This window comes from Camponotus vicinus, unplaced genomic scaffold (assembly GCF_025532165.1).
Source record: "Camponotus vicinus isolate PSW18456_S1 unplaced genomic scaffold, iyCamVici1.0 SCAF_10, whole genome shotgun sequence".
Taxonomy (NCBI): Eukaryota; Metazoa; Arthropoda; class Insecta; order Hymenoptera; family Formicidae; genus Camponotus; species Camponotus vicinus.
In genome coordinates, this window is record NW_028141946.1 from 12,468,933 (window position 1) to 12,541,021 (window position 72,089).

The 72,089-nt window shown below is 34.9% G+C and overlaps 4 protein-coding genes and 1 long non-coding RNA gene across 5 annotated transcripts; 1 reads left to right on the forward strand and 4 right to left on the reverse strand.

Moving 5' to 3' along the window:
* Nucleotides 1-6,910: 6,910 nt before the first annotated feature.
* LOC145960786 (uncharacterized) lies at nucleotides 6,911-7,697 on the reverse strand. Its single transcript, XR_014435464.1, has 2 exons — nucleotides 7,529-7,697; nucleotides 6,911-7,150 (listed from the first exon to the last, which is right to left on the reverse strand). It is a non-coding gene; the product is annotated as an uncharacterized LOC145960786 (long non-coding RNA).
* Nucleotides 7,698-31,173: 23,476 nt separating this feature from the next.
* On the reverse strand, nucleotides 31,174-34,928 carry LOC145960776 (uncharacterized). The gene is made up of 10 exons (XM_083080478.1): nucleotides 34,856-34,928; nucleotides 33,860-33,987; nucleotides 33,563-33,767; nucleotides 33,425-33,486; nucleotides 33,136-33,348; nucleotides 32,655-32,802; nucleotides 32,250-32,453; nucleotides 31,879-32,034; nucleotides 31,668-31,789; nucleotides 31,174-31,524 (listed from the first exon to the last, which is right to left on the reverse strand). The coding sequence occupies exons 1-10, from the start codon at nucleotides 34,926-34,928 to the stop codon at nucleotides 31,174-31,176; spliced, it is 1,662 nt and encodes a 553-aa protein (XP_082936604.1).
* Nucleotides 34,929-43,996: 9,068 nt separating this feature from the next.
* Nucleotides 43,997-44,605, reverse strand: LOC145960783 (cytochrome c oxidase subunit 1-like). Its single transcript, XM_083080492.1, is given in 1 exon segment — nucleotides 43,997-44,605. A coding segment is annotated over 1 exon segment (609 nt).
* Nucleotides 44,606-44,650: 45 nt separating this feature from the next.
* On the forward strand, nucleotides 44,651-45,862 carry LOC145960064 (uncharacterized). Its single transcript, XM_083079335.1, has 3 exons — nucleotides 44,651-44,760; nucleotides 44,836-45,185; nucleotides 45,276-45,862. The coding sequence occupies exons 1-3, from the start codon at nucleotides 44,651-44,653 to the stop codon at nucleotides 45,860-45,862; spliced, it is 1,047 nt and encodes a 348-aa protein (XP_082935461.1).
* Nucleotides 45,863-46,532: 670 nt separating this feature from the next.
* On the reverse strand, nucleotides 46,533-57,714 carry LOC145960065 (uncharacterized). The gene is made up of 9 exons (XM_083079337.1): nucleotides 56,881-57,714; nucleotides 56,507-56,742; nucleotides 55,422-56,288; nucleotides 54,793-55,364; nucleotides 52,684-54,712; nucleotides 47,742-47,899; nucleotides 47,356-47,530; nucleotides 47,092-47,282; nucleotides 46,533-47,020 (listed from the first exon to the last, which is right to left on the reverse strand). Exons 1-9 carry the CDS (start codon nucleotides 57,712-57,714, stop codon nucleotides 46,533-46,535), a joined length of 5,550 nt encoding a protein of 1,849 aa, XP_082935463.1.
* Nucleotides 57,715-72,089: the final 14,375 nt, after the last annotated feature.

Genomic DNA, 72,089 nt, shown 5'->3' on the forward strand with positions numbered 1-72,089 from the left:
AGTTCCGCGTCACCGGGCTGGATGACTCCATCACCTCCGAGGAGGTGAGAGACGCGATTGCCGGGGCCGGCGGATGCCCGGCGGGGGAGGTGACGGTTGGCAGGCTCAACCGCTCCCCCGCGGGCAGGTTAGGGTCCGTTTGGTTATCGACGCGGGCCCACTCACCATTGGGTGGGTCAAGGCCCGCGTCGAGGCCCTCGATGCCCTCGATGCCCCTTCAGTGCTACAAATGCCTGGGGGCCGGTCACACGAGGGCAAACTGTAAAGCGGAGATTGACCGCAGCGGTCTTTGTTACCGCTGCGGTCAGCCAGGCCATAAGGCTGCGAGGTATTTCGCCGAGCCCGAATGCCCGTATTGTGCGGGCAAAGGGCTCAAGGCGGAACACAGGTACGGAGGGTTGGCTTGTGCCTCCCTCCAGCCTAAGAAGAAGACAACCAAAGGGGGAAAGGGGAAGACCCCCCTCCCCCTAAAGTGAAGGCCGGGGAAAAGGGGGCTGCTTCGCCGACTACGGAGCGGCTCCCGGTCCCCGAGCCGGATAAAGGCCGTGGTGTTGGCCGGGAGGAGGCGATGGATACCGAGTAGTTATACAGGACCATCGCCTCCTGCAGGCGAACCTAAACCACTCCGCCAGGGCGCAGGATCTCCTACTTCAGACCCTGGCGGAGTGGAACATAGACTTGGCCGTGGTGGCCGAGCACGTCCCCGTTAGATCCTTTTGGATCGGCGACGTGGACGGCTTGGTCGCCATCATCGGCAAGTGCGGTGCGGAGGCACTGCCCCTCTCCCTTATCGGGAGAGGGAACGGCTACGTGGCCGCACAATGGGGGGAAATTGCCGTGGTGGGGGTGTATTTTTCACCCAACCGCGATCTGGCCCAGTTCAGCGCATACCTGGACCGGCTGGCGACAGTTATACGTCGCCAGCTACCCGGTCCAGTGTTGGTTGCGGGGGACCTCAACTCTAAGTCGATGGATTGGGGTTCCCCTGTGACAGATGCGCGGGGCCGTGTGCTCGTGGAGTGAGGGGCGGAGCTGGGCCTCGTGGTGCTCAACCGAGGTTCGGCTCACACCTGAGTGCGGCATAACGGCGGGTCCGTGGTCGATGTGACCTTCGGCTCCCCGCCGGTCGCGCGCAGGATGGTCGGCTGGAGAGTGATGACGGGGTCGGAGACGCTGTCCGATCACCGGTACATCCGGTGGGACGTTTCCGGCCCCTCCCTTGGCGACCGGCCGTGCCCTCCCGGGGGTGCACCCCTGCCACCCCGCTGGGCGCTGAAGCGCCTGGATGAGGACACCTGATGGCAGCTGCTTCGGCCAAGGCCCTGGAGGAGACAGATCCGGGCCCCTGCAACGTTGACGGGGAGATTTCCTGGTTCCAGGAGGCAATGACGCAAATTTGCGACGCCGCCATGCCCCGGATCCGGACCCTCCCCGCGAGGAAAGCAGTGTACTGGTGGTCGCTCGAGATTGCGTAATTACGCGCAACATGCGTAAGGGAGCGACACCGGTACACCAGATGTCGTCGCAAGCGGCACACGGAGGCCGAAGCGGCAGCGCTGCACGAAGCCTACAAAGAGGCAAAAAAGGCACTGCAGCGCGCCATCAAGAGGGCCAGAGATAAGGCCTGGGCGGAGCTCCTGGAGACCCTCAATGACGATCCATGGGAGCGCCCTTACCTGATCGTAAGGAAACGTCTGCCGTCAGGGGGGCTCCCGATCACAGAGGGGATCTCCATCCCCAGGTCTTGGAGGATGTGGTTTCTGCCCTTTTCTCCAATAGGGGAGGGGCGGGCCAGCCTCCGAGACAGGCGATCCAAGTACAAGATTGGACCGCCGATCTGGGGGTCACTGAGGAGGAGCTGGCCAGGGCAAACAAGAGGCTCCGGGCGAAAAATATCGCCCCGGAGTCGGACGGGATCCCTGACCGTGCCTGGGTCTTAGCCCTCGATGTCCTCGGGGACCGACTGAGGCGGCTTTTTACAGCCTGTCTTCGGTCGGGGCGATTTCCCTCCAAATGGAAGGAGGCGGGTTTGGTCCTCCGAAAAGAAGGGCGTCCCGCGGAGTCTTCCTCCGCGTACCATCCGATATGTCTGCTGGATGAGGCGAGCAATCTCTTCGAGCGTTTGCTCGTTGCCTGCCTCAAACGGCACCTGTCCCTGGTGGGCCCCGATCTGGCCAACTGTCAGTTCGGATTCCGAGAGGGTCGATCAACCGTGGATGCGATTTTACGCGTACGGGCCCTCTCGGATGAGGCTGTCTCCCGAGGTGGGGTGGCGTTGGCGATATCTCTTGATATCGCCAACGCCTTTAATACCCTACCTTGGGAGAGTATAAGGTGTGCACTCGGATATCACCGGGTGCCGCTTTATATGCAGAAGGTAATCGGGGATTACCTCCGGGACAGGTCCGTGACATATCGAACGCGATACAAAGTACCACATAGGAAGGAGACGCAGTGCAGGGGTCGGTCTTAGGACCACTCCTGTGGAACCTCGGCTACGACTAGGTGTTGCGGGGTGCCCTCTCCCTTCTGCTATGCAGACGACACTTTGGTTATGGCCTGGGGGGACAATTGGGAAGAGGCCACCCGCCTTGCACGAGTAGGGGTGGCACTGGTTGTCGACCGTATTCGCGCATTGGGGTTGATGGTGGCGCTTCATAAGACCGAGGCAATGTATTTCACAAGGCCTCGGCGGAAGCCGCCACCTCAGCCCCACATAATCATCGAGGGAGTCCGCATCGAGGTACGGCTTTATATGAAATATTTGGGGCTGTACCTTGATTGCCATTGGTACTTTAGAGCGCACTTCCGCCGCATGGCCCCCGTATTGGGGCAGTCATAAACTCCTTTGGGAGTATACTGCCCAACAGTGGGGAGCCAAAGGACAGAGTCCGCCGCCTCTATATGGGAGTGGTCGGATCTATGATCCTATATGGAGCCCCCGTGTAGTCCAAAGATTTGGTGGCCAGCCGACGCAGTACAGCCGTGGCGCTTGGACTGCAGCGGAGGCTGGCCATCAGGATCACACGCGGGTATAGGACCATCTCCTGCGAGGCAGCACTAGCGGTGTCGGGATCCATTTCGTGGGACCTGCTGACGGAGATATACACCTCCGTATACGAGTGGCGTACCGCTCTTCGCCAGTGGGGTGTTGTCCCGACACCGCGAGCGGTGGAAGTTGCTAGGCACCAGGCCCGGCAGCTAGCTATTTCAAAGGGGAAGGAGAGGCTGGCTATACCAAGAGCCGGCCTCCGAGCTGTCGGGGCCATTCGCCCGGTCCTCGAGGACTGATCCTCGAGGGTGGATCGGCGGCATGGCGGACTCTCATTTAGGTTGGTACAGGTACTCACCGGGCATGGCTGCTTCGGTGAGTACCTGCATGAGAAGGCTAGGCGTGAGCCGACAACACAGAGCCACCACTGTGCGGAGGTAAGGGACACGGCGCAGCACACCCTGGAGGAATGTTCTTCTTGAGATATGCAGCGCCGTGTCCTCAAAGACATAATTGGGGACGATCTCTCGCTCCCGGCTGTGGTTAAGGCCATGGTCGGGAGCGAGGATGCCTGGGGCGCCATGGTCTCCTTCTGCGAGGATGTCATCTCGCGGAAGGAGGCCGCGAAGCGGGGGCGAGAGGATGATCCGTCCTCCGCTCCCATCTGCAGGAGGAGGGGAGATGCGAGGAGAAGGACATATGCCCGGCTTCCTTAGCGCCTCCTGCGGGGGTTAACTTTCCCCGCACCTCCTCCAGTGACGGGTCGAGGGGGACCCACTCCCCCTCGACTAGGGACTTGGGGGACGTGCTGTTGAGGGCGCAGACGTTCCCCCCTATGGGTCCCTCCTTGGAGGGGCGACGAGATTGCGTGGCCGCGTCTCGTCGTCATATTCGTCGAGGGTTGGGGTGTATAACACTCCAATATTTGGTATGGACCCCTCTCTGTTAACTGGAGAAGGGTCTTGCGTGCAGGGGGGTCGCGGCCGAGTGCGTAAGCGATCCCGTGGACCCCAATCGCGCGCGATAGCGGCCACCATGGGGTTTTAGCGGATAGTCGAGGTTATCCCTCGGAGTCCCGTATAATCCCCGCCTTTCCCTAAAGGCGGGGGTATGCGTAAATGCATTTCCCCATGTAAAAAAAAAGAGGGGGAACATGCGGTGTCCCCGCATGTACTTTGCAAGAAAAAGCAAAGTTTACAAATACATATATTCTATTAATTATATTTCCTTAAACATATATGACATGGTAAAATTATAATATCTACATTTGCGACTTTCCATGCGAATTATTGTATTATTTATTATTTTTATCCTTTTTCAGCCTACATCTCTAAAACTATTTGAGTCCGACCCTTATATACATATATATATATATATATATATATATATATATATATATAAGGATCGAACTTATATATATATATATATATATATTTTATACATATATAAAATATATTATATATATATGCATGAATATATAAATCAATAAAAATATATATTATCTCATTTCAGTATATTGAACGCAATGCAAAAGATTGCATTTTCTATTATGCATGTTTCAAACAATAATGTCGGTAATGGCGGAACTAAAAATGTCGATATTATCGATATTATCGACATTTTTAGTTACGTTTAGATGGGGGCGCTAATCCGTCGGAGTTCGCCCGTCACTTTAGGATCCCCTTAACAGTGATTTACACATATCAAAAAATATAATTCGAGGAATTTTCTAAAACAATATGCAAGAATAATGAATTTTTCTTTTTCAACGGTTTTTTACCGCATCATCACAAATAATGCTATTTATTCTTCAAGTCGCGAAACATGTAAAACCGATAATGTGACATAAGGTAATAAAACACGAAAGAAAGCATATATTGAGAATTTATGAGGTAATTGAATGAAGACGTTCGAAAATATTACGATTCGTGTACAAATGGCAGTTTTCAGATCTATATAAAACAACGGAATGGCAGTTTCCAGGTCTATATAAAACAACGGAATCGCAGTTTCGAGGTCTATATAAAACAGCGGAATGGCAGTTTTCAGGTCTATATAAAACCCCGGAACGGCAGTTTTCAGATCTTTCTATTTTCGGCAAAATTAAGATCGGAATTGCAAAATTTCTTTAAATGATCCCATTAACAGTGATTTACACATATCAAAAAATATAATTCGGGGAATTTTCTAAAACAATATGCAAGTATAATGAATTTTTCTTTTTCAACAGTTTTTTACCGCATCATCACAAATAATGCTATTTATACTTAAAGTCGCGAAACATGTAAAACCGATAATGTGACATAAGGTAATAAAACACGAAAGAAAGCATATATTAAGAATTTATGAGGTAATTGAATGAAAAGATCGAAAATATTACAATTCATGTACAAATGGCAGTTTCCAGATCTATATAAAACAGCGGAATGGCAGTTTTCAGGTCTATATAAGACAGCGGAATGGCAGTTTTCAGGTCTATATTTGCGACAAAAAGCCGTTCTAAATGAAAAAGGAATATTCATTATATTTGCATATTATTTTAGAAAATTACGGAAATTATATCTTTAATATGAGTAAATCACTGTTAGTGGGGTCATTTAAAGAAATTTTACAATTCTGCTCTTAATTTTGTCGAAAATAGAAAGATCTGAAAACTGCCATTCCGCTGTTTCATATAGACCTGAAAACTGCCTCAGGATATAATTTAATTTATGGTAGATTTCAGAACCTGAATTTTTATACAAAATTGTTGCTCTGCTTCTACTCAATATTGCGTTTTAATAATTTATTACACTTACTGTTGATATAATATTTCATGTATATTAAAGAAAAGCCTAATAAAATAAACTACTTGCTTGTTTTATTAAAATTTATAATGGGTCTGAAAACTGCCTTTTGTCTAAAGATTTATTTGGTTTTATGGTAGATTTGAGGACTTGCGAAAAAGTTGTGTGTAATTAATCGGTTTTCTCTTCTAACAATACACAATTTATAAAAAAATGTTAGTAAGTATCAAATATATAGAAAGCAATCGTTAAATAAAAAAATACTTGTCGTTTTTATTGAAAATAAAAGTGTCCTGATAACTGCCAATCCATACATATTTCAATATATTTGCAAAAGTATTGATTTCTGTTAACGGAAAAATATTCTAAACAGTATTTGGTACATTGATAGCCACAAAAATAATGTATTTAGAATGCGACCCGAATATATATATATATATATATATATATATATATATATACATATATATATACGAAATTACTCGGGACGATCTCCCCTATAACATATTTAAAAATAAAACACATCGGAGAGGAGGCCCCTTTTATGCATAATTACCTAAAAATCAAGTATGAAAGTGTAATAAAAGTAAGGCTTACTCACTAAAAGAAGAATAAAAACTCGTCGGTGGCGCATATGTGTTATAATTAGAATTAAAATTTTCTAAATTCGCTGAACACACCTCGAGTCGAAATTTTTATGCTAGATTAGACCTACAAGTTTTATTGAATTTGGAGAACCAATATAAGCTTTTACAATACAAAATGACATTTAGTTATTGGCCTCCTTTGATACTACAAATTGTTACTTATTGCCGTTTTTTCCATGTGAAGATTCAAAAGAGTACATACTAAGAACCTCTAAAAAGACTCCAAGTCCTATGCTCCGATGCATTTCTATGAAATAAATATTCGAAATTATTTAATATTCCATCATTTCTTATATTCTACTTGCATTTAATGTGCATCATGATTTCAAATAAACAATGTATTAATTATATAATTTGCTTAACTAAATAGCTTATGTATGAAAAGCAAATATTTTAAATAATATAATATTTACAAAAATTAATAAATATAAGACTCGAAATATAAAATTAAACAAAACAGTTATAATGGCAATACGAGTCGAGTGTCGATGTTATAACACATTTATTTATAATACAATCAAATAAATATTGATATTAAAGCATACAAAGAGAGGATAGCGAACGTTTCGACCCTATTTTTGGGTCATCTTCAGCGCGAAAGTATATAATAAAAGATAATATAATGAAAAAATATAATAACAAAGTGTTTTATATCGGAGTCTGTTACAAAGGGTGCTGTCTAAAGCGATAATAAATGTCTCGGTATCTCATTATCTTGACGATGCCTACGTAAAAACAAAGGACAAAAGTAAAATAAGTTAAATAAATAATGTAATTAATATGAACAAAGAAAGAAAAAGTACTAAATTAAACATGAAATTACGAGATTGAAATGTTAATTTATTAAAAATGATCTAAATATAAACTGAACATAAAGTCAAAGAAATAAAATAAATAAGTTATAAATAAGTTAAATAAATAATATGACTAATATGAACATAGAAAGAAAAAAGTACTAAGAATTAAACATGAAAATTACGAGATTGAAATTATTTTAATGTCAATTTATTAAAAATGATCTAAATAAACTGAACATATAGTCAAGAAATAAAAATTAAAAGGTTAAAAAGATAAGAAGTTAAAACTACGGAAATAAGACTTACTTCCAGGCATCGAAGATAATGACGCGCCGAGGAGATGAATAGAGACAACTTAACATCTCCGAAGACAAAGATCGACTCGTCTTTAACGGATAAATGTGACTTATATATAAACGGTAAAGAGAGTCAAATAATGTATAAATGTACACATACGCAAAGTCGCAGACCTATTTGTTATGCTAGAAACTGTGTTAAATTTTTGGCAAGTTGTTGACAATATTTAAATAAATATCTGGTAAACGTTCAGTATCCGTTTGCAAATTGAGACCATTTTTTTGCCTCTTGATATATAGCATTTCGGAGATCAATCTTTTACTCAAATATGGTTCTCGATCCAAAACCTGAACGCCATCCCAATCAAAAGTATGATCAAAACCAACCTTGTGATTCGTGATGACTGATTGAGAATTGTTTAATTTAGTACTTTTTCTTTCTTTGTTCATATTAATTACATTATTTATTTAACTTATTTTACTTTTGTCCTTTGTTTTTACGTAGGCATCGTCAAGATAATGAGATACCGAGACATTTATTATCGCTTTAGACAGCACCCTTTGTAACAGACTCCGATATAAAACACTTTGTTATTATATTTTTTCATTATATTATCTTTTATTATATACTTTCGCGCTGAAGATGACCCAAAAATAGGGTCGAAACGTTCGCTATCCTCTCTTTGTATGCTTTAATATCAATATTTATTTGATTGTATTATAAATAAATGTGTTATAACATCGACACTCGACTCGTATTGCCATTATAACTGTTTTATTTAATATAATATTTACTTATCTTACATAATCTATCTGCGATTAAATAAATTACATAATTAATACATTGCTTATTGGAATTAAGTTTTGTATTAAATACAAGTAGAGCTATCGATAGAAGTAGTAAGACTAGGAGAGTTCTAACTCAGGTCCTCCCAGGGGGGGGTGAGGCGCGAGGGGAACCGCGGCGCGGGGGGAGTGACGTCATGTGCAGGGAAGGAGGAATTGCGGCGCGCGGTGAGTGACGTCACGCGCGAGGAAGGGAGAACCGCGGCGCGACCGATGGACGAGGGGGTCCGCGCGGGGAAGAGGGATCCGCGGCGCGACCGATGGACGAGGGGTCCGCGCGGGGAAGGGGGATCCGCGGCGCGACCGATGGACGAGGGGGTCCGCGAGGAGAAGGGGGATCCGCAAAAGGAGAATGGTGTGAAGGTGCGAGAAGGATAGCGCTACGTGTGGGAAAAGGATAGCGCTAAGGGTGTGTGAAGAGGACAGTACGACAAGGATGGCATCAACGTGCGACAAGGATAGCATCAACGTGCGACAAGGATAGCGTCAACGTACGACAAGGACGATATCAACGTGGGACAAGGACGACGCATTGTAAGATGGCGCATAGGTGGGAAAAGAACGACGCAAAGGTAAGTGAGTGAATGATAGCGACGAGCATATGAAAGAGAGAGAACGATAATATCGCAAGACAACGCGTGCGAGAGAGAACGATATTGCAAGAACAACGCGTGCGAGAGAGAACGATAATATCGCGAGACAACGCATACGAAAGAGAGACTTATGATTAACGCGTGCGAGAGAGAGAACTATAATATCGCGAGACTTAGAACGATAATAGCGCAAGACAACGCGTGCGAGAGAGAGATAGCGCAAGGGATGGGAGCGCAAGGGAAAGGTGTGTAAATAAATACATTTTTTTCTTCAATACTAAATATAAAATTTATTAAAGTGTATACATTTTTTGTGTCATAGCGCGTGCGAGAGAGATTACTCATTCTATCTAAGCGCGAGAGCAAGAGATAGCGCGAAAGAGCAATGACGAAGATAGAGAGAACTTAAGATTAACGCGCGAAAGAGAGAACGCAACGAAAATATCGCGAGACTTACAACTAGTGCGCGAGAGAGATAGCGCAAGGGATGGGAGCGCAAGGCGCGTAAATAACTGCAATTTTTGACAATTAAAATATATAAAATTTATTTTAAAATGTGTGCGTGTACTATACAGTTTGTGTGTGTGTGTGTGTATGTGTGTGTCTAATAAAATAATATTTAATAATAATAATAATAATAATAATAACAATAATAATATAATATAAAATTTAAAATTTAAAAAGTGAATAATAATAACAATAATGTAAAATATAAAATTTAACATATATATAGGGTAGGGGGAGGGGGGTGATGCGCCTGGCTAAGGGAGAGGCCGCTCCTGGAACAGAAAAAGGATATTGGATTAATACAAGTGTAGTTACAATAAGATTTATAAAAAGAAAAAAACACTTACATCTGTCAATCCATTCCTCATTCTCCTGTTCTTCTTCATCCTCCTGCTCCTCTGCTATAACCACATCTTCTTGCACCCAATTTTCTTCTTCTATTTCATCACAGGGCTCTTCCCCGAAGAGCCGCCGCAGGTCGAAAATATCTTCGACCTGGTGATGGCGACTCTCCGGGGTGTCGCCCCACATACAGGAGAAGTCCTGCCGCGCCTGCCGGCGCACCGCCCGCACCCACTGGCGCTGCTCTATATTCATAAACCCCGGTATCCGGATTTCATCCTGGAACTATATCAAAAATATTTATTTAAAAAATACAAAATTTTTCACAATTTTTCACAAAATATTCACAAAAACGATACTTACATTCCACAGGAACGTCATGTTTAACACGACGATACATAATATGTCCAATAATTTAGTTTTCTAATCCTTGTATATTGATACGCAATCCATTTCTTAACACACTTCTTCTCGATTCGCACACGGTTCAGAGTTCAGAACTTTATGACGAAGCAACGAGATCGGCACGAGATTTTATAGTAGAGATGTAGCATTATCACCATGTCAAAAATGTGTCAGAACTTTACATAGAGTTATAAGAATAGAGCGCGCGAGAGAACCGCTGGTGCGATATCAGCTTAGAGAGAGAACGCTGCATACGGGACTCGTCTGTCTCTCTCTAGCCCAGCCACGCGATTGGCTGTCTCCCACCACAAGCACTCCTACAACGTAAGCCCCCTTCCACCTAACCTAAACCCAAACAAGGGTCACAACTTAAATATAAGTTTAACCTTTACATTAGAACAAGTAAAATAGCTGCGCGGATAGCTGCGAATGTTTTTTTGGCGAAAGAATCGAGTTCGATTCCCATCAAATGTATTTTATCTTTTGTTTTTTTTTTATTGTTTAAATAGTAAATTGATATATATTTTATTTTAGGTTATATAATTGATAAATGTAATTTAAATTATTAGTATATTATTCGTAAAAAAAAATTAATGAAACTTTTAATGTAAATATAAAAAATGATAATAAATTGTGTTTTTGTATAAATAATATTTTATTTTAAATGTTATATACGAATTTAATCGACAAAGGAATGATATACGTATGGAAGTTAAAATGAAAACTTACAATTATTTTTACAATCTTTTTTAAATACTTTATTTAAAAAATTATAATATCCTAAAAACTATACAGTAACTACATATTAAATGTATTTAATGCTTAAAATTTATAAATAAAAACATGCAAAACATAAATAATGAATCTATAATTATTTAATTACAAAACTTTGGTAAATAGTAAATAAACAAATACTGAAAGTTATCATTGGCCGCAAAATAAGGTAACTTTGTTATTTTTCATTCGAATACGATTAACTTTATCATTCATCAATCTACTTTCATGCAAAAACCTAATGTTTATATATTTTTTAATTATTAGTGTCAACAACTGATTCCTATGGCTTAATAACGGATCTTGTTCTAAAAAATGTTTATCATTAAGTATATCACATGGTAAATTAGTCAATGTTTCGCTTATAATTATTGATACAATTTTTTTATCAAACAAATTTTTTTGCTCCCTAATAACTCTTTCCGTGCTTTTGCATATAACAATTACCCAGTCTGCTGCAAAATTTAAACCTCCTCTATTTTTTAATACGATTAGCTTTGGTGTTTTATCACAATTACTTGATCCGTCAATTAGTTTTAAACAATCAGTACAGTGAATAGATCGCTTTAAATAATGTACAATTGATCCTGAAATGTACGCAATTATTTCATCTCGGTATTCACTATTACTCCAAGAACCATCCATTGTACAGTACTCGTGATCGAATGTACATTGATTTTTATTGGCTGAAATACAATTTTCTGAAGTTTCCGAAGTTTCATTTTCATTTGTGACGTTAAAGCAACCATTTGGTTTTACTGATTCATTTTTAGAGGTGTTATCTATAGTTACTAATAACGTATTATCTAATGGTGCACAGTTAGCAGATGATGAGATACAAACATTCAAACGATTGCTTAATAATTTCCGAATAGCCGAAAGGTATTGAATCGTTGTTGGATTATTATTGAAACCGTTCATCCTTCTAATAAGAGAAAAAAACATCTCTATATGGTCTTGAGACAATTTGTAACTCAAAAGATAATCGATATATTTATTATGCAATAAATAATAAGCAAGGTCATATATATTTTTTAAACATATTATGAACCCGACGAAACCTGTACACACGATGGGACTTTCGGTAACTTTTTTCTTTATTTTTAGATTATCACCTGATTTTAACTTATTTTTTTTTGGTTTTTCATATATTTCCAATTTTTCAATATACGATACAAGGTAATCTATTTTTATTTTGAGCTCTGGTAACGAGTTGATTGTTACAGACGATCTGCCAGGATTGTTAGAATATTTACTTTTGACGTTAAGAATATCAAAAGTGTCATTAATATTCTTACAAAAAAGAGCTGTTGGATTAGAACCGATAAAGTCTTTTTCTTTCAACTGATATTCTAAAAAATTTAACGCAACTGATGTACTGTTACTCAGTGTTTGTGCCGCTAAAAATACTTTCATTTTCTCGTTTTGAAAATGAATATGACGATTTCGTATTTTTGTGGCAAGGTGAAGTTTTTCATTTTGCTGTTTTTCATTCAATTTTACAACATAAGACCAATCGATCGATGTGTCTTTGTTATCATATATTAAAGGTCCTTTGTTAGCAAAGTAATTTCGAATAAGCTTGAGGCAATGGCAAGGATCGAAAAATATGTACACAGGATCCTGGGTCGTAGGATGAGGAAAAGATGGTTTAAAATCAATATGGCAATAATTTAAGTGAGCTCCGAGTAACTCACATGCCGTTTTGTGTGCTTTCACCATCAAAAGTAACACTAATAACTTTGATGCCGTACTCGTGAAGTTTTATTAGTAAATCCTTCAGTAGAATCGATTTTTCTAAGCCATTCAAAGAGTTAATAAGGTAATGAGCAATTGGAGCTTTGAATGAACCATTAATATTGACCAACAAAAATACTAAAGCTTTTGTAGCTAATTTTTCTGTACCGTCATCATAATTTTCAGTTAATTGCCCTCCCAAATCTACCAAACCTTTCCAAGTACCAGTGGCACAATTCCACTCTTTGTGTTGCTTGATACTCATTTCATCAAACGTTATATTAAAAAAAACTTCTTTCGGCGACTGCTCTTCAACAATTTTTGAAATTTTTTTTATCATTTCTTCTGATATACCAGGTGTGTACTCTGTAGTAGTAAGCCATTTATTCAAAGTTTGAGTGGATGGTAAGCACTTCAAAAAACTTTGTCTCATAAATTCATAGGCAGATGGAGAATGAAAATGCAAACTTTTAGCAAAATTTTTAAGGTCAGTCGGAAAGGGAATAGTTGCTTTTTTATTTATCATACGCTGAATGAGCTCTTGAACATGCGTTGGAAGTTCCTGTAGGATAAAATATTTATTAAAGAAAAAAAGTATTTTTTTATGTTAGTGAATTGTATTGGTGTGTTGAAAGGATGTGTTGAAAGGACAGTTTTATTCGTTGTAATCAAATAAATGAAATACTTTATTTAACATAACATTTCTTCTTTATTAACTTTAAAAGCATAAATATACTTTAAGTATATAATATTTCTTAACTTTCAGATTAAATTTCATTAATTCTTATGAAAAAAAGCACACACACATTCACACGATTGCTTATTTAATTACTGATTACTGAAATTCAATGTACATAAAAATATTCAGATAATTAGAAATTGTATAATTTTTCAGGTGTCCATTTTTCATTAAAAAAAAATTACAATTTTTTATTTTATTACTAGAAAATAATGTACAAAACAACGTAAATAGGAAAACGTTAAAAAGTAAAGCGTGTAAATAACATAAACAAAAAAATATTTTGCCGTAATACAAATTCTGTGTATGGTACTTCAATTTGTATAAGAAATTTAAAAATATAAATAAAATACAAATAAATATGTAAAAATAAATGTAAATAATATTGTATATATAACAATAAATCTCGCATAATATGAGCTGAATGAAAATTGTGTGATTTATAATGATTATTATTATCGTTTGTCTTCTTTATCATGATTAAAATTTGTTAAAATAGAAAAAAGATTTTGAAATCTTTTATACTTGGTATAAAATAATTGAATATGAATAAATCTAACAAATTACACAATTAAAAATTTTAAAAAATTAAAAGAATTACTATAAATACACAAATGTATAGTGTTTGTGTTGTTTTGTAATATAGAATTTGATATAATTATAAATAAATTAAAGAGTAACCTGCAAATATTGTACTGCAGCTGTTTCTTGATTATTTTTTAAGTCATTAATCATTCCAGAATACAGTTTTAATTTCTTATTTTTCCTGGAATTTTGGTTTCGAGCTGCAACTAATTTTAATCTTTGCACATCTACAAAATCTAAAAACTTTTGATAACTTTCTTCAGAACTAAAATCATGTCTGCTTAGGTACAGCACACAGTTGTCTTTTGTAAATTTAATTTTTTTCGCTGCACTTGGAACTTGAGACGTACTTTTCCTAAATCGTATAACAAATATCAAATTAATATGTGATACAATTTTATTTATATATATTTTTTATGTTACCTTTTCCTACTGTTAGCCACAGCATCATCAGAATTTCCATTACATTGAGAGGTTACGGTTAAACTGCTCTCTACGTGAGCTACTTCAGTTAAATTTCTCCCAGTGTTCATGTCATCTTCTTCGGAGTTTGTATGACAATTGATTTCTTCATTAATAGCTACAGTAGAAACCCTCTCAGTACTTTCATCCCTGTTTACATTAGCTTCACAGATACTACTACCTTTTTGCAAGGAATCTTCCATAGTTTTTGATTCAATGATTCTCTCAATGTGTGGAACAGCAGTTGAAAGTAATCTTTTACGAGTACGTTGATCATCCACATCACCATAACAATCATCTTCAAAATGAGCACTACAGACGTAGGCTGTTTTGTAATTAAGTGGAGTATTAAAACCTAATGCTTGCATCCATTCTTGCTTTCGTGAATCATCTTTAGGAAATCTGTAAATACAGTTTATGAAATTTTTCATACTACTCGATTTTAAAGTTATAGGTAAACATGTACTTACAAATGAAAACTCCGATCACAAATTGGACTAGCTTCAATACGACAAATGATACACTTTTTTGGCATTTTTATTTATGTGTATGATCAATGTTTTGTCGCAAAATTTTACATTTTCAAATATTTTTAATACGTATCAATGTATCACATGTACAAACAGTTGTCAACGTACTTCTGCTGTGCTGCCGTTGTTTACGATTTACGGGATGGATGCTCCTAGTGGGGAACAGCCAATCGCGCGACTCGTAGAAAGAGACAGACGGGTCCCGTATGCAGCGTTCTCTCTCTAACTCTGATATCGTTTCCACTTGCAGGCCAGCATAGCACTAGCGCGCTCTATTCTTATATCTCTATAGAACTTTATGACGAAGCAACGAGATCGGCACGAGATTTTATAGTAGAGATGTAGCATTATCACCATGTCAAAAACGTGTCGTAAGACAAAAGTATGCACGTTCCCATGCAACTCAGCATGGTATATAATATAATATTAATATCATCATATCGCGACTTTGTGAGGAGACAGTCGTCTCGGTACGAAACTTTAGAATAGGGATGTATCATTATCGCTTTACCAAAAACGCGTCGTAAGACAAAGTATGCATGTTCCCATGCAAATTAGCATGATATAATATAACGCTATAATATAATGCGTCAACCCTGATCGAACAATTATTGAACGATCGTTGAACGGCTATTGAACGGAAATGAACGACCATCGAACGGTTATCGAACGACCGTCGAACGGAAACGAACGACCGTCGAACGGCCGTCGAACGGAAATGAACGGTCATCGAAAGCCCGTCGAACGGAAATGAACGACCGTCGAACGGCAATTGAACGGCTGTCGAACGACCGTTGAACGACATTAAACGGGTATTGAACGCCCGTTGAACGGAAATGAACGGCTGTCGAACGGACCGTTGAACGGCTATCGAATGGTAATTGATAGAATCAATTGACTCGTTTTGTTGCGAGCAATCAATGACCGCGAGAGGACCGCAATGTAGAAACTTTGAAATGGTTAATAGCGTGGTGCTGTTATCGCATTCGTAATAAGATTTGCGAAAACGAGAGTACATGTCGAATAGGACGGTGAATCTATTTTTTTTCAAAATCTAAATTTAAATCATCGTAGGGATAAAATTCCGAGTTTAAATAGAGTTTAACGTTGGTCAATTTGCAGTCATCGAATAATGTAACATCTTGTGACACTGAATTCTTTTTACCAGTTTGTAGTGCAAAGATCATGTATCGTGGTTTCTCTAGTTGGGAGATGGCTTTCACGGTCCACGAATGCTTAGTCGTGCTATGTAGCAGAGGAAATTCGTATAGATCCCAAGATCGGAAACTCATGTTCAAGTATCGTCCGCTTTCCAAAATTCGCAACATCGACAATTTATTAATCTCGTTCAATATTACATAAGGCATACGCCACTGTATCCTGAGTAATTCTCAGCTTCCAACGATGGATGTCCGAATAGACAATTATTATCGTTGCGCGAACGTATCAAAATCAATTCGTGACGAGCGTTAATCACAACGCGTTTATAATCTTCGCAAAATTCCAGCAACATGTTGAGTGGTACGCAATAGTTGAAATAATTTTTGTCACCGTTGTACGTCAAATCCCACGCAGCGTTCTTCAAGTTTATACTTTTCTGGTGCGTTAGAGAGACATAATTTTTGAGCGTCGAAGTTATTCCAACATTTCTGATACGATCAATCTCTACTCCGTCGAGTTCGTATCGAACCTCATCAAACATGAATGCAACGCAATTGTTTCCCAATACAACCTTCATTTCGTCATTCGCTTTACGCACATTCAACTTTCCCTCGATGTAAAGAAGCTTTCGCACGGTAACGTGTACAAATCCAAGCGTCGTATTGGCGTACGGATTGTACGTATGAGTCAATCTTGACGATGCAATCGTCAAAGACTGGCTCATCTCCGATATTCAAAATATCAATCATTCTTTTCGTACGATGAATTTCAATGATTTTAAAAATTCACGATTCAACGCGCTCAGCTTCTTCTTAATGGCTATCTTATTATTGTCACCCGATACCGCAATAGTATTGTCCCTCGTAAAAGTATTGTCTCTCGCGTGCTCCGTTTCGTTCAGCACGAGCATACTATGTTTGTCGCCGCCGTATATGCAATCTTACGGTAATTTCTTCTTCTCGAAAATCGAGCAATCGACCTCTTTGATCCACAATACGTATCGTTAAATCCGTAATGCTCCGTACGATGATCAGCAGATAAATGATCTACGCCGGCGTTTCCGATATCTTATATCCTGGCGGTACACTCGGTGAAAACTCATGTATCGTGTGTACGCGCATGCCATTGCTGTACGCACCAGTAGTCACGTTACATTCTATACGAATAATATTTACGTTTATAATATTAACCGGTTCGTCCGATTCGTACCACTTGCGAGGTTGCAATATACGATTCGACGAGAATCCAAGTAAGGATCCTACATTGTCGGGTTTGGTAAAGTTTATTCTGTAGGCGCATTTGATTTTGCTCTTTAGCGTGCTATGATTGGCGCGGAGCACTATTGGATATTCCTCATCATAATTGTTTTCAACATCTTTGGAAAGGTGTTCGTCTTGCAAAATTGCGCGTTTGAGATAGTCATTTATAGCGTGCAATTCGTACGATCCTTCGGGAATCGTAATTTCTTTGTCGTCGTTGCCAAAGTAAAATTTATTATTCGAAAAATTTACGTTCGGAATCGTATGATAAGTTTCAAAATCCGTTAATCCGAGCTTGTAATCGGCATCGGTCAAATCTATAGCGGGAAAATAGCTTACAGCGAGAACGCTGCTTCTGCCAGTCAACGTAAGTGTCAGTGACATGTCGAACGAATACTGAGTCGTGACGATGGATTGTCAGGCTTTAAATTGATCGTCGACTGTTTGAAGAAATTTTAAACACAACTGTCCACAGATACTCTGATTGTAACTTTGATAAGATGCGTAATTGTATTCAATTTTCACTCGTCCGAAATATCGCACAAGTTCCTTGGGTGTGATCGAAGATTTCCAAAACTGTCGAAATATACAACATGATCTCCCCTCTTTGCGTACGCTACCCAATGAGTACCGGGACCATCAACATCATCCAAATTGACGATACCGCTCTCGTTTCGTCGTATGCCGCTTATCGGTAAATTATTGCGCATGAAAACACCTCTAAAGAAAGGTATGCGCATACGTTTCGCCAATTGTTCCAATTGCACGTTAGTTGTCGTACCCGTAGGGATTTTTAATGTTTTTTCGACGTTTTTTTTTCTCTTAGACTTTGTTGAGAATTCCTGTCCGCGCTTGTACGGAGCAAGATAAAGTCCGCGACCTTCCATAGCGCGATTGTGACGCTGCAACTCTTCCAGCTGACGTTGCGCCACCTTGCTATCGTTTACCGCCTTTGCGATTTCCGCCGCACCGCCGGCCAAAGAACCGACAACTCCCAACAACGGTAAAAGTGGTAAAATACCATCGCGTTTCGCTACTGGAAGTATTCGTTTTTTCCTCCTTCTTGTCATCGACGAATGCTCACGACAATGAAATCTTGTCAATTATCGAAGAACTTCGCGAGGCCGGCATTATTATAAATTAAACTATGCGTATAAATTAATCGATGATACGTGTCATTCGGTCAAAGTTCTTGGTACCGAAATGTCGATTAATAAATTTGGATTATCGCTCGGAACGTCGAATAATTTGTACTATCAATGGAATGGATTATTGAGAAATTACGTTCGCGAAAACGCTCTACCAGACTACTACCGGCTTTGACGCAAGGTCGCGCAAGATTCAACGCGTAGCGCAACCGGAAGCTGATACTGACGCCGTCAACAAACGATACGTGGATAAACTTTTGAGAGATCGACAGGGAGAAATTAAGCAAAAAATTATCGCGCTCGAAACAAACGTGCAGGCGCTACGAATAATGATGGACGAGATAAAGAATGTGCTGAGATATGCAACATCTGACTCGGCACAGTAAACGAGACATACTAATATCGCAATATTAATTATGCCTCGATCAAACGAGCGAAAGAAGAAAAACACCTCCGAAAAGCGACAATTAGTTGAGGAATTACATGCTCCGGCGAGAAGAAATTTTCCACGAAGACGCGTCATTGTACGCGGATACGACGATCTGTGGCAGGCGGACGTGGTCGACATGCGTTCGTACTCTCGACTCAACAAGGGTCATAAATACATACTCACAGTTATCGATGTGTTGAGCAAGTATGCGTGGGCCGTACCGCTCAAGAGTAAGAGCGGAAACGAAATGTCCGAAACGATCGCAAAGATTATTGGAGATGATAAAAGGTGTCCGAAAAATTTTCAAACCGACAGAGGAAAAGAATTTTACAACGCGAGTGTGCAGAAACTCATGAAGAAACACAACATTAATCATTACTCAACATATTCCGTTATGAAAGCCTCGGTCGTGGAACGATTCAATCGTACTTTGAAAAACAATATGTGGAAAATGTTTACGTTTAATGGAAATTACAAATGGATCGACGAGCTATCTCAACTCGTTGCAGAGTACAATACGCGAAAACATCGCACCATCGGTATGAGACCTGCCGACGTCACTCCAGCGATCGCCGAAAAACTTTTAAATACGGTGTATAGCAACGTAAAAATTGCGGCTCCGACAAAATTTAAAGTAGGCGATTCGGTACGCGTGAGTAAATACAAGATCATCTTTGAAAAAGGTTTCACACCTAATTGGACGACCGAAGTTTTTAAGATTGTCGAGGTGCAGAAAACTAATCCCGCGACATTCATACTCGAAGATTCGCGTGGAAATCCCGTCGCTGGAGGATTCTACGATACAACGCGTCGCTAATCCCGACGTATATCTCGTGGAAAAAATTTTGCGGGAAAAGGGTGATGACGTATACGTGAAATGGTTGGGAATGCATAAATCATACAACTCTTGGATACATAAAAATAATGTATTATAAATATTTATTAAAATATATAAAATATGTGTATAAAAAATAATGTATTATAAATATTTATTAAAATATATAAAATATGTGTATAAAAAATAATGTATTATAAATATTTATTAAAATATATAAAATATGTATATAAAAAATATAAAATTTATTAAAATATAAAAATATATAAAATGTATAAAATATAAAAATATATACATGGTTATGTACAAAATATACAATTAATAATAAACAAAATATACATTTATTTACAAAGGTATTCTATAATGTCCCCACGGTAACGTATCGGTGGTTTCGGGTACGATATACCGCTTATCGTCGTACGGACTCAGAGCAATTTTCGTCTCACAGATCGTATATACTTGGTGCAGTTTAGATCGTATACACGACTGCTGACGCGTCATTTAAATTTCTTCGTTTAAACACCGCGTGTAATCGTCAAACGTTATTGTTCTCGCGACAACGTTACTCTTGACACCTTTAACTTTCTTCGTGTCCTTTTTCCCATTCACTCGTAACGCGTACATCTTTGCTCTGAGCCCGACGAATTCGGTCATTATGGCGCCGTTGTTTTCGTCCTTCATCTCAGGCCCGGTACCTTCTTATTTACAAGCGGTATACCGTACGCATTATCCACCGCATAATCGCTCGTGTCGAATCTGACGATATCACACTTCATATTCTCATACACATCCGCGCACTCAATGTGATATATGAGACTATCCGTATCGGTGTACACGCACCGGCAGGAATGGTGTCCCGGTATGTATGTGTGGACGGCCGACGTCATACGCACACGCGCGAAGCGCGCACGTACGCGAGCCAAGAATTTGTTCATTAAATTTTATCTTTTTACTAGCTCGCAGCGCGCGCTAACGCGCGCGCATTCCATGAACGTTCTTAGGAATTTAACTGATTTACTCTGTCAAAAAATATTAATTAATTTCAATTAATTTTAAAGTATTATAATATATTATTTACAACATATTATTATTTTAAAATTCAATTAACAAATTAATATTTCTTTAAATTTTGACACTTATCAACTGATTAAAACGTTAATTTATTAAATTAAGTTTTAAAATATTAACATGTTATAAAATTAAAATAATGTTTTAATTAATAATATTCTAACTTTGATTAATACTTTTTGATAAAAATTCATTGTTTAAATTATTAATTGTTTAATTTAATTTTAAAATACTAATATCTATAAAAATTAACATATTTAGAAAATTTAAAATGTTTATAAAAATTAACTTTGGCAGCAGATTATGTGTATTAAGATGAAAATTATAATTTATGTTATAAGATATTTTCTTTTAATTTTAAAAGTATAAGTAAATATTAATAATTTTAATTAAAATAATATAAAACAAACAATAATAACCATCGATAATCTTTAATCTTTAATTAAATCAAGCATTTGAGACAAAAATTCTTTCAATTTGCTTTTACCTTGTCGTTTTTTACATTATTATAACATAATTATACATCTATCATTTGTTTATAACATTTTATTAATCAAATATTTCCTTATAAACATAATTTTTTATTTTTTTAGACAGATTATCATCCCTTAAATAAACTTTCAACGATTCCCAAGAGCGAACTCGTGAAAATGCGACATATAGGTGTCCATGACTAAAAACATCTTTTCGAAGATCTATTGCAATTTTATCGAAAGTTTGTCCTTGTGATTTATTTATAGTTATAGCAAATGCCAATTTTACTGGAAATTGTCTTCTTTTAAAAGTAAATGGGTATACATTTTCGCAATACAAAGTAATACGATTAATGAAGACAATTTCTCCAGTCTTATTACCTGTTAAAATTTCACAACGCAATAAATTATCTAAATCTAAAACTAATAATCTAGTACCATTGCATAAATCTTCATTGATGCTAAGATTTCTAATAAGCATAACAATAGTATTTTCTTAAGCGTAATTCATGAGGTGGAAGACACGTTGGATTTAAAGAGTTAAGATATTCTATCGGAATTATTTCATAAATATCTTTATTATCTCCAGTCGTTTCAGGAGTATCTATACTTGTATAAACTCTTTCTATCGTTTTATCCAATAAACTTACTACTTCTTCATTTATTTCATCAACATCGACATTTCTTGCAGATAATACAGGGTGATTCAAAATAACCCCTGTGTCCCTGAAATGACATATTCTTGAATCAATTCTAAGACGATTTTTCCTTCGGCAAAATTTCGTCCGAAGCTTAGTTTTTGAATTATTAAAGGAAGTAGTTAACGTATGACGGGTCGAATACAAGAGGCAGGCAAGGGTGGCGCGATTCACCGTCAGACGCGGGAGCTTACGCGGGGCGTCTGCTGCGATCAGCTGATCGCTATACACATACAGACACACATGCGAACACATACATTCTCTCTTTGTCTGTCTGTCTGTCTGTCTGTCTCTCTCTCTCTGTCTCTCTCTCTCTCTCTCTCTCTCTCTCTCTCTCTCTCTCTCATTCGCTCACTCACCTGTAAATTTTTTTTTTTTTTTACGAGAGAGGGGAAAATGCATTTTATGCATACCCACCGGTCGATCCAGTGAGTTATGTGGGACTCGAGTATCAAGTCGAATTACAAACTCGGTACTCCCTACCCACTAAAAACCCCTCTCTTTTCACGAATTTCCTTTAACACACTGTCCCTCTGACTTCCCGAGATCTGTTTTCACATAACGTCAAAAAATAGTTATTATTACCTTGTTCGATGACTTTTGATGTATTGCTGTAATTGCTTGAAGGAGAAATGAATTTTCCGATAGATCGTACGTTCTCAAATTTAACGTAGATATCACGTTGCAAAAGACAAGAAATCCACACTAAATTATTAACTGAAAGTTTTTCTTCTTTCATGAACTGTATTCTTTTATTAAACTTTAACGTAATCACATTTATTTACTCACTCGATGAGACGAGAAATTTACTAATGACTCTATCACTAATCACTATTAATCACTGTCGAATAATAATTGTTGGCGATTAAAAATCACTCGATGAAAGAAACACGCGCGGACACGTTACTACACGACGCGACGACGCGACAATGCGACGATAATTACGACTCGGCGACTGCAAGCAGTTTTTTGTCATGGTAGGTTGCGGTAGGTTAAGGTACTACTGGCGCTATCGAACGCGATCATGTGTTCGATAGCGCCAGTAGTACCTTAACCTACCGCAACCATGACAAAAAACTGCTTGCAGTCGCCGAGTCGTAATTATCGCATTGTCGCGTCGTGTAGTAACGTGTCCGCGCGTGTTTCTTTCATCGAGTGATTTTTAATCGCCAACAATTATTATTCGACAGTGATTAATAGTGATTAGTGATAGAGTCATTAGTAAATTTCTCGTCTCATCGAGTGAGTAAATAAATGTGATTACGTTAAAGTTTAATAAAAGAATACAGTTCATGAAAGAAGAAAAACTTTCAGTTAATAATTTAGTGTGGATTTCTTGTCTTTTGCAACGTGATATCTACGTTAAATTTGAGAACGTACGATCTATCGGAAAATTCATTTCTCCTTCAAGCAATTACAGCAATACATCAAAAGTCATCGAACAAGATAATAATAACTATTTTTTGACGTTATGTGAAAACAGATCTCGGGAAGTCAGAGGGACAGTGTGTTAAAGGAAATTCGTGAAAAGAGAGGGGTTTTTAGTGGGTAGGGAGTACCGAGTTGGTAATTCGACTTGGTACTCGAGTCCCACATAACTCACTGGATTGACCGGTGGGTATGCATAAAATGCATTTTCCCCTCTCTCGTAAAAAAAAAAAAAAATTTACAGGTGAGTGAGCGAATGAGAGAGAGAGAGAGAGAGAGAGAGAGAGAGAGACAGACAGACAAAGAGAGAATGTATGTGTTCGCATGTGTGTCTGTATATGTATAGCGATCAGCTGATCGCAGCAGACGCCCCGCGTAAGCTCCCGCGTCTGACGCGAATCGCGCCACCCTTGCCTGCCTCTTGTATTCGACCCGTCATACGTTAACTACTTCCTTTAATAATTCAAAAACTAAGCTTCGGACGAAATTTTGCCGAAGGAAAAATCGTCTTAGAATTGATTCAAGAATATGTCATTTCAGGGACACAGGGGTTATTTTGAATCACCCTGTATAACGTAATTAGTCATAGTTTTATATTGTTTACGTTTTATAATGTCTCCGTACATGTCTTTAACCATATCCAAATCTGCGTTTGCTATACATTTTTCTGGAATATGAACATTATCTGAGTAATCATTTAAAGAACCATTACCTAAGTTTATTAAAAATTGTGCAAATTCTTTTTCTTGTGGTAAAGTTCTCATATTTTGTGTTAATGAAAATATTTTAAATTGTTTCCATAGAGTACTAAATTCTATCGATAAATTTATAATTTCACAACGCGTAGCTCTTTCTTTTAGGTAATAATTGTCTAAAATCTCCACCAAGAAGAACGATTTTACCACCAAAATATAAATTATTTTGCATTATATCGCGTAACGTTCGATCTATTATTTCTAATATATAGCGTGGTGCCATAGAAGCTTCATCTATAATAAAAACATTTACAAGTTTTAAATTTTCAGCTTCTTTAGATTGTACTTTAATGTTTGATGTAGAATCGGCGAAAAGAGGTACAGGTAATCCAAAAACTTTGTGTATTGTTTTCCCATTTGGAAGTAATGTTGCAGCAATACCGGTAAATGTCATTGTATTAATTATTTTTCCTCTACTTTTAAGTAGATAATACAAGATTGTATAAATGAAAGTTTTACCAGATCCACCTGGACCATCAATAAAAACAGTTATCACTATTATTACTTGTTGTTGCTATTAAAATAGTATCAACAATTTCTTTTTGTTCTTTGTTTAATTGTTCATATTGTCGCATGCCTATCGATGTATCCTCTTCAATCATTTCTTCGTCGTTTGTTTCTTGTTTCTTCATTTCTTGTTCCATTTCAGGAAAATTAGCAACATTTGATCCTTCCATTTGAAGCAAATTAATAATATAAGTATAAGCTTTCTTTATTCCTATTATAGGTCCAAATCGTCTTGTATAATCTTCCGACATATCTTTTTTAAACTCATCCCATAATTTTTTCGGATGAACTGGTTGGCAATGAATCAAAATTCGTACGAACAAATTACGAAGTCGTTTTGGCATCATCCAAACTTTTGCTTCATTCATTGCACGATACCATTCTTCATCATCTTCTATGAGTCCTAATGCTAAACATGCGTCGGTAAAAGTTTGATGTATCTCGTTATTAACTGTCCTTCTTGAAAATTCGTAGCCCCTTTAACATGTAGTAAAAGTATACGTAAATGAAACAACTCTAGCTGAGACGGACTAATGGAATACATACAACCGATACAATTAAAATATCTTTGACGTTTTTCCCAGCGATTAATAGTTCTACCGTTAATTGTCAACAACTTTTTTAAATACATAATGAGATGGAATATCACTATATAAATATTGTTTCGCTTCTTCATCTCGAGCATTTAACTCAAAATAATCTAACAACATTGTTACTCGTTCTACAGCAGATCTTAATGCATCATTATTAATACTATCATCGATTATCACATTATGTTCGTTTGGTAAATGAACCGGTAAATGAAATATAGCGTGACTTTTTTCTTGTAAAGGTTTGCTCAAAATACGCCAACATGCTTCTACAGGCCCGACATATCGAGCTTCAATAAAATCTTTAATTTCATCATAAATTATTGTTTTGTCTATATTTTCTCCAATGATTATAGATGCAGCATCGTGACCTTTATAAATATATTTATACAAATATTTTACGGATCGTATACTCGAAACTATTTCAACATTAATATGGCTATTAAAATAAAAGTAATAGCGATGGATTAAATGGAACAACATATTGATTATCAACAACGTATTGCCCAGGTCTTTCGTACAGCAATCCATTATTCCTTCGACGATAGTGCGGATAACCATTTTCATCCATAATTGTTTCAGATTGAAATGATTTTGGAAAGTGTTTCGAACATTTATTTTTTATTAAACACCAATCTCCACATGGTCCATGAATCATATGTTTCATTACAATATTATGTAAACTTTCATTTTCATTAGGATCAGGAATTTCTGCAGAAATAAATTTATCAACTATTTCAGAATTTGATATCTTACAATTCTGTTTTAATGTAATCAACAAATGTATATGTGGTAATCCACGTTTTTGAAATTCTATTACATAAACATATGCCAAAACTTCACCAAAAAGTTTTTGTCTAACGATAATATCGATTAAATAATTCTTTTTTATATTAAATACTCTAGCGCATATATCTGGTCTATCTGCAGGTTGTTGATGTGGAAGTAAATTTTCTTTAATTTCGCGCCAATTTGGATTACAAGTCCACGGAAAAAAAAATTTAGCTTTCACAGCTAAAAACTAGATCCTGTAACTAAACTTCGTTTGTATTATATGGACACCTAAAGTTGTAGCTGCGATATCTATTTCTATTAGCTGAAACATTTGTAACTGTGGCAGCTAAAGATTTAGCTGCAGTACACATTGCAGAAAATAGCTATAGCACAACAACAATTAGTAGTGATGCGCACGTTGTTTAGCTGTTAGAGCTATAAGTTTTAATCCTATAGCTACTATTTTAGCTATATTAGTATCATAGCTAATATTTTAGCTAAATCTACACAAATGACGTTGTATATTCGAGGTATATCCTACAGCTAAAATAGTATCAAAAATGGTATAAACACGATAGCTATTGGCTGTGCTCAGCAGAAAAAACAGCTTTGCAACTGTTGTAAAATTTGTGAATCTAATTGACGCATGCTTTTAATTTTGACTGAATCTAAGAGCATACGCCAATCAGATTCACGAATTTTATAACAGTTGCAAAATAGCTTTTTCTGCTGAACGCAGCCAATGATTGTTAATTCTATTGGCAGAGGCTAAAAAATATAAGAGAAAATATAAATCACACATATATATGCAAAAATATTTTATATTTACTTTTCTTATACACATTACATGACTATTAATTCTTATATAAATTATATCGAATCTAATACGATTTTGCATTAGTTTTACGTCATTATTATTAATATTCCTATTTTTTTATTTTCTTTGTTTTGTAGTATACTTCAAATCATACAATAAATAAATGAGAAATCAAGAAAAGTAAGCGTAAACGCTAAAATTAATATATTAAAATGCAAAATTGCATTTGACTATAACATATATTGCAAAAATGATTGTGTTAATTAGAGTATTATCAACATATTGTAAGAAAGATTACTTAAAACTATGTGAAATTATTTATATTTAATATTATAAATCTTAATTCTAATTAAACTATATAAGTATAATAAAATGATAATAATATTATAATGTTATAATATTATTATCACTTTATAATAATGAATGTAATTGTGTGTGCTTTATTTATGTAATATTAATAAATAAATTTATATATTCAGTTTAACATAAAATAAATCTTTTCATAAAATATATGATATTACACACAAAAATATAAACAGAAAAGTAGGATATAAGAAGTATATGATTATATAGGATGATGTAAAATAACATATCGCTCACCAGTTGCCATAGTATAAACGAATAAAGGAAAAGGATCCAGTAAGTCTTCATATTTAATAAAAATCCACTTTGTACTTCGTTCTGCTTCAAAACCACCAATATCAAAATTAAGACCCATATTTAAAAGAGAGAAACAAATAAAAAAAAGATTATTTTGATGAAGAATAATATATTGAATTTCTGCAAAAATAGGACAAGAACTTTCATCTGTTCCACAAACTAATACCATTCTGTGTTGATATTGAGTGCCTTTATAATTAACCCAATTTACAATAAAAGAATATGCATCATGAAGTATATTATTTGGCAAGAGTGATGCAAAATGATTAAAGCGATCGTGTTTAGTAATATTAATCATATTTCCTAATCCTACTTCAATAGTTGGAATAATACTTTCCTGAGCCATAAGTTTATAACAAAACGAAAGTTGATGACGAGTAGCGATAGAAAAAGCAATATTCTTTCTTGACATTACAACATTAGCAATTTTCTTTAAAGCTTTATGGAAACCTTCAAGCCTCATTGTAGATAATAAAATTAGTGGTCCAGATTGCATCATGACACGTGCGTAGTGAACAAGATAATGATGTTTTGGTTTTAAACATTCGTTCGTACATTTCATGTATTGGTTGTGATATTCCAAAACTAATATTTTAAATGCAGAAGCAAAATCATCTAACACTGATCTACTTTGCAAAAGCTCAATAATTTCTTTTAACAACAAATATAATTTCCAAAATGGGTCATTATATGATTTAATACGATGTCCAATAATAATACCGAAAAGTCTACAAAAGATTAACATTTCTGAAGCTGTCATTTTCAGTTTGCTTTTTGTTGCAAAATCATTATCAATATAAGGTGGTTTATTTTGCACACCAGGACCATAATGAAACATTTGCACACTGTAATTGAGATCTAACAAATTAAAATCACCGATATCAATAAAATGACTTATTATTGGAATCATATCATAATCAATAAAAAATTAGTTAAAAGGCTACAAGGACCAACGCAATGGTGGAAATATGCAAAAAATAAAACGGTTATTACAATAAAATAACCATATGAAAATGTTTATTTAATTTGAACATGACAAACGCCGCGTTTCAATCCAATTCGGATCCTTTTCAATGTCGACTAACAAAGTGAATAATAAACATTAAGATAAAAGCAAAATTAACAGTCATAGGAGAAATGTAAATAAGTTTCGGAACAACGCAAAGTCAAAAAAAGTCAAAAAATCGGAAGCAAATATATGTACAATAACGGAAAATTTAAACTGTCAATCACAAAAAAGGAAAGAACGCATCGCATTAACGTATCGCCACAGAAAACCCGAAAGCAACTCGTACCGCATATCATCAGTGTACCGTTAAAAACGAGATGATCCTCTCCAAAACAAAAACCGGAAGGAAATCCCACATACAGGTCCATGATCATTTCCAAAAGAAAAAACAGTCAAAGATGCATAAATCGATGACCAGTTGGAAACTTGATGGTCCAAATATGTGCGAGTAAAAGCTTAAAAATATGACACTCTAAAAAAGAAAAACAAGACAGAGCAATAATTTAACAAACAATCCGGAAACTACTTAAGAGAATCCTTCATATAAAGTAAGAGTAAAGTTAATATAATAAAATCACATACCGGTCTCTAAATTTGAAAGTGATCTCAAATCAAAAAATCGAACACAAAGGGAGAGCAAGTTAAGCACAACTTAACGTTCCAATCAACAGAGCCGAACTGAGGCACATGGGGATCACATATAGCCAAGAACGTGAAACATCAAAAAGAGGGGGGGGAGAGAAGGGAAAAGGAAGGAGAGGAACAAAACGTCACAGAAGGAAAGAAGACAGAACGAAGGAAAAATTCAAATAATCAATATGAACATTTTTTTATAATGGGCAAATACAGCTTATCCAAGAAATCGGTATCGCTCTGAATGTTAAGGCCATGGTTCTGACCAGAGATATGTAACATCTCAGCAATTAGACTCTTTTTATATCTAGGTTCCTCCTCCAAAATGGAAACATTCTCCCAATCAAACTCATGACCGTTCAATCTATGAAGGGACACAATCATATCATAATGAGCAATACCTTCTAAAACATCATGCATAATGTCAACATAAGCGTTATCAGTCACATGAAATGAATTGACTTCATTAAAGACGCATTCTTCTTTAATTCCAGTAAGTGAACTGTTTTCTAAGGCTAAATCAGTTATATAAGATGTACATGTTCTGAAAACAGTTTCGTCTTCAAAACAGGTAGTTTCACAAAAAGTGCGGTGTAATTTGCAAAATCTACATGCATAGTTTGCACGAAAACTTTGAAGAAATCCACACATTGTATGAAGTCCTAAATTGTCGCCAAATAGTAAACCTAGCACAAAGTAGATTTTATAAGTATTACCACTTACAGTAATTGTTATTCCGTTTTGTTCTAAAAAATTCAATTCCTCAATCAAAGGTGCAAATATTCGTTTGTTTCCAAATTCTTTTCGGTCTTGAGATAGAAACAAAATAACTAAGAAAATATTCTCCAAACGAGATATGCATTCAGGTGGCAAACATGGTATATAGCAATATACTCCTCCAAGAGCAGCATTATGAGAGCCTAACGGATTATTCACTTCCCAATCATCATAATAAATGAAAAGTGGTAGAACGATAGTATCATTATCAAAGTTCTTTCTTTTCCGACACCAAAGTTCAGATTGAATAAAGTTTTTCACACTATCCAAATTTTTAAGTGAATTAATGTAATGCATTGTAGTAGTAAAGGCATCAGGCAGTTGAAAAAATTTTTGTAATACTTGTCTTAAAGGTATGAAATAACTATAAACTTTTTCAATTTTTTCAGCAACAAATGATCCAGTATTTTTATACACCTTTCTATTTCCTATATAATATTTAATAGGAGCTATATAATTACCAGAAGATTTATAATATTTAACTCGTTGATATTCATTTTTAAGATGATTGAATGGATTTTCTACACAATTAAACATTGATGTTATTTCTTTAATTGTTTTATTATCAGAACCAAGTGTATTTAAGTGTGAAATAACTTTTTCTTTTAAGATAGCAATATGACCACTTATCAAAAGTTCACTAATATCATTAATAATAAATTGGATATGATTTCGTGGGATTGAACGTTTATTATATAATTTTGCAACAAAAGCATTACTGTGATCTTTTATAATAGATTCAAATTCAGTAAGAGTTACTTTAGACAAACAATATTTTCGGTAGTAATTTCTGTTGTTGACGATATACCAGAATTATTCATAACAACCCGATCAACATATTCATTAAAAATTTCTGTATTATTACATTTAGGATGTTCATAAATAGAGGACCAAGCAGGAAAGTTATGATTCGGTCCAAGTAAATGTTTTCGCAATGAATTTCGCAATGACCATTTTCGATAACATCCATTTTCATCACATTTAAAAACTGTAAATAAATGAGTATGATGTTTCAAATCAAAATGCATAAATAGACCATTGACAGATGTTTCTGATTCTTTACATAAAAAACACGTAGGCATGATTGCAATTGAAATACTTTTGGAAAAGAACTTATAATTTTTTGTATTCTTCAATCAAAGCAAGAGCATTAGAAGTAAGTTGAGAATTTTTATGCTTATCCCATAAAGTTTCAAAATCATATATAGCTCTTTGCAAAAACATAAAGAGTTGTCCTACTTCGGGAGGATATTGAAGGTTTAAAGCATTACATGATTTAAACACGAAGTCTACACTTTTTAGTGGTGTTTCTACCTGATATCTTAACTCGTTGATTACAACGAAGCACTGATGAATTTCATCAAAGTTGGGACCAACTATCACTGCAACGGGCTGTGAGGTCAGACCAAATGATTTCAATTTTTTCGCACGCTCTTCTAATCTAGCATCCAGATCAGTAATTGTCTGCAAAATATAAACGTATTTCTAGTATAATATTTTAAAAAAGTCAAATTTTATTGTAATATAACATAGATTTTAATTCCAAAGAATCTAACGTGTGGAAAAGGAAAAATTGGAAAATATATTCAATTTAATTGCATATTTACCTTCACATGTAAAAAAAATGCTTCTTCTCTAGAAGGTCTCCAATCTCTTGGTTTACCTTTTTTTACTGTGATTATAGGGAATAAATGAGGCATTAATGATAGAATTACAATTTTGGTACCCTCTGTAGAAATATAAAATATATTACTAGAAAAATAAGTTGAATATAATTATTAGACAATATCACTATAAAATAAAATATTAAAATCTTACCAGGTGTCGAAACATTATCCAAACGTTTTTTAGCTTTAGAATTTACTCTATTAGTTACAAATTCTGATAATCGTGGCCAAGCAATATAAAGTTTTAAATTACGATCTGGATGTAATGTTTCAAAATCTTGTTCTAGCTTAAAAAAATATTTGTATTAACATTTTATTTTATTTCAAGTGCAAAAAATTTTATTTCGATATATATATATATATATATATATATATTATATATATATATATATATATATATATATATGTTTTGTGAATTATGTTCAATACAATGTTGTCTAAAGTAAAAAAGTGAAAACTGTGATTTAAAAATCCATACTTTGAATTATTTAATAGATACTATAGTTACATGTTATATACTCACTAATAGATAACCTAATGAATCAGAGAGAGCTGGAAACTGGCCCATATACTCATGGCAAGGCTGATTATTATTTATAAGATCTTGAACTCGTTTTTTTGAAGTCTGAATCCAGTATGTAGTTACTTTTTGCCATGGTATAGAATTATTCTTCAGCCATAACAAATATTCTTCATAATTGGCGAAGTCATCATCACTCAGATCATCTATAAGTAATGATAAATATTAATAATATTCTTTGTAAATAATTTGTTGTTATAAACATTATTTATTGTATAGATACATATATACATATATATACACAGAACAATATATAAACACAAACGTACGTATATTACTAATATAAATATCTCTCTAAATTCATGTTTTTTTCGCAACATATTTAAACTTTTCTAAGCAAAACTTACTTTTAGTTACAATTGTTGTAGTAGGTATAGTAGACTTTATAGCCAACAAACCAGCTTTGATAAGTTGTCTTCGCATAGAATAATATTTTGTAAGAATTTTACCTCTTCCTTGTGATTCTCCTTTTTTATTCTTTATATACCAAACACTCTGCAAAAACAAATAATGTTAATAAGATAATTGCAGACAAGAATAACAATATAAATTGTATATTTATGTTATTTATTTCTGTTATTTTTATATGTATATAAATTGTATAATTGTTTTTTATTATTTTTATATATATTTTGTTTATTTTATATGTATTATTTTTGTGTTTTATTATTTTGTTATTATTATTAATGTATATTATTAATGTTATGTTATTACTATTATACATGATTATTATTATTATTATTATTATTATTATTATTATTACTATTATTATTATTATTATTATTATTATTATTATTATTATTATTATTATACACGAGCTAAACTTACTTTTTCTTCAGTAGGAAATAATTTTTGTACTTCTCCGCTTAAAAATAATGCTCTGCTACTCATAATACTGCAGTTTATGTTAGGTGATAGTTCATTACTAACAATTAGTTTTGCAAGCTTGTTTCGCATATCATTATTCAACCTTTTTTCTTTCTGGTATGAACTTAGCACCAACAAGCCTTCTTCAGATTTTTTTAACACAGTTTCAAGATCCTGCAATGATAAACATAATAATAAGAAACATAACAAATTAAAATATTATTGTTAATGTAATATGTAACATTCTTACATATTCATCATCAGTCAAACGTCGTTTCAGTGATTGATTGATTTTTTTTTCAAGTGATGCATCTAATCAGAAAACAGTTATTATTGTTTAATAATCGTTAATATTAAATGATTAGATTAGATAGTTCTCTGTTCTCACCACTAAGTTCACTTGTTGTAACAATAGAGATGTTGTCTGAGAGACTATGCTGGGTTTCAGGTAATGATTGTAGATAGTGTATAACAATATCTTGAGTGTTTGTATTACACTCTATATCTTTTTGTGTAGTTTTTTCTATTTGTTCCTGTTGTACTGACGGTTCTTGATGAATTATATTAGAATTTTCCGGATATGATTGTTGAATCTTAACAAACATTTATGCCAATTTTATTTATATAGAAATATAAATTGCCTCAACAAAGAAATGTATAGAAAATGTCAAATGTAAATGAATACCTGTCTTTCATTTGAAAAATATTGTTTTACAATACCTTGAAATTTTCTTCGAGGTCCTATACTTGGGATTAAACTTTTCAGATCTTCTTCTGTTAAAATATTAAATTGATTTATTTCAATTTCTTGAGCTAAAATGCAAATAAAAAATACATATATATCAGATATATCAGATTTAAATATTAAACAGTAAATTATCAATAAGACTATTTTATGTATTTTATTATATAATATTTTGTTTCTTACTGTTTGTAATGAATAGTTACAAACGACAAGAGAGAAAAACTTAACTATCTCAAGTAACAAGATAGGAATTAAAACAAACATATTATAAAGAAAGTTCTAACACTGTGCAAAGTATTGTAAAACAATTTTAAATAATTTCAGCAACTAATATATTATGCAATTAATAATTACAAAAACATAAAACTACAAAATAACACTATACTCTAATGAGATATATTAAGATAATACGCGTGAAATGTTGTAATTGGTAAAAGAAGAGAATAGATTGTCGTGAGAAAAGGTATATTAGGTCTTAGCTTATATTAGGTCCTAGAATGATTTGCAATGTTCAAGACAATATTTATAAAATGTTCATATATTATTAGTATTATTAGTCATACACTAAAATTGTTATTTTTGAATATTTACATACATATATTTATTTCTTGTAAATATTGTTTCGTATACATATTTAAAGCCTTGTGTCCATGATAACAAAAATCGATCCAAGATCTTGGTTTAAGAAATATATAGCCAATCAACTCGCAGTTTTTATGGAAGAGCAGAAATTTTATTACACATTTCTCAGACCGAGATTTCAGATTGATTTCTATTATATGAGGTTGAAGACCTGAACACAGTATTATGCCTTACTTAAAACAAACACAATTAAAACATTACACAAAGAGCATGAAATCATTGTCTTGAAATTACAATCATTCTAAGGTCCTTGCTCTTGCTTTTTTTGTCGAAAATAAGTTAACCTGTACTTACCTGTAAAATTCGCTGTTATTTCAGAAGAGAATCCCCATTTTGTTAATAAACTACACGCACTTATGTTCGACATATTCTTGAAATAAGCTTCGAAAGACAAGAAACTGTTTAACAAAATATTACGTCCGTCTAATATGCAGGAGAGTCTAACGTATTGCGTGTTATACTGCATGTACTACTGTTGCGTCATATACCGCGTCGTTGAAAACGAAAAACGATCGTCTCATCGACGAAGAGACATATCAGATAGCTAGGACAGCTAACTTTTTTTATATAGCAGCAAATTTAGTAGCAAATATAATTTCAGCAAACATGATTAGCTATAACAGACACAATTTTCTTTTCCGTAGATATATTAAGTAGCTAAGACAGTTAACTTTATGTTGCTAAATAAAATGACTGTAACAGACATGCGATTATCTACGATATTTTGCTACTGCATCGACGTATTAGCAATAGCAGCAAATATTTGTTATGTAGTAGCAAATTTGGTAGCTATAGCAGCAAATATAGTTTCAGCAAACCATAATTAGCTGTGGTAGAAACAATTTTTTTTCCGTGTCATAGTAATGAAGATATCTGGTTTTCCATATTTCCGAACAATAGCCATCGCATCTTGATAATGTTGCAACATATTACGTGGTGAACCCACAAATGTTGATGGAAGTATAATCATTTTTCCAATGTGTGCATTGTTATTATTACCGGCGTTTGCCAAATAATCAATTAATCTTTGATAAGTCTCAGCTCGTAATTGTTTTTGATTTTGTTTGCAATAATTAATTCGGTCTTTTTCAATTTTTATATAATTATCTACAAGCCATTGCTGAAATAATCGTCTTCCCATGATAAAAATATTAAAATTATCGCGTATAGCTATGCGATATTTTACATAGGCAGCTCTACTTATTCGTTTATTACAATTCTTACGTTGTAAATTATCATGCCATCCTTGATTACCATATGAATAGAATAATGGATAAATCCATGGTTCTACATTTGGGTCCATCGTACTGACTTGTTTTAATGTTTTAGTACTTTTATTAAAAATTGTTATATAAGTTTCAGGAATTTCACCATCTGCCATAATAGAAAAAACAGCTGCAACTTCATTCACCTTTTGTACATTGTATCGGCCACGATCGATGCACTTTTTAGATAAAATTCCTAATTGTAATTCTTGTATATTATTATTTCCAGTTATTTGTTGTTGCATTTGAATTTCTTCGTGCATCATTCGATAAGATTGTGCAAAAATATTATTCGTACGTATTATATTATCTACTGAATGTAAAATTTCCTCATCAAGATTTGAATTTTGATGTAATCGACATTCTGTCGCTTCATTATTATCCACGATAAAGAGTTGACCATAACTTGGTATTTCGTTAGATGCTGGATATAATGCGGTATTAATTTGATAATAGATTTGTCCTTGAATTTTGAAACAATAAGGTCCATGTCTTTGCGTACTAAAATCTACTAAATTTGCATTAAACGATGCAAATGAAAATGAATTATTATATCCACGAATACGATTGTAAAAATGTTTTGATTTGGGATGATTTTCAGTAAATAATTCAAAAAGTTCATGCGGCGGTTGAGGTAAAGGATTTAATTCAACTGTTCCATGACTACAGCAATCGTTAAATGAATTACCTTTATTAGTTACTTTTTCAGAATTGAAATGTTTCGCACCGCAATGTTCGCAGCATATATACATTTCTCCTATACAGGGTGTCATGGAGATTTTAGCCCATACGAAGTAATGAGGTAGATTGGCTCAAAATAAGAAGGAAGGACTTGTACTGCTTTGTGATATTCGCAATAATTAACGAAAAATTAAATAAAGAATATCGGCCAATCTGCGTGAGTAGAAGCGCGCGGCGACGAGAGTCGTCCCACTGTAATCCTATACTAGGCGCGCGGCGAAGCGATGGGCGGATCGCTCTCCGAGACATGATGGTGGCGTGCGATATATCGCAATACCGCGCCGAAAAATGACCCGTCCTTTTAGTGGCGAGAAAATGATGCGCTATCATTTCCACACCACCTTGCGGTAGATAGCATGGTGCGCTTTTTTTATAGTGGTTTCCCCCATAGGCCTATTCCACTCCCAATTTAAATATTTGTGAAAATTGTTCAAAATTTTACTGTACGCTGACTGTATCGTAAATGTAAAAAATTGATGATGACAGTACCTTCACAAAAATTGATCCGTGGTTGAAAATCCCTCGATAAAATGTGTTGCACACGTTGGTAATGATACGGACGTAATCCATTACACGTAAAGCGTGATGTACTGCGTATCGCGAAAAATCAAATTCGTGTGCCACATGACGCACGCTAGTTCCAGGATTTTCATAAAATGCTTCCAGAATCCTTTCTTCATTTCGTACACGAAGACGCACTGCTGGACCGGTTATCCCGATATTATGCACGATACCCAGTTTCACATAATTATTGCACAACTCGTAAAACTGTACGTTCACTTGGCTCTCGTGCACGCCCGGAAAATCATTCCACGTAAATTACGGCCGCGCGATAAGTATTTTCTCCCGCTAGCCCGTATATTCCTACAGAACACACTTCATTTTCACTATTAATTTACTACGCGAACATAAGATTTTTACTAAAACCGTCTGAGCTCTCGCAGGCTGTTGCCAGAGTGCATACGCCAGCAGCACGCAACTACAGCTGAGCGGACATGCGAGTGTAAGCGTACGTGTGAGCTCGGCGCCTGCGCATTATGATTACACTCACATGTCCGCTCAGCTGTAGTTGCATGCTGCTGGCGTATGCACTCTGGCAACAGCCTGCGAGAGCTGAGACAGTTTTAGTAAAAATCATGTGTTCGCGTAGTAAATTAACAGTGAAAATGAAGTGTACTCTGCAGGAATATACGGATATGATTGTGGCATACGGGCTAGCGGGAGAAAATACTTATCGTGCGGCCGCAATTTACTCCATACAGCACAAGATTGCAGAAACATTGTGGCAACGTTTTATCGCAATATTGCAACGTTGCATAAATGTTATAAAACGTTGCTGCAAGATTACAGCAAGGTTGCAGCAACTGTAAAATGTCCGCTTTCAGAAATATTACTACGCAACGTTGTAGCAATATTGCAGTAAAATATATATGTAATATTACTTTAGAAATGTGCCAGTATCCAATCGGATTGAATTTTTTGTGTCTAATATTTTTCACGTGAATTTTTATGTATATTTTTCCTTTAGCAAACTATCCGGTGTTACTATCGATCTTAAAACGTATCTCAAGCTGAAGCTAGAATAGCAATCACATAAAATTTAATTATATAATTGTACTATTTTAGCTTTAGCTTGAGATTGCATTTTAAAACCGACAGTAACGATAAGTTTGCTAAGGGAAAAATAATATACATAAATTCACGCGATAAATATTAGGCACAAAAAATTCAGTCCAATCATATTATTGACATATTTTTTATTTAATGATTATAATATAATAGTCATGACTGACTTATAAATATTATTTGGAGTTATATATATGTATTTTATTTTATGTATAAAGTAAATAAATAGATAATAAAAATTCATATAAATATATATATTTCATTATATTATAAATTGAAAAATATCAGTAAGATACACCATATAAAATATATATATAAAAACAAAAGAATCTCGTTCTTCATTCAAAAATATATATATAAAATATATATATAAAAACAAAAGAATCTCATTTGGTTCGCATTGCACATAGTATTACATATTAAAAAGTGCGCATAATATATATATATATATATATATATATATATATATATATATTATGCGCACTTTAAAAGAAAAAGAAGAAACAGATAACAGATTCAAACATATGTTAATAATAAAAAATCTAATGCTCATCAATATGAAACAGAATATATTATTTTTTCGCGTTTTATCCTTGTTTTTCTACATTTTCGTCTTTATCCCTTATAATTCTAACATTTGCTTGGGCTAGTCACTTCGATGCATATTCGGCAATGTCACTATCGGTTATGAGACATATGAACAGCTTCTGTAATATATATATAAAACTATTATTCATTATATATTTTAAATATTAATCAAAGAAAATATACAAGGTGTCTGAAAATTTCGAACATAACTATAGTATGTAAGTAGACATACCAACTTAAACAATTTCATACTATTTTTCTAATTAGTAAAATTTTTAGATATTAAAAAAAGATTAGTGAATCAAAATGTAGGACGAACTCTATCACAAAATTGCATGAAAAATGAGTAAAATATCATAACTTTTTAGCACGAATAGGAGATACTAGCTGACATCAAAGGTGAAGTAATGATGCGAGCGATACATAGATTATTTCTCGATGCATTGTGAGCCTGTTGCTAAGAAACAATCTCAGTCATTTTTTATTAAATATTGTGCCTACAAAAACTCATCTCACAGCATCGCGCGTTACTTCACTAATCTTCTTTCATTAATATCTCAAAATTTTACGTGATTATTTGAAAAATAGTACGAAACTTTTCGCTCAAATTGATGTATTCTACTTATATACTTGGTTGTATTCAAAATTTTTAGACACCTTACATATTTTGGTATTTTGATATCAATCAAATTAAATAAAATTAATATCAAATTATATGAAAAAAATACTTACGTATCATAATTTTTAAAAGTCTCAAATCTTTAAAGCTTTGTTTATTTTTTTTTCCTGCCCAGCTGAAATGTTTGGCTACATCATTTGTTATTGCTTTTTTGAGTATATTTCGTATCATAATGTGCGCAGTACTTCCACCAATGAGTTTAAAGAATTTAGCTGAAAGGAATAGCCAACTTTTCAAATAATACTTTATTAATGTATATTAACCAATATGGGGTAATTAATGTTCATAGTTTACATAACCCGCATGAAAAGTTGAATCAACAATTCTATATCATTATTTTCCATGTTACCTAATAAAGTAATAATTTTTGATAAAAATCTAATCTATCATATTTAAAATAATTCATAAATATCTTTTAGTCTGGTAGTATAAATAAATACTACCAGAACAACTGAAAGTAATAATTGCTAATTACAATTTTATTAGCCATCTTCGTTTTATAGACGAACGCATATTTATGGACCGCTCTGCTAATAGTAAAATATACGAGAGATGTAGCACGAAGTGCATTTTATGAAAATCCTGGAACTAGCGTGCGTCATGTGGCACACGAATTTGGTTTTTCGCGATACGCAGTACATCACGCTTTACGTGTAATGGATTACGTCCGTATCATTACCAACGTGTGCAACACATTTTATCGGGGGATTTTCAACCACGAATCAATTTTTGTGAAGGTACTGTCATCATCAATTTTTTACATTTACGATACATTCAGCGTACAGTAAAATTTTGAACAATTCCCTGGCGAAAATAAAATGTAAACCGAGCGTTAACAAAGCATGAATTGGAGATTAAATCTAATGTAACGGAAAAGTGACGGAAGCGTAAACGAAGCTATTAAAAAGCGTAAATTGAAACATCGGAACGCGTAAAGAAAGCGGCTATTAAGTGTTAGAAAAGCGTTAACGAAGCGTCATCAAACTCTCCGACAAGCGTGAACGAAATATCTTTCAAATGTAAACGGAGCGTCATCAAACTCCTTAAGGAACGTAAACGAAACGTTATCGAACTCTCCGACAAACATGAATAATCCTGGCGAAAATAAATATCGGAGCGTAAGTCGAATGTAAGGAAAGAGTAACAGAAGTGTAAAGCGTCGTCTACAATGGCAGTAAAGTAATGAATTTAGGGAGTAGGCATAAGACATAGGTTGTAGGATTAAGCCCTTCTTACACGTCGTCTACAATGGCGGTAGGATTAATGGATTAAAGCTGTAACACGTCGTTAGACATCGAAGTAAGCTGGTGTTCCGGTATAGTAGGGCGTAGAGTAAGGCTGTAAGCGAAATGGTTCAAATTCATTTCCTACGGTCTACTCCTTTACTCTCAACCAATGAGAGATTGGCAGTAAATAAAGACATTTGATCTAGCGGTGCATCAGTATAGATAATTTTATAGCGCGATATAAACACATGATATAAACACAATGTCAGACACGGAATCTCTTTTTGAAGACTTTACGAAGATGTTATTAGTACTGACAGAGAACTAATTGCCATGGTCCGAGCTAACCGGTTTTTGTACGATAAAACCGAAAAGTTGTATGCCAATGGAAATGTGAAAACCGAAGCATGGGTGCAGATCGGTGCGAGTCTCACTCACCCACTAGAAGGTAAATTTAGTTTGGTTATTTTGAAATGTTTTATAGCGATTTATTGTTAAAATGTAATCTCTGAATGATAATAAATTGTTGATGAACGTGTTTGGCATAATGTAGGAAGTTAGGTTAGGTAATAACTTTTAGGTTATAACTTTAATCACTGTAAAAAGAAAATATAATAAAATTTGTATTTTACTAGAATAAAACGTAATCTACTTGTTAGGTCCTGCTGCTGAGAAAAAATTTTATACCCTGAGGCAACGCTTTGGGAAAGAGCGGAGGAAAGTTGTGCAATCTATGTTGAGGTCTGGAGCTGGAGCGGATCAGCCCACATACACACCAACGTGGCTGCTATACAAAGATCTCACATTCTTGGAGGACATCATCAAACCTAGAAAGTAAGTGTTGTGATCTAATAAGAAGTTCTGCATGACGAATGCCGATACATAATGAATAGTAATGTGATCGCAGAACCTCATCCAACTACAAATCCAAAGTTTCTGCAAATAGTCAAATGTCAATACTTCGTACATCTTCTTCGTCTACGTCTATGCCTTCTGATGGTCAAGTGATAACACTTCGCACAATTTCTCCCTTCTCTTCAGCATCTGCAAATTCAGACATGTTTAGTCAGAATTCAAACTTGCTTACAAATTTTACAGGTGAGGAGGTTAAAGGACCCATTGCCGAGTCTTTGTAACATAATCTGAAGTATTCTCTGTTACATTTTCAGGTACTGATGAAAGTTCTACAGATGTGTCTGAGGGCCACTTTTCATCGTCTTCTGCAACACCATCTCCTGCAACACCATCTCCAGTAACACCAACTTCTGCAACATCTTCCTCAGTTATCTCGGGGGTTGGAAGCAATAATACAGTTGCACAGGTGCAAAGAGCTATGTCCAACATTAGTACCAAGCGGAAAGTGCCTCCATCTGATTCCTTTGCAATCAAGAAACGGCAGGAAGCAGATGCAGTCAATAAGTCTTTAATCGAGCAGAGCAAGGGATTGACGGAGCTTGCAGCAAAGATTGGTCAAGCAATTATAGCTTCACCTTCACCACAAAATACTCCATCAGTGATTAATAATGTATCTTCTGGTACTCAGGCCATGCTGAGTATCATAGGATTCGCACTAAGTGCAATATCTGAACATGCTCAACTTGAATGCGTCATTAGTATATTGCAATATATCAATGATTTTTCTAAAAAGAGTGAATAAATTCAGTGAGGCATAAGTGATTAGCATTTAGATGGTCTGTGATTTTTATTAATAACTTTTGAGTTTACTTGCTATAATTTCGAAAGTGATAATTCTAATTATTATGATTTTTTTTCGAAAACCAAAGAAATATTTTATTTATATGTACACGGTTTTGTTAATATTACTATAAAAAATAACTTAAAAATAACATGAAAATACTCGTATTTTTTAGAAACAAAAATATTTTATTGTAAAAATGTTTTATTACAAAAATATAAAGTTTAATTATAATATAAAATAAATTATATTAATATCATATTACACGCAATATACTTTTTTTTATAAACATATATGGAATTATATAAGCACGTATGGCACAACTAAAATAGAATCTGGTTATCACGCGCCTATGACTACTTTGTAAATAACATTACTTATAAAATCATGACATTTATAAAAATAATTATTACGAAACCATAACTTAGAATTTAATGATTTTTTCAATGCTTGAGAATGCTGACGTTATATGGACGTCATATATAGTTATATCAGAAATTTAACGCAATTATATATGTGCATATACAATCGTGCTAAATTTTGAATATAATTATATGATGATATATGATCTTATGTACATTTTTTTCGGATTATCACAACTATGCGTTAATTACTTGACCTTGGAAAGCTCTCACATATTGCCAATTGAGGACACAAAATACTGTTTCAGATGCCACCTCGATTAGCTCCAGTCCTACCCAACTCTTTGAAAAATTGACCAGAGCCAATAGTCCTCCACCGACCGTCATGAATAAGTCCATTTTCATCCTCAACATCGAGCCAATCAGGAGGGCAATATTGAGAAACAGATTCATCATTGCCATTATTAGAGCTCATAATAAAATTATGGAGACAAACAAGAGCTTTATATATCTCTTCTACATTTGCAACGGAAAAACATAATCGTTTATGCAAAATATGCCAACGTGATACTAATATTCCAAATGTGTTTTCTATGCAGAGGCGTGCCCTAGTAAGTCGGTAGTTGAAAACACGCTGCTCGTCTGTTAATCGATTGCGTCTAAGAAGAAGGGCTTAATCCTACAACCTATGTCTTATGCCTACTCCCTAAATTCATTACTTTACTGCCATTGTAGACGACGCTTTACGTTCGAGTGTCTACAATAGCGTATAGTAAGAATTATAAGCCAATCAGTGTTGACAAATGTTTAATAGCATTGTTGGTACGTCATTTGTGAAATTAAGTCATGGATTTGCGAAAAATAGAACTTGTTATATTATTTATGCTGTTATGCAGCAAGTTTCTGATTTTACAAAGATGCATTCATACAAAGAAGTCTATCGGTCGGAGGTGGTGGATACGACCCGTGAACAAACGCAGACGAGACCAGGGTTTCAACCTTAATAAGTATCGTGTAGGATAATGTCAATGGAGGAGTTAGAAAGTACTACCCCGGTTAAACCCCCAATGGTAAATAAAAAGATAAAGCCTATGGCCCATCATAAAGATGAATTATAATTGATTTTTGATCCATGGAGAGTTGTGATTCACCTAAAGACTTTAATTCCAGTTGGGATAGCAATAATTATAGTTGCTGATGTGAAATAGGCTCGTGTATCAATATCTAATCCAATAGTAAATATATGATGAGCTCAAACAATGAATCCTAAAAATCCAATAGTAATGATTGCATAAATTATTCCAAGAGCCCCAAAGATTTCTTTTTTTCCCCTTTCATTTATAATAATATGAGAAATTAAACCAAATCCTGGGAGAATTAAAATGTATACTTCAGGATGTCCAAAGAATCAAAATAAGTGTTGATATAAAATAGGGTTTCCCCTCTCAGATGGATCGAAGAAGGAAGTATTGAGATTTCGATCTGTTAGTAATATTGTAATAGCCCCTGCTAGGACTGGAAGGGATAGGAGGAGAAGAATTGCTGTGATAAGAATAGATCAAACTAAGAGGGGAATTTTATCTAATGAGATATTAGTATTATGTATATTTATAATTGTTGAAATAAAATTGATTGCCCCAAGGATTGAGGATATACCAGCAATATGAAGGGAGAAGATAGTTAGATCGATAGATGGGCCCCTATGGAAGGTATTAGATGCTAAAGGGGGATAAATAGTTCAACCTGTTCCAGATCCCTCATTAATAAAATTTCTTAGAATTAGAAGGGAGATTGATGGGGGGAGTAATCAAAATCTTATGTTATTTATACGGGGATAGGCTATATCAGGCTACTATTTCATGAGCTAATTATTAATGATCACGAAGAATTTTTCGGATATACTCGCATGTGGCCGGAGCAATTTGAATTCTTGCTTAATTTAGTGCGTCCATATCTGGAAAAGCGCAGCAACCGGACTCCTCTTTCACCCAGGCTTCGTTTAGGCTTGGTCTTGACGTAAGGAGAAATCTGCATTTAAAAAAAATTTATACATTCTCTATCTGATATTAATCAATATCTTTTTTTGTGTAGGTATCTTGCTCAAGGAGAGAGCATGCGAACAAAGCATCTGGAATTCAGAGTTGGAAAATCTACGGTCTGCAAAATAGTACCAGAAGTTTGTCGTGCTATATGGCTTGCCCTGCAACCTATTGTGCTTCCCACACTAGATGCTGATGCCTGGAGAAAAATAAGTGAAGAATACATGTTAAAGTGGCAATTTCCAAACTGTATTGGTGCTCTTGATGGCAGACACATGGCAATCGAGAAGCCTCCATGCTCTGGCTCACAGTACTATAATTATAAGAAATATTTCAGTATAGTGCTGTTGGCACTCTGTGATGCAAATTATAAATTTACATGGGTAGACATTGGACAATTTGGTGAGTAATAGTAATCCTTTCTTGTAATAACTGACAGAAAACAAATTAATAGTAACGTGAGCAATAAAGTGTACTTAATGTAATTTACAGGTTCGATCAGTGATGGTGGTGTGTGGAGAAATTCTGAATTGGCTGCAGATCTCGCTTCTGGTGATGTTGATCTTCCACTACCAATACCTTTGCCAGGGAGAGATATCCCTTTTCCGCATGTGATTGTGGCTGATGAGGCCCTTACTACGTATCTCATGCGCCCCTATGCAAGACGCAATCGATTAACAGACGAGCAGCGTGTTTTCAACTACCGACTTACTAGGGCACGCCTCTGCATAGAAAACACATTTGGAATATTAGTATCACGTTGGCATATTTTGCATAAACGATTATGTTTTTCCGTTGCAAATGTAGAAGAGATATATAAAGCTCTTGTTTGTCTCCATAATTTTATTATGAGCTCTAATAATGGCAATGATGAATCTGTTTCTCAATATTGCCCTCCTGATTGGCTCGATGTTGAGGATGAAAATGGACTTATTCATGACGGTCGGTGGAGGACTATTGGCTCTGGTCAATTTTTCAAAGAGTTGGGTAGGACTGGAGCTAATCGAGGTGGCTCTGTGTCGGAAGGTATGCGCAATTATCTGAAACAGTATTTTGTGTCCTCAATTGGCAATATGTGAGAGCTTTCCAAGGTCAAGTAATTAACGCATAGTTGTGATAATCCGAAAAAAATGTACATAAGATCATATATCATCATATAATTATATTCAAAATTTAGCACGATTGTATATGCACATATATAATTGCGTTAAATTTCTGATATAACTATATATGACGTCCATATAACGTCAGCATTCTCAAGCATTGAAAAAATCATTAAATTCTAAGTTATGGTTTCGTAATAATTATTTTTATAAATGTCATGATTTTATAAGTAATGTTATTTACAAAGTAGTCATAGGCGCGTGATAACCAGATTCTATTTTAGTTGTGCCATACGTGCTTATATAATTCCATATATGTTTATAAAAAAAAGTATATTGCGTGTAATATGATATTAATATAATTTATTTTATATTATAATTAAACTTTATATTTTTGTAATAAAACATTTTTACAATAAAATATTTTTGTTTCTAAAAAATACGAGTATTTTCATGTTATTTTTAAGTTATTTTTTATAGTAATATTAACAAAACCGTGTACATATAAATAAAATATTTCTTTGGTTTTCGAAAAAAAATCATAATAATTAGAATTATCACTTTCGAAATTATAGCAAGTAAACTCAAAAGTTATTAATAAAAATCACAGACCATCTAAATGCTAATCACTTATGCCTCACTGAATTTATTCACTCTTTTTAGAAAAATCATTGATATATTGCAATATACTAATGACGCATTCAAGTTGAGCATGTTCAGATATTGCACTTAGTGCGAATCCTATGATACTCAGCATGGCCTGAGTACCAGAAGATACATTATTAATCACTGATGGAGTATTTTGTGGTGAAGGTGAAGCTATAATTGCTTGACCAATCTTTGCTGCAAGCTCCGTCAATCCCTTGCTCTGCTCGATTAAAGACTTATTGACTGCATCTGCTTCCTGCCGTTTCTTGATTGCAAAGGAATCAGATGGAGGCACTTTCCGCTTGGTACTAATGTTGGACATAGCTCTTTGCACCTGTGCAACTGTATTATTGCTTCCAACCCCCGAGATAACTGAGGAAGATGTTGCAGAAGTTGGTGTTACTGGAGATGGTGTTGCAGGAGATGGTGTTGCAGAAGACGATGAAAAGTGGCCCTCAGACACATCTGTAGAACTTTCATCAGTACCTGAAAATGTAACAGAGAATACTTCAGATTATGTTACAAAGACTCGGCAATGGGTCCTTTAACCTCCTCACCTGTAAAATTTGTAAGCAAGTTTGAATTCTGACTAAACATGTCTGAATTTGCAGATGCTGAAGAGAAGGGAGAAATTGTGCGAAGTGTTATCACTTGACCATCAGAAGGCATAGACGTAGACGAAGAAGATGTACGAAGTATTGACATTTGACTATTTGCAGAAACTTTGGATTTGTAGTTGGATGAGGTTCTGCGATCACATTACTATTCATTATGTATCGGCATTCGTCATGCAGAACTTCTTATTAGATCACAACACTTACTTTCTAGGTTTGATGATGTCCTCCAAGAATGTGAGATCTTTGTATAGCAGCCACGTTGGTGTGTATGTGGGCTGATCCGCTCCAGCTCCAGACCTCAACATAGATTGCACAACTTTCCTCCGCTCTTTCCCAAAGCGTTGCCTCAGGGTATAAAATTTTTTCTCAGCAGCAGGACCTAACAAGTAGATTACGTTTTATTCTAGTAAAATACAAATTTTATTATATTTTCTTTTTACAGTGATTAAAGTTATAACCTAAAAGTTATTACCTAACCTAACTTCCTACATTATGCCAAACACGTTCATCAACAATTTATTATCATTCAGAGATTACATTTTAACAATAAATCGCTATAAAACATTTCAAAATAACCAAACTAAATTTACCTTCTAGTGGGTGAGTGAGACTCGCACCGATCTGCACCCATGCTTCGGTTTTCACATTTCCATTGGCATACAACTTTTCGGTTTTATCGTACAAAAACCGGTTAGCTCGGACCATGGCAATTAGTTCTCTGTCAGTACTAATAACATCTTCGTAAAGTCTTCAAAAAGAGATTCCGTGTCTGACATTGTGTTTATATCATGTGTTTATATCGCGCTATAAAATTATCTATACTGATGCACCGCTAGATCAAATGTCTTTATTTACTGCCAATCTCTCATTGGTTGAGAGTAAAGGAGTAGACCGTAGGAAATGAATTTGAACCATTTCGCTTACAGCCTTACTCTACGCCCTACTATACCGGAACACCAGCTTACTTCGATGTCTAACGACGTGTTACAGCTTTAATCCATTAATCCTACCGCCATTGTAGACGACGTGTAAGAAGGGCTTAATCCTACAACCTATGTCTTATGCCTACTCCCTAAATTCATTACTTTACTGCCATTGTAGACGACGCTTTACACTTCTGTTACTCTTTCCTTACATTCGACTTACGCTCCGATATTTATTTTCGCCAGGATTATTCATGTTTGTCGGAGAGTTCGATAACGTTTCGTTTACGTTCCTTAAGGAGTTTGATGACGCTCCGTTTACATTTGAAAGATATTTCGTTCACGCTTGTCGGAGAGTTTGATGACGCTTCGTTAACGCTTTTCTAACACTTAATAGCCGCTTTCTTTACGCGTTCCGATGTTTCAATTTACGCTTTTTAATAGCTTCGTTTACGCTTCCGTCACTTTTCCGTTACATTAGATTTAATCTCCAATTCATGCTTTGTTAACGCTCGGTTTACATTTTATTTTCGCCAGGGAATTGTTCAAAATTTTACTGTACGCTGAATGTATCGTAAATGTAAAAAATTGATGATGACAGTACCTTCACAAAAATTGATTCGTGGTTGAAAATCCCCCGATAAAATGTGTTGCACACGTTGGTAATGATACGGACGTAATCCATTACACGTAAAGCGTGATGTACTGCGTATCGCGAAAAACCAAATTCGTGTGCCACATGACGCACGCTAGTTCCAGGATTTTCATAAAATGCACTTCGTGCTACATCTCTCGTATATTTTACTATTAGCAGAGCGGTCCATAAATATGCGTTCGTCTATAAAACGAAGATGGCTAATAAAATTGTAATTAGCAATTATTACTTTCAGTTGTTCTGGTAGTATTTATTTATACTACCAGACTAAAAGATATTTATGAATTATTTTAAATATGATAGATTAGATTTTTATCAAAAATTATTACTTTATTAGGTAACATGGAAAATAATGATATAGAATTGTTGATTCAACTTTTCATGCGGGTTATGTAAACTATGAACATTAATTACCCCATATTGGTTAATATACATTAATAAAGTATTATTTGAAAAGTTGGCTATTCCTTTCAGCTAAATTCTTTAAACTCATTGGTGGAAGTACTGCGCACATTATGATACGAAATATACTCAAAAAAGCAATAACAAATGATGTAGCCAAACATTTCAGCTGGGCAGGAAAAAAAAATAAACAAAGCTTTAAAGATTTGAGACTTTTAAAAATTATGATACGTAAGTATTTTTTTCATATAATTTGATATTAATTTTATTTAATTTGATTGATATCAAAATACCAAAATATGTAAGGTGTCTAAAAATTTTGAATACAACCAAGTATATAAGTAGAATACATCAATTTGAGCGAAAAGTTTCGTACTATTTTTCAAATAATCACGTAAAATTTTGAGATATTAATGAAAGAAGATTAGTGAAGTAACGCGCGATGCTGTGAGATGAGTTTTTGTAGGCACAATATTTAATAAAAAATGACTGAGATTGTTTCTTAGCAACAGGCTCACAATGCATCGAGAAATAATCTATGTATCGCTCGCATCATTACTTCACCTTTGATGTCAGCTAGTATCTCCTATTCGTGCTAAAAAGTTATGATATTTTACTCATTTTTCATGCAATTTTGTGATAGAGTTCGTCCTACATTTTGATTCACTAATCTTTTTTTAATATCTAAAAATTTTACTAATTAGAAAAATAGTATGAAATTGTTTAAGTTGGTATGTCTACTTACATACTATAGTTATGTTCGAAATTTTCAGACACCTTGTATATTTTCTTTGATTAATATTTAAAATATATAATGAATAATAGTTTTATATATATATTACAGAAGCTGTTCATATGTCTCATAACCGATAGTGACATTGCCGAATATGCATCGAAGTGACTAGCCCAAGCAAATGTTAGAATTATAAGGGATAAAGACGAAAATGTAGAAAAACAAGGATAAAACGCGAAAAAATAATATATTCTGTTTCATATTGATGAGCATTAGATTTTTTATTATTAACATATGTTTGAATCTGTTATCTGTTTCTTCTTTTTCTTTTAAAGTGCGCATAATATATATATATATATATATATATATATATATATATATATATTATGCGCACTTTTTAATATGTAATACTATGTGCAATGCGAACCAAATGAGATTCTTTTGTTTTTATATATATATTTTATATATATATTTTTGAATGAAGAACGAGATTCTTTTGTTTTTATATATATATTTTATATGGTGTATCTTACTGATATTTTTCAATTTATAATATAATGAAATATATATATTTATATGAATTTTTATTATCTATTTATTTACTTTATACATAAAATAAAATACATATATATAACTCCAAATAATATTTATAAGTCAGTCATGACTATTATATTATAATCATTAAATAAAAAATATGTCAATAATATGATTGGACTGAATTTTTTGTGCCTAATATTTATCGCGTGAATTTATGTATATTATTTTTCCCTTAGCAAACTTATCGTTACTGTCGGTTTTAAAATGCAATCTCAAGCTAAAGCTAAAATAGTACAATTATATAATTAAATTTTATGTGATTGCTATTCTAGCTTCAGCTTGAGATACGTTTTAAGATCGATAGTAACACCGGATAGTTTGCTAAAGGAAAAATATACATAAAAATTCACGTGAAAAATATTAGACACAAAAAATTCAATCCGATTGGATACTGGCACATTTCTAAAGTAATATTACATATATATTTTACTGCAATATTGCTACAACGTTGCGTAGTAATATTTCTGAAAGCGGACATTTTACAGTTGCTGCAACCTTGCTGTAATCTTGCAGCAACGTTTTATAACATTTATGCAACGTTGCAATATTGCGATAAAACGTTGCCACAATGTTTCTGCAATCTTGTGCTGTATGGAGTAAATTGCGGCCGCACGATAAGTATTTTCTCCCGCTAGCCCGTATGCCACAATCATATCCGTATATTCCTGCAGAGTACACTTCATTTTCACTGTTAATTTACTACGCGAACACATGATTTTTACTAAAACTGTCTCAGCTCTCGCAGGCTGTTGCCAGAGTGCATACGCCAGCAGCATGCAACTACAGCTGAGCGGACATGTGAGTGTAATCATAATGCGCAGGCGCCGAGCTCACACGTACGCTTACACTCGCATGTCCGCTCAGCTGTAGTTGCGTGCTGCTGGCGTATGCACTCTGGCAACAGCCTGCGAGAGCTCAGACGGTTTTAGTAAAAATCTTATGTTCGCGTAGTAAATTAATAGTGAAAATGAAGTGTGTTCTGTAGGAATATACGGGCTAGCGGGAGAAAATACTTATCGCGCGGCCGTAATTTACGTGGAATGATTTTCCGGGCGTGCACGAGAGCCAAGTGAACGTACAGTTTTACGAGTTGTGCAATAATTATGTGAAACTGGGTATCGTGCATAATATCGGGATAACCGGTCCAGCAGTGCGTCTTCGTGTACGAAATGAAGAAAGGATTCTGGAAGCATTTTATGAAAATCCTGGAACTAGCGTGCGTCATGTGGCACACGAATTTGATTTTTCGCGATACGCAGTACATCACGCTTTACGTGTAATGGATTACGTCCGTATCATTACCAACGTGTGCAACACATTTTATCGAGGGATTTTCAACCACGGATCAATTTTTGTGAAGGTACTGTCATCATCAATTTTTTACATTTACGATACAGTCAGCGTACAGTAAAATTTTGAACAATTTTCACAAATATTTAAATTGGGAGTGGAATAGGCCTATGGGGGAAACCACTATAAAAAAAGCGCACCATGCTATCTACCGCAAGGTGGTGTGGAAATGATAGCGCATCATTTTCTCGCCACTAAAAGGACGGGTCATTTTTCGGCGCGGTATTGCGATATATCGCACGCCACCATCATGTCTCGGAGAGCGATCCGCCCATCGCTTCGCCGCGCGCCTAGTATAGGATTACAGTGGGACGACTCTCGTCGCCGCGCGCTTCTACTCACGCAGATTGGCCGATATTCCTTATTTAATTTTTCGTTAATTATTGCGAATATCACAAAGCAGTACAAGTCCTTCCTTCTTAATTTGAGCCAATCTACCTCCTTACTTCGTATGGGCTAAAATCTCCATGACACCCTGTATAATGTTCTACAATATTTTCTAATTGAATGTAAGACGTATTAATATCCATGTATCTGTTAACTACCTTTTGTACGGTATTTTCTTTCCCAAGTTAACGGGTTTATCTAACATGAATTTCACTATAGTATGCTCTTAAAATTTGCCTTTATTATTTATGCTTTCTTGACAATGGCTAATCTTATACTACTTTTTTCGAACGCTCTCTCTCTTCCGCGCTCTCTTGCGGGATCATGGAGAACTAACTATGCGCAACGCTCTAAGGGCGATACAATACAACGCGGGAATATGAATATAATATAACTAAATTTCTTAAATCAAAAACAGTATTAAACAATACCGCCGGCCTTGAAAGCACCGACTTTCAAAGCTTATGTCTCGATAGGTAAAATACATAGAAAGCTTGGTTACAGGTCTTTGGTATGTTCCGGTGTTAGTTTTTACATCGACGACTCTGATTAAACCGTCTTTACCCGGGTAGGTGCGTATGACTCTGCCTAAACGCCATAACATAGGGGGAACATTTTGATCACGCAAGAGTACCATAACTCCTTCTCGCATTGTATTTTGGATTCGCTTCCACTTGTGTCGTTGCTGGAGCTGGGTCAAGTACTCTACTGACCATCGCTTCCAAAAATTTTGCTTTATTTGTTCTAGGAATTGATAGCGATTAAGTCGGTTAACATTGACATCTGTAACGTCAGCCTCGGCAATTGAGACAAGTGGGCGACCAATTAAGAAATGGCCTGGTGTTAGAACTTCGAGGTCATCAGGGTCCGCAGATAATGGCGTTAAGGGCCTCGAGTTAAGTATCGCCTCTATTTGAGCGACTAGAGTGGTCAGTTCTTCGAAAGTCAGTAAAGCTGAACCCACAATCCTTGTCAGATGGTTCTTACAAGCCTTGACGGCTGACTCCCATAGACCTCCCATGTGGGGCGACTGTGGCGGAATAAAGTTCCATTCTATAGATTGCTCTGAAAGATAATCACATATTTTAGCACTATTTGCATTAATGAATTTATACATCTCCTTTAGAGCGTTGTTCGCCCCTACAAAATTTGTACCATTGTTCGAATAGATTTTAATGCATTTGCCACGCCTGGCTATAAATCTCTTTAACGTATTCAAGAATGCCGCGCTACTTAGGTCTGATACAATCTCTAGATGGACAGCTTTAGTGGTGAAACATACAAAGACGCACAGATACGCTTTGTCTGTCTTGTTGCGACTAATTTTGATGCTAAAGGGACCGGCGTAATCTACTCCAGTTTTTGAAAAAGGGGGTGAAGGGGTTATCCGTGATGCGGCTAAGTTACCCATCAATTGTTCTGCGGGAGTTGCGCTGGCGCGGTAGCAGACGATGCACTTGCGTAAAGTCCCTTTTATAGCATTTTTCCCTGATATAGGCCAATACTGGGTGCGGATTATGGCAAGAAGTGTCTGGGCTCCTGCGTGTAAATTTTTTAAATGCGCTTCCCTTATAATCAGATAAGTAAGATGATGATTTCTCGGAATTATTATAGGATGCTTTTGTTGATAATCTAATTGCGATCCTTGTAAACGCCCTCCGACTCTCAAGAGGTTGTTTTTGTCCAGGAAGGGACGAAGCGATAATATCTTGCTCTTTGACGATATTTCTATCTTGCGTGATAGTGCAGCTATTTCCTCTGAAAATTCTTCGCTTTGAGCTATGGCCAAAATGACGTGCTTGCTACGTTCGAGTTCATTTGACTGTAACGGGCCATTAAGTTTGCTAACCTTTCTTGTGGAGTTTACCTTAGAGTTGTGAATAAATCGTAAGCAGTAAGCTATAGTGCGCTTGAGGCGACCTAATGAAGAAAATTTGTTTATGAAGCTTGGCTCCTTATTTTGCACCGCATGTAGAGTGACGACTTGTTTCTTTGCTTCCGGCAACTCTTCAATGTTGAGCGGCTGCTGCGAATCACTCAACCTTTCGTTGTAGTCCTCTTGTAGGAAGAGGGGTCCGTTCCACCAAAGCTTGTGATCTTGTATTTCGTCCGGGTCTATTCCTCGTGACAAAACATCGGCGGGATTTTGCTCTGATCTAATGTGATGCCATTTTGCATCTGCTGATAGTCTCTGGATTTCAGCCGTGCGATTGGCCACGAAAGTGTGCCACCGATTGGGCTCACAGGCTATCCATGCTAAGGCGATGGTAGAGTCGCTCCACAGATGTTTCGCATTGAAATCTGAATTTAAAGATTCAACTACCCTTTGATATAATCTGGATAGTAAAAGAGCACCGCAAAGTTCTAGTCTGGGCAAAGATACGATTTTTAAGGGTGCTACTCGTGTTTTTGAACACAACAATGTGATGTGATGTTGATGATTGGAATCTGTGGTTCTAACATAGATACAAGCCCCGTAAGCTCGTTCGGACGCGTCGCAAAACCCGTGTAGCTCTATTCGCGAAGGTTCATTACATAAAAAATTCTGCGGGTTATTTTTACATGATGGAGGTGTGCTATCTTCATGTACCAACGCAGCCATTGAGTATGAAGATGATTTGGAAGTGATTCATCCCATGTAAGCTGAGAGTGCCATAATTGTTGCATGATTATCTTAGCTCGTATGATAACAGGTCCCAAAAGACCAAGCGGGTCAAAAATCTGTGCAATACAAGAAAGAATATGCCTCTTAGTGAGCCTCGCTTGCTGTCCCGTCGGCCTGGCTGTATAACAAAATGTGTCGAATTGGGTATCCCATAACTGCCCGAGGATTTTCGTGCTCTCACTAAATTGCACTGACGTTTTGACGTCACTCTGAATTATTGAAGAATGGTTTGATTTCCACTTATGTAGCTTGAATTTGGCTAATCGGAATATTTCGGTGATTTCTTCCTTTATCCTTAGCAGATTCTTGATGTCGTTGGCGCCGGAGAGGAGATCGTCCACATAAAAATCCCGTTTGATGATCTCAGCAGCCTCTGGGAATTGATGTTGCGTGCTTATTGCAGCTTGGTGAAGTGAGCGAATGGCTAAGAATGCAGAGCATGCTTCCCAATATGTAACCGTTTGAAGCTCGTACGTTTGTATTTCTTGCTCAGGAGCGAACCTCCAGAGAATGCGTTGTAGCGTACACTGTTCTGGGATTACTCATACTTGGCGATACATCTTTGATATATCAGCAGCGATGGCGAATCTATGTTCTCGAAAACGCATCAGTATGATGAAGAGGTCCTGCTGAATGGTGGGGCCCACCATTTGCACATCGTTTAACGATATCCCTGATTCTGTCTTCGCAGAAGCATCAAAAACGACTCGCAGTTTTGTGGTTTCGCTTTCCTCCTTGAGAACTGCGTGATGCGGTAAATAATATGTCGGGTACTCCTGCTTGTCGCTTGACGCGTTCTGAATGAGCTTCATGTGTCCTAATTCTATGTATTCTTGCATGAACGCATCGTACTGCCGCTTCAATTCGGGGTGTTTGCTCAATTTTCTTTCCATAGCGTTTAGTCTACGTTTAGCTATATCATAAGAGTCGCCTAGCTCCTTGTAGTTATCCTTCAATGGAAGATGTACAACGAATCTCCCATCTTTGTCCCTGGTGTGAGTCTCGTTGAAATGGTTTTCACAGTTTTGCTCCTCAACTGTTAAGTTGTATTTTTTCGGAAACTCCTCTAGTAACCAGAATTTTTCCAATTGTTCTTGTAACGTTGTTTGGTATGCTAAATTGCAATACGCCGCTTTACTAGTTGTTATGGCCGGGCTGACTGATCCTGATACGATCCAACCTAGTTTTGTCTTCTGGAATGTGGGTTTCGATTTGCCTGTTTGAATTTGCCCAATGCACAGCAATTTCCAGAAGATTTCTGAGCCTATGATTAAATCAATAGGCCCTGGCACGTGGAACGCGGGATCCGCAAGCTTGAGGTTGCATGGTATTTGAAAAGAATTTACATCAATGGTTACGGCTGGCAATTTATTGATTACTTTATCGACTATTAGGAATGTTAATATCTCCTCATACTTGTTGAATCTGCAAGCGTGGCACGTACTTCACTCTTTGAGATGGATGAAACTTCGTTGATTCCGTCTATTTTCATGGTAGCGGTCTACTGAGGAAGCTTTAAGCGCTTGCACAATTCCCTTGACATGAGGTTAGATTGCGAGCCTGAGTCTAATAATGCTCTACATACATGCAAATTTCCAAAATGATCGCGAATGTTAATTGTGGCAGTCGACAACAAGACATACAAAGAAGGATCATACAAACAATTTGATGATAAAGAATTAGTTGCGTTATGAGCGCTTTTCTTGTTTGATTCGACTTTATCTTCACGCTCTACCGAGGAAACGCTTGAATCGTTATTATTACTCTCTACTTTGGGCGCAGGGACATTCAAATCAGCTTTATCCATATGTAGTAGAGTGTTATGCCGTTTGTGACATTTCTTGCACGATCCGTAATTGCATCCCCTGCCATGAAACGGCTTTAAACAATTAAAACACAATTTACAACTCTTGACCTTTTCTAATCACACTTGAGCTGACATGTCGTGAAATAGAAGACATTCAAATATTTTATGCGTATTTTTGCAGATCGGACAAGAAAGATTCTCTGTATTTACATGCGCGTTTACAATGTTATGTTGCTTCGCAGTTTGTTGTTTTGAATGTCCTTGCGTGTTTTTAGATATATTGAGTGAAGCGGTACGAGTTAAGGCGTTCAGGAATGAACATCTCTTTTCTAAAAATGTGGTGAAGTCTTCCATACTGGGGAGTTCTTTTTTGTCGGCCCTTTCCGCTTCCCATTCACGCCTTGTATGACTATCTAATTTCGGCACAAATAGTTGTATGAGTAATGTGTCCCACTGGTCTGCGGGTTGTTCTAGGCGCTTTAATGTGCGTATATGCTGCTGGATGGCATCCACTAACTGTCGAAGTGAGGAATGTGATTCCTTTGAAATGGGTGGAAAATTAATTAAAGCTTGTACATGATGTTGTATGATTACTTTGTTGCCCTTATAACGCTTTTGTAAAATTTCCCACGCTATTTGATAATTCTCATTAGTTACTTCTAACACCTCGATTAATTTGTACGCGTCTCCCTCCAGTGCCCACCTGAGATAATGTAATTTGTCTATTGAAGGTAGCGATGCGTTGTCGTGTATCATAGATGTGAAAGTATCGCGAAACGGCAGCCATTTTTCCCACGTGCCATCGAACTTTGGTATCTCGATGGTGGGCAAACGCATTTTGTTTGGCTGTATTGCGTTAATTGGTTGATTTGCTAATGGAGGCTGCGCTCCCTGGAGGGAAACGTGTACTTGTGGAATCATGCCTTTTGCTTTGGTGACAGAATTATAGAATTTGTCTTCGAAGGCTTCACGCTCTCCGTTATCTATCTCCCCTTCCACACTGTCCTCTAATCCGCTTTGTATCTCATCAAATTCTTTCCACATTAACTCTATTTTTTTCTAGTCGTACCGGAATTTCTTGACGTTTTTGCTCGTTATTCTCACACTCATTCAGAAACGTAACAAATCAAGTCAGTCTCGACTTTAAATGAGCTCTTTTCTTGGTTAATATTTGTGCTGTCATTTTGAACGTGATACGAAGAAGACAGTGTAGAAATTGAGATCGTCTTGATATCGAGAATAGATGTTTATGCAAATGTTAATATAATCACTATGATAAATCAAATATGTATACAATGAACATTGTTACCTGAAGGGGATGTTTCTTACCACTGCCTATTGACAGGCCTCTAGTCATAAGATTTTATCGAATTCCTGTGCAAAGGCAATTTATCGTGTTCTTGTGATTTGCTTTGTAATGCCTTTCCTTTGTGTCTCTCGAGAGCACGTGCCTTGTTGTCGAGCTATATCGTCTTATTTTGTTGTGCTGCCGAATTATCCGGCTCGAAGGACCATTTGTTAATTACCTTTTGGACGATATTTTCTTTCCCAAGTTAACGGGTTTATCTAACATGAATTTCACTATAGTATGCTCTTAAAATTTGCCTTTATTATTTATGCTTTCTTTACAATGGCTAACCTTATACTACTTTTTTCGAACGCTCTCTCTCTTCCGCGCTCTCTTGCGGGATCATGGAGAACTAACTATGCGCAACGCCCTAAGGGCGATACAATACAACGCGGGAATATGAATATAATATAACTAAATTTCTTAAATCAAAAACAGTATTAAACAGTATCCTTTTGTTAAAGCTCGAGTTTTTTCAATACATTTTATTTTTCTATTTTTATCATATATATTAAAAAGTATTAATTTTGTTTTTAATGTTTTATCATCATATATTACAGTATTTTGTGATGGTACTTCTCTCTCTCTCTCTCATGTGAAATAATTAAATTTTCTAAATCTACTCTGTTATCATCTAAATTCATCAACTCATTTGATATGCCAGGTATTGAAGAAATAATATTGTTATTTAATAAAGTATTTATAGTTGAGTTATGAACATTTTGAATAATTTGAATAGCATCATTATTATTTGTTTGAGATGCAGTGGTAATTGTTTCATTTACTGAATATACTTCTTTTGCATGCGAAGTTGAAGGATTAAAATCTATTACTATATTTTTTAAAAAATTAGAAGATGTTTGAATCATATTTGAGTAAATTTCAATATTTGATAAAGATTGAGAATCTTTTTTAGACAACATTCGTTTTGTTTTCCGTTTCTCGGCCTGCTGTTTTGCTCTTTTTTCTCGTTTACTACGTTGATATTCCTCTTCTTCTTCAACTGATCGAATTATTTTTCTTCGAGGCATAATTATTATTTAAATAATTTTAATTAAAAATGTATAAATATTAAAAATAGTAATAATTTTTTAAATACTTGTTATAAAAATATATAAATTAATTTTAATTAAAGATTATATAATTTTAGAAAACTTAAATTATAAAACTTAATTTTTAATACATAAACATAATTTATAAATAATAAAATTAATAATTTTAAAATGAATTTTAAATTTACACAAAATTAAAATTAATTTTAATCTAGTCAAAATTAATTTTATTCTATAATCGAAGTCAGTTTATTTTTTAAATAAATAAATTAAAAATTAAATTTAAATTTAATAATTTATATTAAAACTAATTCTAATCTAACTTTAAATTAACAATTTAATTCAAACCAATTTTAATTTAATAATCTAAGTAAAAATTAAATTAAATTTTAATTTTAATTCGAGTAAAAGTTACTTTTAATTTATATGAAAGCAAAAACTATTTAAAGTTTTAATTCAATAATCTACGTTTTAATTAATTTCAATCTAATAATTCATATCACAACAAATTTCCATTAAAGTAAAATTTTAATCCAATAATTTAACAATAAGTTATAACCAATTTCAATTCAAGTCAAATTTCAATTCAATAATTTCAAAGTCACAATTAAATTCAAGTTACAATTAAATTTAATTTAAGTCAAGTTTCAATCCAAGTCAAATTTCAATCCAAGTCAAATTTCAATCCAAGTCAAATTTCAATCCAAGTCAAATTTCAATCCAAGTCAAATTTCAATCCAAGTCAAATTTCAAACCAAGTCAAATTTCAATCCAAGTCAAATTTCAATCCAAGTCAAATTTTAATCCGTCAAATTTTAATCTAAGTCAAATTTTAATACAAGTTACATTTTAAACTAATAATTTGAATCACAATATATTTCAAGCCAATAATCCAAGTCGTAATCAATTTCAATTAAATAAATAATTAAATAAATAAATAATTAAATTAAATTATTAAAATCGAAACCAATTAATCTAATAATAAGTTTAATTATAAGTAATTTTAATATAACTTAAAATTAAAGCTAATTTTAATATAATAATTCAAAATAAAATAAATTTTAATCTGTAAATTCAATTTCAAATTAATTTTAATCTAACAATAAAAAAATAAAATAAATTTTTAATTAATTATTTATATTAAAATTAATTTTAATATAATAACAGAAAATAAAAAATTAATTTAAAGCAAATTGAATTAAAACCAATTTAAATTTAACAACATATATATTAATAAAGCAGAATAATACATATTTTAATAATTACTTGTAACGACATAATTTTTATATAAAAAATATGAAAAAATGTTTATTTTTTTTGTATTTTTTTATAATTTATTTATTTATTTATTTCTCTCTTGTTTTCTTTCTCTCTCTTCTTTTCTTCTTCTCTCCCTCCCTCCCTCCCCGCCCCTCCCTCCCACCCTCTTTCTCTTCTCGATTTAAGTTCTTCTTTCTAAATCTTCTTTTCTCTCTATCTTCTTTTTATTTTTATTTTTTATTCTTCTCTCTTAATTGTCTTTAACTCTTCCTTTTGATTTTTCTTCTTTTAATTTTTAAAAAACTGTAAATTATTTATTTATTATATTTTGTATAATAGGATATATACGTACATGTTGGATTGTAATGTCAGAATAAGAAAAAGAATAGTTTTTGTAATATTTTAAAAGTTTTCTAAAGACATCTAAGGTTGTGTTTCATTAAAATATCTTTTTATATTTGAAAATAACATGTAAAAATTTTCAGCGTGTATTTTCTTGTTTCTGATGTCAGAATCCAACATGGTCGCTGCAAGAATCAATGAGCTTTAAAAAATGAGATAAAAAAATGTACATACGCTTATTGACATATCGTTTTTATATAGTCGTCATGTTTACAGTTTATGCAATGAGTTCAATACTTTGTATATTTTATTAATCATAGTAATTATTATTAATTATACGTGAAACATAATAAAAAATTGAATGTCAAGTCAGCTCTCTATTGTGTACTAATTTATAAATTTACACTTTATGATAGGAAAATATATTATGTAATAATAATATATATGTATATATGTGTTATACGAGATCTTTTTAAATATCCAAGGATTCAAGTATCTAAGGATTTGAGAATTCAAGGATAAATGGAATCTTTAATATAATCACGTCATCATTTATGTAAAAAAAGCATATGAAAAAACTGAAAGATAGAGGGAATACTTACTTTTTTTGTATTATCTCTCTTTATGTCTTTTCTATATATTTTTTTATTTCTTTTTTGTTTCTTTTACAAATAAATTCTTCTTCTTCTATTTTCTTTTCCATTTCTTTTTTCTATATCTTTTTCCTTTTATTTTTCTTTAATTTTAAATAATTATAAATGGTTATTTACTTATAATATTTTATATTGTAAAATTAATATATACTCATCAAATATAGATATATAAATATATATGTTATGTTTTAATGCATCAATGTCATTTTGATTTTAAGCGAGACTTAAATATGTATTAAGAACATATGTTGGCGGCTCTAGATATCAAATATATATATATATATATATATATATATATATATATATATATATATATATGATTTAAATCGGCCGAAGAGCCAAAACGCGAAAATTAATTTTTTTACGACATTTAAACTTGACGGATTGTCAAGATTAATTAGGAATTGTGTCTCTTAGTCTGAGACTATCAATTCTTTTATTCCTCCTTTCCCCCCTGTAGAAAAATTGGCGAAAAAAATATTGAGACTCGGGTTCGATTCCCGATTCAACGGCTTTCGGACCAATATTTTATTCGCCAATTTTTCTACAGGGGGGAAAGGGGGAATAAAGAAATTGATAGTCTCAGACCAAGAGACACAATTTCTAATTAATCTTGGCAATCCGTCAAGATTAAATGTCGCGAAAAAATTAATTTTTTCGTGTTGGCTCTTCGGCCAATTTAAATCATATATACAGGGTGTCATGGAAATTTTAGCCCATGCGAAGTAAGGAGGTAGATTGGCTCAAATTAAGAAGGAAGGACTTGTACTGTTTTGCAATATTCGCAATAATTAACGAAAAATTAAATAAAGAATATCGGCCAATCTGCGTGAATAGAAGCGCGCGGCGACGAGAGTCGTCCCACTGTAATCCTATACTAGGCGCGCGGCGAAGCGATGGGCGGATCGCTCTCCGAGACATGATGGTGGCGTGCGATATATCGCAATACCGCGCCGAAAAATGACCCGTCCTTTTAGTGGCGAGAAAATGATGCGCTATCATTTCCACACCACCTTGCGGTAGATAGCATGGTGCGCTTTTTTTATAGTGGTTTCCCCCATAGGCCTATTCCACTCTCAATTTAAATATTTATGAAAATTGTTCAAAATGCCGTTACTGTACGCTGAATGTATCGTAAATGTAGAAAATTGATGATGACAGTACCTTCACAAAAATTGATCCGTGGTTGAAAATCCCTCGATAAAATGCACACGTTGGTAATGATACGAGCGTAATCCGTTACACGTAAAGCGTGATGTACCGCGTATCGCGAAAAACCAAATTCATGTGCCACACGACGCACGCTAGTTCCAGGATTTTCATAAAATGCTTCAAGAATCCTTTCTTCATCTCGTACACAAAGACGTAAGTATTTTCTCCCGCTAGTCCGTATATTCCTACAGAATACACTTCATTTTCACTATTAATTTACTACGCGAACATAAGATTTTTACTAAAACCGTCTGAGCTCTCGCAGGCTGTTGCCAGAGTGCATACGCCAGCAGCACGCAACTACAGCTGAGCGGACATGCGAGTGTAAGCGTACGTGTGAGCTCGGCGCCTGCGCATTATGATTACACTCACATGTCCGCTCAGCTGTAATTGCATGCTGCTGGCGTATGCACTCTGGCAACAGCCTGCGAGAGCTGAGACAGTTTTAGTAAAAATCATGTGTTCGCGTAGTAAATTAACAGTGAAAATGAAGTGTACTCTGCAGGAATATACGGATATGATTGTGGCATACGGGCTAGCGGGAGAAAATACTTATCGCGCGGCCGCAATTTACGTGGAATGATTTCCCGGGCGTTCACGAAAACCAAGTGGACGTACAATATTACGTGTTGTGCAATAATTATGTGAAACTGGGTGTCGTGCATAATATCGGGATAACCGGTCCAGCAGTGCGTCTTCGTGTACGAGATGAAGAAAGGATTCTGGAAGCATTTTATGAAAATCCTGGAACTAGCGTGCGTCATGTGGCACACGAATTTGGTTTTTCGCGATACGCCGTACATCACGCTTTACGTGTAATGGATTACGTCGGTATCATTACCAACGTGTGTAACACATTTTATCGAGGAATTTTCAACCACGGATCAATTTTTGTGAAGGTACTGTCATCATCAATTTTTTACATTTACGATACATTCAGCGTACAGTAACGGCATTTTGAACAAGTTTCATATTAAATTAAGAGTGGAATAGGCCTATGGGGGAAAGCACTATAAAAAAAGCGCACCATGCTATCTACCGCAAGGTGGTGTGGAAATGATAGCGCATCATTTTCTCGCCACTAAAAGGATGGGTCATTTTTCGGCGCGGTATTGCGATATATCACACGCCACCATCATGTCTCGGAGAGCAATCCGCCCATCGCTTCGCCGCGCGCCTAGTATAAGATTACAGTGGGACGACTCTCGTCGCCACGCGCTTCTACTCACGCAGATTGGCCGATATTCTTTATTTAATTTTTCGTTAATTATTGCGAATATCACAAAACAGTACAAGTCCTTCCTTCTTAATTTGAGTCAATCTACCTCCTTACTTCGTATGGGTTAAAATTTCCCTGACACCCTGTATATGGGTCATTCCATCAAATAAAAATTATTTTTGGGCACTGTCGCCAATCTTCTTGAAACTCCGTAAGTTTATTATTGATATCGAAAAAAGAAACCTGTGCATATTTCAAATTTTTTGAGCAATTAGTTTCTCCACAATTATATGGAGAATTTTATCGATTTTGGCTGGATCGGGAATCGAACCCGAGTCTTTCGCTTTCCGGGCAACTGCTCTAGACCACTGAGCTATCCAGACCTCACACCTAATGCTGCTTTTTAACACAGTGATATGCGACTCCAGAGCGATGTTGGTATCTTGTTCGATGGATGCAATGCCGATTGCTATGGAGGATCCTTGAAAAGGTCGCTCGCTGACCAAATAAGTGCCGATGGAGGTATTCGCGTACATGCTGGCTTCCGACTGGCCTTCCGTATAAAACGGCACCAACGAGCACAACGCCGTAGAGTGACCACATCCCCCAAGATCCCTCTAGTATATATTAAAATCCCCACTGTACCAAATAGCAGTGGCGGATGGACCCTAAGATTGGGCCGGGGCAGGCCTCCAGAGAAAGATAGGGATGTATGTGGGAGGAGGTCGGACGTGTCTTTACGCCCATTTGATCAACGAGCGACAGAATCCATCCGTGGCAACGGCATTGACGCATATCCTGTGGAGAGAGCATTCACACATTTTTCAGCCTAACGAATAATTGCTAGAAAACAATATTCGCAGACTAGAAAAATATGTGAGGCGCAAGGCTGGAGCGGTTGATGTCTCCGGCAAAGGTTCTTCGCCAGAACTATTTTCAAATTCTTGTTGCGGTAGAAAATCATATGATGAAGTAGATGCAGTTAGTTTTCTTTTTTCTTCCTCCATTTTGCGTTGCCGTGACCTTTCTTCTTTCTCAGCTAATTTCTTGTCTACGCCAACCAAGCAGCCCGGACGTCCTGGTTCCCTCTGTTTCCGCAAGAACACTTTATCTTCCTCTATCTTCATTCTTTCGAGGGCATCTACGTGTGCGATATCAAATAAGTTATCCAAATCCATTTGGAATTTTTCCGCCCGCCGTTTGTGAATTTCTTGGGATTTTGTACTATTTTTTTGAAGTTCCCGCCAAATATGATAAAGATCAACAAGTTTCTTAACACAATTTGGAAGTGATTTCGTGGGTATTCTTGCTTTTTCTCAGAAAATAATGCACTCGCGAATAACTAGATTAGCGCTTTCACTGAACAGTCAATTTAACTTCACGAATATTGAAAACCAACACCGCAAGAACTTGTCGATTTGATGGTAATTTTGCACCTGTTATTTGGTGGTTTGCCTCCCCAACTAAGAATATACTTTTTTTAGCACTTCGTAATTCAACCGACATTTTATTCAAATTAAATAAACCGTGTTGATATCGCGACTAATTGCATTTGAATGACGACAAAGTGAGTGCGTGCCGCCCGCGCGCTTGTACTCTAGCGTAACTTGTATGAACATGTTCCGATACAAGTCGGCACGGGTTACTGTGTTCCAAATGAACTGAAATTTGCTGTGCAAGTGTTTTATAGCAATACGAAAAAAATTAGCATTAAAAAATAATCAAGTTGAAAAATAAGGGACACCCTAGTATATATACTTAAATATGTGTTTGTTTTTATTTATTTAAAAGGAAAGATTTATTATATATCTATAAAATATAATAAAAAATATATTATATATTATTTTGCTAGATATTTACTCATATAATGTGCTAATGATTCTTTAATTATATGACGAGCAAAATTTTTACTTAAAAAAATGTGTGTTTAAATTAGTATTAATGCATACCTTTCTTTTTTTGTATTTTCTTTCTATCTTTTATATATCTTCTCTTTCTTTCTATTTTTCTTGATAAAAATCTTCCTTTATCTATCTTCTTTTCTCTCTATTTCTCTTTCACTATTTTTTGGTCTTCTTTAATTTTTTTTTCTTATTTTTTAATTTTTAATAACCTTAAATAATTATTTATTTATTATATTTTATATGATAAAACAAATTATATCCTTATATACTGTGACGTGACGCCTGGCGGCACGTCACAAGGATCGCGAGATCCAACCGGGAGGAAGTTTTGGGCCCTCGTCCTCCCCTGATTTAGGGAGAGAGAGCGGATTTTGGGGGCGGGAGTAGACCCGCCTCCCTTGCGTAAAAATTCATTTTTTTTTATTATGGCGATAGTAATGTTAAGATTAGACGCTACTGTAATGGGGGAGCTGTAATGGGTGCTAGCGGAATCTCACCCGGTGACTCGACACGGCGCAGAAGACCGGACCAAGAGATACGGGACGAGCGGAGGCGCCGACCGGAAGGAGAACGCCGAGCTAAGTACCTCTCTTTCTACTTTCCTAAAATTGTTACGTCAATTTAAGACTTCGCTGCCGCCCCTGTAAACCTCCCTATACTCAGCAGGTACGAGGAACAATCGGGGAAGGTCGACCGAGAAATGAGATCGAACTCCGGAACCCCGAAAACGGGGCCGTTGCGGCCGAATTAAGCGCTACCGAAGAACCAGAATAGTTACGGCGAGCGGCTACCTTAAAAACCCCTCACACCGGGCTTCAACAGGAGGGCCAAGAAAAATAATCAGAGAAGAGACAGGGAGCGACAGGCGCGAATACGGCCCGGAAGGCCGCAGGATTAATTGAGACGCGTGACGATCCTGAGGGTAGCGGAAGCGCCACAAGTGGCCTAATTATACATTAACTTGCCGGCATGAATCCGACGGGCCTTCCGCTCGTCACTGTTCGGCGGACCGGCGAGGAGTACGACGGCCCAAATCCATCGATTTCTCACGCTGATGCCGAGAGCGCCGAGGACCTCACGGAGTCACCGGTGAGACGAGCGTCGACCCCATCAGGCCGTTTATCGTTTAGATTATCAGGTAGAAGTAGCTCGAACAGGATCGCTGCCGAATTGCTGCCGTTAAAAATTCTTTTCGCGAGACGAATTCATGCTTTCGGTAATTGCGCATTAACGTATGGCGGCCGGCCGACATGTCTTGTTCGAGCTCAAATAAAATTAAGTGCCCTCTCTCCCGAGTATGCGCCGACAGTCAAATTAATTGTCTTTCTTGTTGCGTTTATTGTGATTTTGTGAAAATCTTTGCCTGTTAAACTTTCGATACGACGAGCACACACACATACGGCGATCTCGATATTCGATAGCTGGCAATTGCGTTGCAGCGTCGACTCGCATTCCGTGTATTATATCATAGAGAGTAATTGTTCGCGTTTGATCTAGTGTGTCTTTTAGTAATTAATCGAGTCGTATCTAAATTCTTTTCGTTAACGTGTAACATATCGGTAATTGATAATCCAATTCATTGTGTAAAGAATTCACTCATTTGGCGTCCGGCTATTTATTCTAATTTTATAATTCGCTCTCTTTCTTTCACGCAGGGTAAATAACATTAACCGGGCGAGTAGTGCGGTAATCATTATTAAAAATTTGTCTAAATTCCTAGCTGTCGAGGCTCCGACAAGCCTCGCATAGCGCGGAATTCCAAAAACTTTCTCAACGCTTTTTGTCAATGCTGGACATGTGATACCGCGGTGCTTGTACCCGTACACCGGCCCGTTGCTGCCGATGATAAAATAACTAAAATCGATTGTATAATTTTTCTTCTCCAACCGCCCGCGTCGATTTGATATCCAATATTAATGTTCATAATTATCTACGCCAAATATATTTTAACTTTTATTATCTTAATAGCTTGTGTTATTTTCAGCGACCTTGTATTCTCGATCCTTCCTAATTAAATTGGAAATTAAACGGACCGCCCCTCTACCATTCTCGATACGGGGCTAGCCGAGTGTCCGTCGCGATAGCTTTGAAATTCTTTCGCTTTCTTTTAAGTATCGTATATCGTCCAAAGACTTTATTAGAGCGGTGCGTATCCCCGCACCTGGCGCCCATGCAGATTTAGAGTTGAAGTTTTGAAGAGAAATCGCGCCGAAGGTGTGCCGTGGGCCAAAATCACCGGCCACAATTATCAGCCCAGTATCAAAAAATAAACGGTCACAATACATATATAATACGTAAATAATTATTTATGTAATGATCTAGTAAACAGAATTTAACTATTATACACACATTATAAACATTATTATATACTTTTATTTTCTCTGCTCTTTATATATCTTCTTACTTTCTCTCCTTTCTTTCTATCTCTTTTCTTTCTATCCTCTTCTCTTTTTACACGTCTCCTTTAATCTTTTATAAATTTTTTCTATGTTAGAATTAATTTTAATATATTTGAGTTTGATATTTGACAGACGTAAATAATATGAAGCAAGTTGTGAACGAAATAATACGTTAACATCATGAAATAGAAGCTTCAATATTTCGATATATTCGAGATTTTTAACATATTTATTTAAAATTAAATATTCTATTAATTTCAAAGATATCAAAATATTATTTTAAAAGAGATTCAAATGTTATTTTATATTTATATTACTAAGTAATAAATAATAGTACTCATATTACTTTTTAAATTTAAAAAAATTCGTGTCAGTTTTATATATTTAAGTTAATATAAAATAAAATATATAAAATTTTTAAAGAAAAACTTTGAAAAATTATAAATACACACACACACCTATATATATATATTTTATTTTAAATATTTCTGAAATCGATTTATCGAAATTATCTTTTCAATTTCAATCTAAGAAGCTACTTAGTATATAATATAATGTAAAACATTACTTCTCTAACATGTGACTTATACGACATACAATATTTAATAGAAAAATTTTATAGAAAGTTTATTAAATTATTTATTAAATGTTTAAAAAAATATTTGTTCATTATAAAAAAATGCTATAATAAATTAATTTAAATAAAAATATAATCTAAAAAATATTTCTTCATTTCATTTAACTTATTATTATATGTTTTCAAACAAATACATAATAACAATAATATAATGTTAAATTTTAATTTCTTATAATATAATATAATTATTACATTTATTATTTAAAAAATTTTAAATAATATTTGTTACAAAATGTTTACAAAGTTCGAAACTTATAAAATTACTCGAATATAATAAATTAAAAAATATATAAAAATATGTTATGTGTGTTTTACAATTTAATGTGTATAGTTAAGTTGAATTAAACGTAGTTGTAATTTATTTCAAAATATGTTGTGTTTTACAATTTAATGTATAATTATAAAAAAAATAAAAATATGTTGTGTTTTACAGTTCAATGTATAATTATAAAAAAATAAAAATATGTTATGTGTTTTACAGTTCAATGTATAATTATAAAAAAAATATAAATATGTTATGTGTTTTATAGTTCAATGTATATATAGTTATGTTCAATTAAACGTAGTTGTAAATTATTTTAAAATATGTTGTGTTTAATTATACATTGAATTATACATAATTATACATTGAATTGTAAAATAAATAAATACTAAAAACATAATAAATACATAAAATAAATAATATTAATGTATGTAGTGTTAATGTATTCAGTTTTACACAAAAAAAGTATCCAGTTTATAAATCAACATCGATGTATGCAGATAACATTATCAATTCTATTGTAAGTAAATATTGGACAAACAATAAGACAGATAAAGAATTAATTACGCGTACATATATACATCGTATATTATCACAATAAGCTACTTAGTATAATATAAAGCCGGATCTACATTGGTCGTATCGTAACGTCGCAAGTCGTAAATCGTAGGCAAATTGACCAACCATAGTCGATTATTTCAAAAATAATCAACCATGATTGCTCAATTTGCCTACGACTTACGACTTGCGACGTTACGATACGACCAATGTAGATCCGGTTTTATGCAGAATGCGCGTTACTTTAAACATGTAACATACTTCATATAATATCTAATAAAAAAATTTATTTTATATAAAGTTTATTATTTGCCATAGTAACATATAAACTATGGTAACAAAAAATAAATAAATTTAAATTCAAGCTTTTGAATTCGTTTTCCGGTCTTGATAAAAGTTTATTAAAAAATGTCTAAGAGAATATCGGATAAGAAAGGTATGTATAAAATATAATTTTATAACAGTATATATTATAATAAATATATATTATGTATTATAATAAATATGTAATGAAAATTACATATTTATTATAATTACATATATATTATAGAAGTAGTACATATATATTAATACACAATTAATTTTAAATTAAAAAACTAATTCAAAACGCATTTTATTTCAGTTAAAGTGAAATACGATAAATCCTTGGAAGAAGAAATTACAAAAACCAATATTTTAATAAACTCTAAAGATATTACCATGTGAGTATTTAACTTATTCTCTCTCTCTCTCATTCTCTCTCTCCCATTATTCTCTCTCCCATTCTCTCTCCTATTTTCTCTCCCATTCTCTCTCTCTCTCTCTCTCTCTCGCTCGCTCGCTCGCTCGCTTTCTTTCTACTTACTACCTTTGTCTCACTTATATATATTAATTTAGATCTCATTAATTTATAGTAAACCCCAAGATATTCAAACAAACTCTTCAAAAATTGACATCAAATCTTCAACTATTGCAATTAAAAAAATGTTGACAAACACAGAGGAGTCACCCACGTAAGTTTATATTTAATTATACAATGTATACATATATGTAAATATATTTATATATCACATACAATTATCTACATTTTTTATAAATGTTATTTATAAAATAATATTTATAAAAAGAGACACACACATAATTTATGTTCTGCTTTATATATTAATTTAAATCTTATAAATTTATAGTAAGCCCCATGACATTAAAAAGAATTCTCCAATAACTGTTAGTAAAACAACTCCAACTACTTCAGTAGAAGAAATGTCAACAGACACAGAAGAATCACCCACGTAAGTTTATACTTAATTATACAATATACAAATTATCTACATTTTTTTATAAATATTTTTATACACACACTCATATATATATACACATATATATATATATATATATATACAGGGTGTCCCATTTTAAAGGACCCACTCAAATATCTCAGAAACACTGCGTTAAATCGAAAAATGTTTCAAACAAAAGTTATGTGGCTTCAAGGGGGCCATAAGATGGTGACAATGATTTGACCTTGGAAAATCATTTGAAGGTCATGTGAAGGTCACTTCAATTTTTTTAAACGGAACACCATATATTTTTGCAAATTCTTGTAGCTTATCTCGAGAGCTTTCCAAAACACTGTAATTAAGTACCTTTTCGTTAAGTACTTTTTGAGTTATGAGGCTTGAAATAATTTCTTAATTTTACATAAACCGTAAAATATCTTGTAAAATATTCATTTTTCGATTATCTTACCTTAATACTTTTACGTACAAAATAATGAGAGGAATCAATTGGTGTAAAAAAAACACATAGTTGTTTTGAAGAAAAAATATGTAATTTGCAATTAACAATTACATTTTTTTTTCGAAACAATTGGTAAATGTAACAAATGTTACATTTACCAAGCCGCACCTAAAAGTGTCAAAATAGCCAGTGCGAAAAATGGTATTTTTATCACTTTTAGGTATGTTCTGGTAAATGTAGTATTTTTTTATCAGTCTTTAAAGTTTAACACATTGTTTTTATAGATTTATTCTGCAGAAGTCGAATTCGTTGAGAAAATGAGGCTAACACGTACTGTTTTATAGTTATTTCAACATAAAAAAATCCGAAAAATGGCTTTTCTAGTACTTTTAGATGTAGATATATCCAAAACTTGACGTGATAGAGTAATTCAGGCAACGGATTCGGTTTTAGCACGCCAAAATCCTTCGAGAACGATTATTGAGGTCTAAGGATCAAAATTAATGTCGGCCTATGTTACATATAATTCAAACAAATATATATTTTAAAATATATTATAGCGAAATTATCGGTTATGTGGACGAAATTGACGGTCCCAAGATTGTCGGAAAAGCACAACAATATAGATTGTTAAAATTTATGGTCAACAATAACAGTCGTCATCGTATACAGGTTGTTGCATGGAATAATGAGATTGAGCGAATTCAATTTCACTTAAAACCTAATCGGGTAATTAAAGAATTATGTTTTTCCTTTTATTTATTAAATTGAACTATTTTAATTATTATAAATTAATAATTATATATCCCCCTAAGCACACATATTCAAAAGATGTCCAGGAGAATGTAGGATTCACA

Excerpts from the sequence above, each read along its gene's own strand:
- LOC145960776 (XM_083080478.1), bottom strand. The coding sequence starts at position 34,928 with ATGTCGAACATAAGTGCGTGTAGTTTATTAACAAAATGGGGATTCTCT. Across the intron at positions 32,803-33,135 it reads TATTTCCTACTGAAGAAAAA|AGTGTTTGGTATATAAAGAA; the intron begins GTAAGTTTAGCT and ends TTGTTTTTGCAG. Across the intron at positions 31,525-31,667 it reads CATTTTTTTTACATGTGAAG|ACAATTACTGATCTGGATGC; the intron begins GTAAATATGCAA and ends TATATTTTGCAG.
- LOC145960064 (XM_083079335.1), top strand. The coding sequence starts at position 44,651 with ATGTGGCCGGAGCAATTTGAATTCTTGCTTAATTTAGTGCGTCCATAT. Across the intron at positions 44,761-44,835 it reads CGTTTAGGCTTGGTCTTGAC|GTATCTTGCTCAAGGAGAGA; the intron begins GTAAGGAGAAAT and ends TTTTTTGTGTAG. Across the intron at positions 45,186-45,275 it reads GGTAGACATTGGACAATTTG|GTTCGATCAGTGATGGTGGT; the intron begins GTGAGTAATAGT and ends TGTAATTTACAG.
- LOC145960065 (XM_083079337.1), bottom strand. The coding sequence starts at position 57,714 with ATGTGGAAAGAATTTGATGAGATACAAAGCGGATTAGAGGACAGTGTG. Across the intron at positions 56,289-56,506 it reads TGTTTGTATGATCCTTCTTT|ATTCAACAAGTATGAGGAGA; the intron begins GTATGTCTTGTT and ends CCACGCTTGCAG. Across the intron at positions 55,365-55,421 it reads GCTGCTGATATATCAAAGAT|GTTCGCTCCTGAGCAAGAAA; the intron begins GTATCGCCAAGT and ends CATTCTCTGGAG.